This window comes from Anomaloglossus baeobatrachus, chromosome 4, assembly GCF_048569485.1.
Source record: "Anomaloglossus baeobatrachus isolate aAnoBae1 chromosome 4, aAnoBae1.hap1, whole genome shotgun sequence".
Lineage (NCBI taxonomy): Eukaryota > Metazoa > Chordata > Amphibia > Anura > Aromobatidae > Anomaloglossus > Anomaloglossus baeobatrachus.
In genome coordinates this window covers 557,438,635-557,510,723 of record NC_134356.1, presented here as the reverse complement: position 1 = coordinate 557,510,723, position 72,089 = coordinate 557,438,635, and positions in this window count along the sequence as shown.

Below are 72,089 nucleotides of genomic sequence, written 5' to 3'. Positions count from 1 at the left end.
CTGGAGGTGGCGCACCGGACCGGACCGGGGGACAGTGTGTACTCCAGTTCAATAACTTCACACAAGTCCAGTAGTAAAGCAAGTTGTCAGTGGCCGGCCGCCTCTGGAGGGTGCATTCGGGTCCCGCACCCAGGTTCATGAGCAGATAACCCTTCCTCCTGCACTTCGTGTTTCCTTCTCTTTTGGACAACTTCACTTGGAACGCAGAAGTGCACTCCCGGTTCTATTTGTGTTGGAAGCTGTGGCCCGCGAAAGATGACCATTGAGATTTTAGTGGGTTCTTGGCGGACACCCTATCCCCCGCGTTGGGCTTCCGTTTTGATCTATCTGGGCAGTAAATTGGGACAACGTCTGGAACCTTGTCCCCGGCTGGATAATTGGAGAGGGGCTTGCAACCTTCCTCTCCCGATGGTCCAGGCACCCCGACTGTGCACGGCCTCCGGACCGGATTCCCGCTGTCGGTACAGGCAGGCTACAACCCTGCCCCGGTCCACTTTAGGTCTCTCGCGACCAGATCTCCGTCGCCTGTGGCTCTGCTCAACGTCTGCAACCTAGCCAACTAGTCCAGGGGCTACGACCCCTGACTACTCTACAGTAAGCTCTCCACACTTCAACTCCACTCCACACTGCACTTGAACTCCAACCTAATCTACTGTGTTCCCGCCTCTGACTCCTCAAGACCCTGAGGTGGGCGTTCTCATCCACTAGATCCCGCCCACTATTGTGTCCTTGTTATCAAGAGGGGGTGACCAGGGTTTTGTGGCTTTGTATTACCTATGTGTGGGTTGTGATGGTAACAAGGAGGATGTGAGCTATTTGTGACTACCTGGTTTTGCCAGGGCATCTCACATACACATATATATATATATATATATATATATATATATATACTTTTATAATCATAATCATCAGTTTTGTCTGTTCCCCTATTCCGTCATGCACCGCGGCATTGTCCGTTGCGCAGCTGCAGTTCGGACGATGCTCCTGGTCCTCACTGCATGCAGGAGCACAATGTGTTAATTACTGCAGAGGACATCAGCCACCCCCACCAGATCTGTATACCCCCAGCCCCCCCACCAGATCTATATACCCCCAGCCCCCCTCCACCATATCTGTATGCCCCCAGCCCCCCCCCCACCAGATCTGTATGCCCGCAGCCCCCCACCACAACTGTATGCTCCCAGCCCCCTCTACCAGGTTTTGTATGCCCCCAGCCCCCCACTAGATGTGTATGCCCCCAGCCTCCCCCAACAGATCTGTATACTCCCAGCCCCCCTCATCAGATCTGCATGCCCCCAGCCCCCCACCAGATCTGTATGCCCCAGCCCCCCACCAGATCTGTATAACCCCAGCCCCCTCCACCATATCTGTATGCCCCCAGCCCCCCTAGATCTTTATGCCTCCAGCCCCCCACAAGATCTGTATGCCTCCAGCCCCCCCACCAGATCTGTATGCCTCCAGCCCCTCTCCACCAGATCTGTATGCCCCAGCCTCCCCCCTCCAAATCTGTATGCCCCTGGCCACCCCCAGAACTGTATGCCCCCAGCCACCCCACCAGATCTGTATGCCTCCAGCCCCCCTACCAGATTTGTATGCTCCCAGCCCCCCCTACCAGATCTGTATGCCCCCAGCCCCCCCAGATCTGTATGCCCCCAGCCTCCACACTAGATCTGTATGTCCCCAGCTCGCCCTCCCACCAGATCTGTATGCCCCCAGCCTGCCCCCCCACCAGATGTCTATGCCCCCAGCTCCTCCCACCAGATCTGTATGCCCCCAACCCTCCCCACTAGATCTCCATGCCCCCAGCCCCCCATCAGATTTGTATGCCCCCCCACCAGATCTGTATGCCCCCCCACCAGATCTGTATGCCCCCAATCCCCGCACCAGATCTGTATGCCATCCACCAGATCTTTATGCTCCTAGCCCCCCCACCAGATCTGTATGCCTCCAGCCCCCCCAGATCTGTATGCCTCCAGCCCCCCCGCCAGATCTGTATGCCTCCAGCCCCTCCACCAGATCTGTATGCCCCCTAGTGTAATGACAAAAAAAAATTTTTTATGAAACCATGTGCAATCGAGGAACTTTTATGGGTAATTTAAGAATAAGTATTGCTTTTTTTTGTTTTTTAAAAAAAGTTCCCCCTTTCATTCAAATGAAATAAGGCAAAAATTATTTTTTCCCCCCAAAAAAGGACATGCAATTTTGCATTATTGAAACGATAATAGTAATAACTAAACAACTTTTATTATTCGTTTTTTAACAAATACGGTATAAAACAGTTAATTATAAGTACAATATGTACAAAAGAAGTGTTTAAAAATTATTTTTTCCTATGAATTTTAGATTCAAAAATTCAATTTTTTCCATTTCGCATGTAGTTCCTCCATCAGTTTTACAGCACGTTCAGCATTTTGGTTAGATCTGGGAATGTCAATTAATGACTCCTCGACCAACCAGTGCGCCTTCAAACACTTAATTGCCTTCTTGCACTTTGTCTTGGTTAGTGAGGTTAACAGTTCATTGAAGGACGCTTCGTTGTAGTAATGCGACTGGAACCAGGCATTTGCCCATTTATAGCAGAGGAAGTCGCATGCTATACCGAGGACGCGGCGCCACTCTGATATCAGAAAAAATGCTATAACAGCATATACAGCTCGCGAGTTCCATCTTGCCATGTGCAGGTTTGGGAGTTTCTTCCAACTGATTCGAGGCCAACGTGATGTTGTTTTGTAATGACGATATGCCTGACATAGTTCATATAAGAACTTGAAATCATCTCGCCATCCAGGATTCTCGCCTGTGTTGACATCATCTGTTGCAACTTGGTGATAATCAATCTGAAGTGAGGTATAGTTTTCTGTTAATTTGTCAATAAAGAAATAATTGAGTTCTGGTTTCTTCGTTGACTCGGGAATAAGGAAATTCATGACGTGCTTCCAGTAGGAGGTCGAGTACATGGTATGGTGTTGACAGCCATTGTATTGTGGCTTCTGAAAGCCCTTTCTCAAGACATCATCCTGTATCAGCGTTACAATCCCGTTCAAACGACCAGTATTTACTGCTGCCGTGTCGCAGATTATCATGCGAATATTTTCCCAAGCGTTATATTCATTAATTAGCTGATGTAGTTCCTTGTGAATAGCCGTGGCAGAACCATTCTCACATTTCAGAATACCGAGTTTGATTTCGGTTGCGGTATTTTTCAGCAGAACTATTTGATACTCTTCCCCTTGGATTCTTTTACCATCGAAGTGGAGACAATAGGGATCTTTGCTTTGAAGTTTTTCAAAAATGTTGGTTTTCATTTTCTGTTCTTCTGAGATTATTCATCTCCAGACCCCCGACTGACTTGGAACCGGTACATCATGACCTTGTTCAGCAATGGTTACAAGCACTTTACTTGCTTTATGTGTAGAAATTTTGTTTTTCAGTACCAGTAAACTCGCTGTTGTAGTGCTTGCTCTTTTGTATTTCAGTGTGCGTTCAGGAGAAGATGACGCGGAAGAAGAGGTTGGCTTTGGAGTTTCGGGTAAAGTTTCAGAGACAGTATCATGTGTGGGTTGCGATTGCAAAGTGTTGGCTTGAGCTTGTGTCGCGGGCGGAGGAGGGGACGCCGCGCTCTCCCACTGCTGCTCGGGTCCGGCTGCCGCGGCTGCTGTGGCCTGCTGCTGCTCGGTGGCTCGAGCGATGGGCCGGATCCCGGGGACTCTAGCGGCGCTCCTCGCCCGTGAGTGAAAGGGGATTTTGGGTGTGGGGATTGGTTATTGTCCGTGACGCCACCCATGGTTGTGGTGATTTGTTGACATCACCGCTGCTCTGTATGGGGATCCCGGGAAGGATGGTATGGAGCAGCCAGTTGTTGTGTTGCCCCTCTGTGGGTAGGGGTTGGTGATCCCAGGGCCCAGTGATGAGGTGGGTGATGCAGGGCTTGGTGGGGTGCTGGGATGCGGGGGCAGCGCTGTGCCTTGCGGCACTGTGGTACTCACTCAGCCTGAGACGTTGACACAGTTTTCGGTAAAACACACGGCTGGAGAGACGGTTCCCACGGACGGCTGCACTTGCTTTCCCCAGTAGGTGACGGGGATGTCCCTTTTCCTGCACCTAATGTTTCTGTATTGGTAGTGATGGGTTCCCACCGGTAACCCGCTCCCCGGCTTGGATATGGGCCAGAGGAGCCCTACTTTGCCCGCAGGCGCTGGCCCTGAGAAACTGGTGCCCTGGCGGTGGCGGTGTCTCTCTGTAATGGTCGGACTGTTGCCTTCAATCGGGACTTGGTTGTTTGGAGACAGACGTCCCCTTCACTGATGGATTTGGCAAATTATGGCGACTCCAAGCCTTGCCGGGATCCGAGAGGCCCCTGCCCTGGTGCTGACTGTTCTTCGTATACTGCTCCAGACCGCCGGGCCATTACCCGTCCGCGGTCCTTCCAGCAACCTCCGAGCAGTCCCCCTGCAGACTATCACCGCCGTCTGCTGACCTTGCTGTCACTGTCCGGGCACGTAGCCGGACCAACTTCAGGCTTTACTACTGTCACTTCAGCTTCTCTCTTTAGCTTCACTACTACTTCACTTCTACTTTCAACTCTAACTTGAACTTCACTCAAGCTCTCCCTGAGCTCAACTGTTTACTCCTTCTACTTCTCTAGCTGTTCTTGCTTCCTCTCCCTTTCACTTCCCTCACTTGACTGCCTGGTTCCTCCCACCTCCAGGGCTGTGAAGTCCTCGGTGGGCGGAGCCAACCGCCTGGCCCACCCCCTGGTGTGAACATCAGCCCCTGGAGGAAGGCAACAAGGATTTTGGTAGCTTGGGTGTTCCTAACTGGGGTGTAGGGTGTGGTGACCTGTGACCCCTGGCTTACCCAGGGCGTCACACTTGAAATATTGATAGTAGGATTCATTTTCTTGGATGAATTGATTCCAAAGGAGCTTGTTTGAGCGTCGAATAACCAACCTTGCCTCCACTCTCAACTTGCCTCAGGTAGAGCTCTTTATCCTCCGAGTTTTTCCATTCTCCATTAACGTTGGTGACATCAAATAACTGAGAAAGTGTTGCAGTGAATTTATCAGAAGGTTTATTTTTGTTTTTGTCATTTAGATCAGATGATTGAGTTTCTTTCTGATGAGTGCACTGGATAAAGTGGGAAGTCTAGAGGTTCCCTCCAGAGCCATTATCATATTTTTTATTCGATCCAGTCGCCGTTTCTCGCTGTTGAACAGAAAACTGAAGTTTCCAAGAATTTGGCAGTTCGTTGGCATCCGCGTGAGATTGGAGAGCTTTTCAACATATGGAATACTTGGATTAAAAAAAAACGTTTTTTTGAAAATTTTGAAATGAAAAAGAGGGGGAACTTTTTTGAATATTTTACAAATTTGATGATACTAATGTCATTTGAATACAATTGTTCCTCGAATGTAAGGGGTTTCATTTTCATTTTGCAAAATTTTTAAAATAGTCATCACACTAATGCCCCCCGCACCCACAGGAGATCTGTATGCCCCCAGCCCCCTTCACCAGATCTGTATACCCACTGACCCCCTCACCAGAACTGTATGCGCACAGACCCCCTCACCAGATCTTTATGTCTCCAGCCCCCCCCCCACCAGATCTGTATGCCTCCAGCCCCCCCCCACCAGATCTGTATTCCTCCATCCCCCCACCAGATCTGTATGCCCCCCACCCCCCAGAACATCTGTATGCACCCAGCCCCCCTCCCCAGAACTGTATGCCCACAGACCCCCTCACCAGATCTGTATGCCACCAGCCTCACTGACCACTGCTCCTGTCAGCACCACTAAGCATAGACAGATGTTTATTCCACCGCACTCCTGATGTGATAGCATCGGGCCTATTTCTAGTAAATATATATATATAATCTGAAAAATCTTCAATGAAACATCTGCCTAATATGTGTAATCTGTTCTGTAATATCAACATATGCATCTATAGTATATAGTTGTCACGCACAGACTTGGGGAAGGTCTGACGCATGTCAAGATACACAACAAATGGGGTTTCACCACAACGAACAAGGGGTACACCAGGGACACATTAACAATGGTGGGCCCTGGTGCTAGGGAGAGTGATGACGGGACACTTCCTGCAGCTGCACCCTGCACTAATAGCCAATCCCTATACATGTTCCACACCTGTTGCTGAGCAGGATACCTGAAGCCCGGAGAGACCCTATAATAACCCTGGCTAGTAAACCAGCAGGTGAGGATCGCTAGTCCCACTGCTGCACTAATACAAAAAGAAGTGAAGGTGTAACGGATAGGGGAAAGAACAAAGGATAAAGTCAAGATTCACGGCTGCAGTCAGACACCAGAACAGCCTACACTGCTTAACTGCAACAAGGGCTCCAGCTGCTGTTTCCACCTTGTGGCCTAGGTACAGAATAGATTCAGACTAACTGGTGCTCTATACTGGGAAATGGGCCATCTATAGGAGAAGGGAGTGGTCACCAACTGGAAGCACCTAAGGCCAGGAGTCAGAAGGTGCTGCAATGTAAAACTGACATTAACCCTTTCAGCATAAAAGGAAAGGGAATTAAGTTTAATATGAGGAGTCTCAGATGGCAGAGAGACTTTTCTAGATTCTGTCACGGGTCTCTAAATGCAGAGAGACGACAATAGTAGTTGATGAAATTGTCCATTCCATACTAATTCAATTCATTACAGAAATTAGTTGGCATTTGATAATTGAGCGTTTGCAAATACTGTATGCTCAACAAAGGCCCCCGTATAGGTTTAAACACTGCAAGTTTTCTATTGGAGAAATCTTTTTTCTAACACACTATACATTCCAGACAACCAACAAAGACTATTATACTGTAAATACTATAGATACTTTTTTAACCCAATATTCTATCTATGAGAAGATGAACTGTGCAGATATAATAGATATGACATAGATGCAAGTGCCACATATGGAATTCACATCTATTGCAAGAAGCGGCTTTCCCAGCTATTTTCAGTGCTCAGAGTAGTGAATGGATAGAGCCACCTATGGGCTGCACCTTTTATTAGTCAGGATTTCTGGGCTGGAGGATGAATTAAAAAAGTTTTGTACTACAAACTTAATTTTTTTTTTACATTGTTTTTATAGGGATATTTTTTTCCACAGCACAGAAATGAGATTATCACTAATATCGGTTCCTGACATCAATTAACTTTTCAATCCAATTTACCAGTCACACACCAAGACCAATTTCATTGGAAGCCAAATGTGATGTCAGTAAGATTTTGTAGTGTGTAAAGAAGCTGAGTAACCAGGAGAAACCTAGGCAATAGTGATGAGCGAACCCTATCATACTCGGGTGCTCGGTACTCATAATGGGCAGTCGGACAATTAGACTTTGTCAACTTGTGCACCAAGTATAATGGAAGTCAATGGGGAACGTGGTCATTTTTTCGGAAAATCTTCTGGAAAAATGCTTGAGTTCCCCATTGACTTCCATTATACTCCATACACTAGTCTGATCATACAGCTGCCCATTACGAATACCGAGCTCCCAAGCATGATTGTGCATAGTTATCCCTACTAAGTAAATTTCATTCGGATGTTGTCCTTGGTCAGATTTGAATCCAAGACATCAAGGGAAAAAGTGCCTCCTCCATTTCCATCTACAGTATATTTATAAGTGTATATTGCATTTTTTTAAAGGAAATCTGTCATTAGGTTTTTGCTATGAAATTTGACAGCAGTGTGACGCCCTGGCAAAGCCAGGTTGTCACAGAAAGAGTTAATCCTCCTTAGTAATCTGATCTCACACCGGTGCAGCAGGACAAACCACATACCCCAGGGTAAGAGAAAAGCAGAGCAGAGGGGAGGGGCTGGAGCAGAGTGTGTGGGGAGGAGACAGAAGAGGAGTCTGGAGTTGTAGCTCCCAGGCTGATGGTGAAGCGCGCTCCGAGAGGGCCGGGACAGGCTGTGAGTGAGGAAGGGGGCAGAGGTAGCCGGGCAGGGTAGTGGCCCCCCGGTACCTGGGTGACCCGGATCACTGCAGGGGAGTGTATTCCCCGTTCCTGGCTGAGGAGAAAAAGGAAGAGAGTGGAGAGAGAGGCACCTGGCTGCAGGGAAAGAACAACAAGGGCTGCTGCACCGTGTGTGGGACACTAACACCCCCGTACCGAAGGCTGCGGACACCGGCACTTCCTGGTTTGCCAGTGACTCCGTGTGAAATACTTGTGAGTACGCCCGTGCCCTCGGGCACCGCACCGCAGCACTGCGCCCTGCTCCCTGCTTACCCCATCACCGGGCCCCGGGACAACCAACCCCCTATCCACGGAGGGGAGAAATAACAACCAAGCTGCTCCCTGTCACCGCTCCCGGGATCCCCATAAAGAGCAGCGGTGGTGTCAACAATCACCACAACCGTGGGTGGCGTCACGGACAATCTCCCTTAACAAAACCCCTTTTACTGTGGAGCCTGGGATCACAGACCGAGTCACGCTACCGTGATACCCACAGGAGTGACCCCGTGGCCCGGATCTGAGTACCCTTGGTCCCCGGGCGACACATTTGGCGTCACGAACAGGATCGAACCCATCCAGTTACCTGGAGGAAGTGCGCCTTATTCTGGACTGTCAGCGGTGATCCGCTGCAAAAATTTTGAAAGTCGCCATCTTTGCCGCCATTTTGGGCGCGAAAATCTCCCACCCAGCGCCTTCTTCCCCAAGCGGTGGGCGCGAAAAAGAGGCTCCGCCCCCTGAGAACACTGGCGGAAGTGAAGCTCCGGAGGACCGGAAGCAAAAGGAAAACTTTAAAAGTTGCTGGAAGGACTGCTCCCGAGTGCCAAGGGGGAGCAGGAGGAAGGAACCGCAGTTCATGTGACCGGGACTGTAAAGGCAGGGACGCCAGGACTTTGCCTAATTCCGTTCCTGGACAAGCAGTAGCCGCAACCCCGATGACATCTTACCCGGCTCCGGCAGTCCGCCCAGCCGCCACGGTGATGACGTCGGCTCCGGCAGTCCGCCCGGCCGCAACGGAGGTGGCACCCGATTGGAAGTCTGCCCCAGATGTGGCGCCAGCCGCTCCCAGGTACCCCGTCACGGCTGTGGAGCAGCCGTAGTGCACCTGCAGAGAGGAGGAGCAGGCCAGTGAGAGATGGAGCCCTCGGCAGTTAGCGAGGCCGGTTGTAGCCGGCGCCGAGGGCATCCAAGTGGGCCTGGCTTCTGAGCAGGAGGCAGAGCACGGAACCCGTGCCCCGTACTGGGAGTGGCAGCAGCGGCAGTGGTAGTGGAGCATGGATGGCTACCCACAAGTTAAAAGTTGACTGTTTTATGGACTGTCACCCCTGCTGAACGCCCTCAAGTTCAGGAGGAGGCCATCTGCTCCACAGGTGTGGGGTGGCAGAACGGTTTAAAGTTTTAGAAAACGTACCTCCCGATGTGGGAAGATGTATGATTGTAATGTGTTGATTTTTCCAGTTTTAATAAATGTTGGTGGCCAGATGGCCCGAGGACGGGTCGTGTTTTACCAAGGGGGTGTGTGACACCCTGGCAAAGCCAGGTTGTCACAGAAAGAGTTAATCCTCCTTGGTAATCTGATCTCACACCGGTGCAGCAGGACAAACCACATCCCCCAGGGTAAGAGAAAAGCAGAGCAGAGGGGAGGGGCTGGAGCAGAGTGTGTGGGGAGGAGACAGAAGAGGAGTCTGGAGTTGTAGCTCCCAGGCTGATGGTGAAGCGCGCTCCGAGAGGGCCGGGACAGGCTGTGAGTGAGGAAGGGGCCAGAGGTAGCCGGGCAGGGTAGTGGCCCCCCGGTACCTGGGTGACCCGGATCACTGCAGGGGAGTGTATTCCCCGTTCCCGGCTGAGGAGAAAGAGGAAGAGAGTGGAAAGAGAGGCACCTGGCTGCAGGGAAAGAACAACAAGGGCTGTTGCACCGTGTGTGGGACACTAACACCCCCGTACCGAAGGCTGCGGACACCGGCACTTCCTGGTTTGCCAGTGACTCCGTGTGAAATACTTGTGAGTACGCCCGTGCCCTCGGGCACCGCACCGCAGCACTGTGCCCTGCTCCCTGCTTACCCCATCACCGGGCCCCGGGACAACCAACCCCCTACCCACGGAGGGGAGAAATAACAACCAAGCTGCTCCCTGTCACCGCTCCCGGGATCCCCATAAAGAGCAGCGGTGGTGTCCACAATCACCACAACCGTGGGTGGCGTCACGGACAATCTCCCTTAACAAAACCCCTTTTACTGTGGAGCCTGGGATCACAGACCGGGTCACGCTACCGTGATACCCACAGGAGTGACCCCGTGGCCCGGATCTGAGTACCCCTGGTCCCCGGGCGACACAGCAGCATGATCTAGGCACAGGGACCCTGATTCCAGGGATGTATCAATTAGTTTCCGTGGCATAACTAGAGCTTGAGGGCCCCAGTGCAAAGTTTGGACCTGCCCCCCCTTCCACGTACACCAACACTCAGGGTATGGGATAATGTTGCTGACACTTGGCTCTATCCCTCAGCACCCAGGTTTCCCATGATATGAAATCCTTCTTCCTATCAGCACCCAGCTTTCCTATATTCTGATTAGAGTTGAGCGCGGTTCGCGGTTCGAGGTTCTCCAGTTCTAGGCTCGAGTGATTTTGGGGCCTGTTCTAGATCGAACTAGAACTCGAGCTTTTTGCAAAAGCTCGATAGTTCTAGAAACGTTCGAGAACGGTTCTAGCAGCAAAAAAACAGCTAATTCCTAGCTGGCTTTCCGCTGTAATAGTGTAAGTCACTCTGTGACTCACACTATTATGACATTTCAGTGTATAGTGTGCGTGAACAGCGCCTTCAGATCACTGCTGTTTGTATAATGGCGATCGCCATTTTTTTTTTTTTTCCTTGTCTTCCTCCCCTAAGCGCGCGCGTCTTGTGGGGCGGGCCAGCATGTCAGCCAATCCCAGACACACACACAGCTAAGTGGACTTTTAGCCAGAGAAGCAACGGCATGTGTGATAGGATGTCAATGTCACATGTCCCTGCATTATAAAAACGAGTATCTGCCCGTCCGGACACCATTATCTCTTCTGCGTCCTTGGTGTCAGACATCACTGGCGCAGCTCCGTCCTGAGTCCTATCGCTGATACAGCTGTATGCGCTCCATACACAGCGCCCGACAGCATAGGGATAGCACTTTCCATCAGTCCTTTTAAGGGCTCGTACCGGCAGGGTCAGAGCCATAGGTGACAGGTCCTGAAAACAGCGACAGCGTCTGTGTAGCAAAGGTCAGGGATTTCCTCCCTGCATTTCCCCATTAGGAGGGAATAGAAAGGCAGGCTTCCTTTCCTCTACCCAGAGCCCCACAATCCTGGCACTGTACCCTCCTCTCCTCTGCACACTCCAACTCATTATAACTAAGCCATTATACTAGCAAACACTCAGTGTACCTAGTGGCATCCTAAACGTGGCTATTGGACTTTGCTATAGTCCCACTAGTGCAAAGACATTTGCAGCACCTCTACCTGCATTGCACACTCCAACTCATTATAACTAAGCCATTATACTAGCAAACACTCAGTGTACCTAGTGGCATCCTAAACGTGGCTATTGGACTTTGCTATAGTCCCACTAGTGCAAAGACATTTGCAGCACCTCTGCCTGCATTGCACACTCCAACTCATTATAACTAAGCCATTATACTAGCAAACACTCAGTGTACCTAGTGGCATCCTAAACGTGGCTATTGGACTGTTGTCTAGTCACACTAGTGCAAAGACATTTGCAGCACCTCTACCTGCATTGCACACTCCAACTCATTATAACTAAGCCATTATACTAGCAAACACTCAGTGTACCTAGTGGCATCCTAAACGTGGCTATTGGACTGTTGTCTAGTCACAATAGTGCAAAGACATTTGCAGCACCTCTACCTGCATTGCACACTCCAACTCATTATAACTAAGCCATTATACTAGCAAACACTCAGTGTACCTAGTGGCATCCTAAACGTGGCTATTGGACTTTGCTATAGTCACACTAGTGCAAAGACATTTGCAGCACCTCTACCTGCATTGCACACTCCAACTCATTATAACTAAGCCATTATACTAGCAAACACTCAGTGTACCTAGTGGCATCCTAAACGTGGCTATTGGACTGTTGTCTAGTCACACTAGTGCAAAGACATTTGCAGCACCTCTACCTGCATTGCACACTCCAACTCATTATAACTAAGCCATTATACTAGCAAACACTCAGTGTACCTAGTGGCATCCTAAACGTGGCTATTGGACTGTTGTCTAGTCACACTAGTGCAAAGACATTTGCAGCACCTCTACCTGCATTGCACACTCCAACTCATTATAACTAAGCCATTATACTAGCAAACACTCAGTGTACCTAGTGGCATCCTAAACGTGGCTATTGGACTTTGCTATAGTCACACTAGTGCAAAGACATTTGCACCACCTCTACCTGCATTGCACACTCCAACTCATTATAACTAAGCCATTATACTAGCAAACACTCAGTGTACCTAGTGGCATCCTAAACGTGGCTATTGGACTGTTGTCTAGTCACACTAGTGCAAAGACATTTGCAGGACCTCTTCCTGCATTGCACACTCCAACTCATTATAACTAAGCCATTATACTAGCAAACACTCAGTGTACCTAGTGGCATCCTAAACGTGGCTATTGGACTTTTGTCTAGTCACACTAGTGCAAAGATATTTGCAGCACGTCTGCCTGCATTGCACACTCCAACTCATAACTAAGCCATTATACTAGCAAACACTCAGTGTACCTAGTGGCATCCTAAACGTGGCTATTGGACTTTGCTATAGTCCCACTAGTGCAAAGACATTTGCAGCACCTCTGCCTGCATTGCACACTCCAACTCATTATAACTAAGCCATTATACTAGCAATTTTTGCTGCAAGTTGAAGGGCCGTAGTTGCATTGTCAGGGATATTTATTCTTTATTATTCTGCTGTTAATAAAGCTAGACCACCACTGCAATCTACACCACCTCTCAATTTTTACTACCACATTTTCAGTGCACAATCTTGTCGCAATCAACATGAGTGGCAAAATGACAGATGCTGGTGGAAAGGGGAAGAGGCGTGGTGGAAAAGGCAAAAAAGGTTTTGTCCGTGGGGAAGGTGGCAAAGCTCCATTATCATCTGCTGAAGATAGACCATCTACCAGCAAAAGTAAGATGTCTACTACTTACCGTGGACAATCCGATGTGCTCCCTTTTTTACGGACACGAACAACAGGAACAAAGGTAGATGATGGCCAAAAAAGGAAAATGCTTGAATGGATCTCAAGTGGTCCCACAAGTGCCCTCTCAGCCACTTCAAGTACCGCATCCAAAAAACACCAGTCCTCTGAGTTGTCATCCCAATCAAACTTGCTTTCTCTCAGCTCTGAAGTCTCCATCAGCCCTGCACAGTATGGTGGAACTGAGATGGCTGAGTCTGCAGAGCTGTTCAGTCACACTATAGCCTGGGAATCAGAGGTCTGCTCCCAAGCTACAGTGAGTACAGAACAGGAAATGGTCTGCAGTGATGCCCAGAACCTTTGTGACTCTGATTCAGGCCGTGAGGACCAAGTTTCTGAGCATAATGTTGACCCTTTGTCACAAACTGTAACACCTGTGGTTATAGACAATGAGGAACATACTGATGAAGATGAGACGCAGATACCCGATTGGGATGACAACTTAAATATTCGGTCAGGACAAGAAGAGGCTCGGTCTGAGGGGGAGGGGAGTGCAAACACAACAATTGATGATGAAGTTCTAGATCCCACCTACTGTCAACCCACAGTCAGGCACTCGAGGAGGTCAACAGAGGTGGTGGAGGAGGATGCAACTGATGACGAAGTTACCTTGCGCCTTCCTGGACAGAGTCGGAGTACTGGTAGCACGTCTACAACTGCATCCTCAGCCACCACTCTGCCTCTGAGCATTATTCGGGGTGGAGCAACAGGTCGCATGGCCTCTAAGCCTTGCCTAGCCTGGTCCTTTTTTGACATAGAAAAAGATCGCCCAAATTATGTGATCTGTAAAATTTGTCATGGTTCTCTTAGTAGAGGTCAAAACCTCAGCAGTTTGACAACTTCTTCCATGAATCGTCACATGAATAAATATCATATGGCCCGGTGGGAAGCTCACCGTGCTGCAATGCGGCCTAGCGGAGCGAACCATCCACCGCCTGCCCCTTCCAGTGCATCCGCGCGCTCGTCATCTTCTAGGACTGTGGGGACAGCTGTCACACCTGTTTTTCCACCCACAACTTCCACCACTGTAACCGCAACAGGCAGTTTGCTTGGTAGGTCGTCAGTTGGTTTGGAAGGGGAAACAAGTGAGTGTGTACAGCTCTCTCAGACATCGATAGCACCAACGTTGGATGAAGGCAACAACATGTCTCCGCCAGCACTTTCCTCACAAACCTGCATTTTTCCAGGGGCAACCTACTCAACACCGTCTACACACAGCAGCCAGATCTCTGTCCCTCAGATGTGGTCAAATAAAAGGCCACTTCCTGCGACCCATGACAAAGCTAAGAGGTTGACTCTATCCCTCTGTAAGCTGTTGGCTACCGAAATGCTGCCTTTCCGCCTAGTGGACACACAGGATTTTAGAGACCTTATGTCTGTTACTGTGCCCCAGTACCAGATGCCTAGTCGCCACTACTTCTCTAAGAAAGGTGTGCCCGCGCTACACCAGCATGTCGCACACAACATCACCGCTTCCTTGAGAAACTCTGTGTGTGAACGGGTGCATTTCACCACCGATACTTGGACCAGTAAGCATGGACAGGGACGTTACATGTCGCTGACTGGGCACTGGGTAACTATGGTGATAGATGGTGAAGGGTCTGCTGCACAAGTCTTGCCGTCCCCACGACTTGTGTGTCAATCCTCTGTCTGTCCAAGTTTCGCCACTGCTTCTGCATCCTCCACCTCATCTGGGTCCTCCACCTCCGCCCCAAGCCTGCCTGGTCAGGCCACCAGCGTTCTCACAGCGCAAAAGGAATCACGCACCCCTAATTACTATGCTGGCAGCAGAGCGCAACGGCATCAGGCGGTCTTTAGCTTGACATGTCTTGGGAATAAGAGTCACACAGCTGAGGAGTTGTGGTCAGCTCTGCGGTCCGAGTTTAATAAATGGTTGTCTCCACTCAACCTGCAGCCTGGTAAGGCCGTGTGCGACAATGCTGCAAACCTGGGTGCGACCCTTCGCCTGGGCAAGGTGACACACGTACCTTGTATGGCTCACGTGTTGAACCTTGTCGTCCAGCAATTTTTAACACACTATCCCGGCCTAGATGGCCTTCTGAACAGGGCACGAAAACTGTCTGCTCACTTCCGCCGTTCAAGCGCCGCAGCTGAGCGACTTGCATCGCTCCAGAAGTCTTTCGGCCTGCCGGTTCATCGCCTGAAATGCGATGTGGCGACACGCTGGAATTCAACTCTCCACATGTTACAGCGACTGTGGCAGCACCGCCGAGCCCTGGTGCAATACGTCATGACGTATAGCCTGGGCCAACGAGATGCAGAGGTGGGTCAGATCACCCTGATGGAGTGGTCTCAGATCAAGGACCTATGCACCCTTTTGCAGAGTTTCGACATGGCGACGAATATGTTTAGCGCTGACAATGCCATTATCAGCATGACGATTCCAGTCATTTACATGCTGGAGCACACGCTAAACACTATTCGGAGTCAGGGGGTGGGACAACAGGAAGGGGATGAACTACAGGAGGATTCATATGCGCAAGACACAACAACATCACCAAGGTCCAGACGTTCATCATCACCAAGGCGGCAGGCATGGGACCATGGGGGACAGGGATCAACAAGGGCGCATGGTAGCAGGCGAGATGTTGAGGAAGGTGCAGGAGAACATGAAGAAATGGAGGACGAACTGTCCATGGACATGGAAGACTCAGCGGATGAGGGAGACCTTGGTCAAATTTCAGTTGAAAGAGGTTGGGGGGAGATGTCAGAGGAAGAAAGAACGGTTAGCACCTCTATGCCACAAACACAGCGTGGACTTGGTCCGCATGGCTGCGCAAGACACATGAGTGCCTTCTTGTTGCACTACCTCCAACATGACCCTCGTATTGTCAAAATTAGAAGTGATGATGACTACTGGCTTGCCACACTATTAAATCCGCGGTACAAGTCCAAATTTTGTGACATAATTCCAGCCATAGAAAGGGACGCACGTATGCAGGAGTATCAGCAGAAGCTGTTACTCGATCTTAGCTCGGCTTTTCCACCAAACAACCGTGCAGGTGCAGGGAGTGATTCTCCCAGTTGTAACTTGCCAAACATGGGACGGTCTCGTCATCTTCAACAGTCTACCCGTACCAGTAGGACCGTATCTGGTGCTGGTAACAGCAATTTTATGGAATCTTTTCATAATTTTTTTAGACCCTCTTTTGCAAGGCCACCAGAGACAACAAGTCTGACACATAGTCAACGGCTGGAGAGGATGATACAGGATTATCTCCAAATGAACATCGATGCCATGACTTTGCAAATGGAGCCTTGCTCCTTTTGGGCTTCAAATCTAGAAAAATGGCCAGAGCTCTCCAGTTACGCCTTGGAGATTTTGTCGTGTCCAGCTGCCAGCGTTGTCTCTGAACGTGTCTTCAGTGCTGCTGGGTGTGTGCTGACAGATAAGCGCACGCGTCTGTCCAGTGACAATGTGGACAGACTGACGTTCATCAAAATGAACAAGTCATGGATCCAGAAGGAATTTACTACCCCTGTGTCATCCTGGGGAGAGTAAATGCTTGTGGATTTGGAATGTGCTTGATGCAAATCAAAAGATCCTGTTTGCAACTAGGGCACAACTGCTGCCACTGAAGGGGTGGGTGTGTGTGGGGCCCAATTTTTTGAAAAAAGGGCTACTCCGCTTGGAGTAACCCTTGCTTACATTGTTTTTAAAAAGAGCCAAGATGAACAAGTCATGGTTCAGCAAAGACTTTATCTACCTACTCCAGAGTCATCCTGGGGACGGTTAATTATGGCGTATTTTTGAATGTGCTTGATGCAAATCTAGCTGTGAAGTGTACAACTGGGGCACAACTGCTGCCACTGAAGGAGTGGGTGTGTGTGGGGCCCAATTTTTGGAAAAAAGGGAGACTCCGCTTGGAGTAACCCTTGCTTGCTGTGTTTTTAAAAGAAGCCAAGATGAACAGAGCTGGGATCAGGAAAGACTTTGCTACCTACCCCGGTGTCATCCTGGGGACGGATAAGAATGGCGTATTTTTGAATGTGCTTGATGCAAATCTAGCTGTGAATTGTACAACTGGGGCACAACTGCTGCCACTGAAGGGGTGGGTGTGTGTGGGGCCCAATTTTTGGAAAAAAGGGAGACTCCGCTTGGAGTAACCCTTGCTTACATTGTTTTTAAAAAGAGCCAAGATGAACAAGTCATGGTTCACAAAGACTTTATCTACCTACTCCAGAGTCATCCTTGGGACGGTTAATTATGGCGTATTTTTGAATGTGCTTGATGCAAATCTAGCTGTGAAGTGTACAACTAGGGCACAAGTGCTGCCACTGATGGGGTGTGTGTGGGGCCCAATTTTTGGAAAAAAGGGAGACTCCGCTTGGAGTAACCCTTGCTTGCTGTGTTTTTAAAAGAAGCCAAGATGAACAGAGCTGGGATCAGGAAAGACTTTGCTACCTACCCCGGTGTCATCTTGGGGACGGATAAGAATGGCGTATTTTTGAATGTGCTTGATGCAAATCTAGCTGTGAATTGTACAACTGGGGCACAACTGCTGCCACTGAAGGGGTGGGTGTGTGTGGGGCCCAATTTTTGGAAAAAAAGGGAGACTACGCTTGGAGTCACCTTGCGGTGTTTTACATGATTTTAGAAGGGCGTGCCATGCCTATATCTGTGTGTCCTCCTCTTTTTCCTTGTCCAGCTGTTTTGTTTTCGCATGAGTATATGTCCTTGTCACTTTCCCATGTGTTTGTGTTGTGTTGTGAGTTGTTTGTCACCTTTTGGACACCTTTGAGGGTGTTTTCTAGGTGTTTTTATGTGTTTGTGATTGCCTGCCATTGTTTCCTATGCAGTTCGAGTTCGGTTCGTCGAACGTTCGACGAACCGAACTCGAACGGGACCTCCGTTCGGCGAACCGACCTCGAGCCGAACCGGGACCGGTTCGCTCATCTCTAGTTCTGATATGCATCTTGTCCTTGGCATCCAGCTTTCCCATGCTCTGCTATACATCTTTACCTTAGCATCCAGCTTTTCCATATCAGAGCATGGGAAAGCTGGGTGCTGAGAGAAGATGTATAGCAGAACATGGGAAAGCTGGGTGATGAGGGAAAGAGCCATTTTCCTTCAACACAAAATTTTCCCATCCCATGCTTGTATCTTTGTCCCACCTCGTATATAGTGCTCCAAATACAATAATGGCCCTCACATAGCCAGGGTCCCACATAAACCTTCATATATTGTAATGCACCCCCATAGTCCTCCATGTGTTATAATGCATTTCCTATAGTCCTCCATGTATAAAGTAGCCCTTATTGGCCTCTAATTATTAGAATGCAACTCCCATAGTCCTCCATGTATTATAATTCACTCCATAGTTCTCTGTATATTATAATGCATAATAGTACTTAATATATTATAATGCACCCCCATAGTCCTCCATGTTTTATAATGCACCCCCATATTCCATGTATAAGGTAACCCCCATAGTCTTCCATATATTATAATGCAGCCTCCATAGTCCTATATGTATTATAATGCAGCCCCATAGACCTTCATATTGTATTATGCAACCCCATAGTCCTCTATGCATAATGCACCCCTATAGTCCATGTATAAGGTGTCCTTCTGTAGTGCTAACTTGTTAGTGACCATCAGAAATCCATATTAGTAGTTTGTCATTAAGAAATCCTTTAAGATATTAGACTGTAACAGTTTAGGTTATATTCGCTTGTTTTTCTCTAATTTTCCCAGACTCTGGTATCAATGTTTCATGAGAAAGTATATGTTTATAGTATCACTCAGTACCACATAATTCTCTTATCAATGTTTAGTGAGAATGTACTTGTTTATAGTATGGGGAAACATTTGAAAGCAGGAGCCTTTGGCATATTTCATCCAGTGACATATTTATCTGGTGTAGATTGACATCTGAAGAGTTGGCCACTCAGAAGAGGGATACTATATTGGACAAACGGAACATGTTAGAGTTTGCATAAGGGCTGCTTCTCACTTGCGAGTTTCGCGCAGTAGTGCAATGCGAGAAAATCTCGCATTGGAATCGGACACATGTTAGTGAATGATTCAGCTCTCATCTGCGTTTTTTTTCTCAGTCCAAATCGGACTGAGAAAAAAATCGCAGCATGCTGCTTTTTTGCGAGTTTCTACTGCGAGTTTCTCCAATGCAAGTCTATGGGAGCGTGTAAAAAATCGGATGTCACGGGACGGCGTTCACACCATCCTAGTGACATCCGATTTTCTAAATACATTTCTCGCATGTTTCCTAAAACACTGGAAACGAGCGATGTCTCCCAATGTCTGTCAATCACTATTCTCTGTCAGTCGGTCTCTCCCTCTTGGTCTCTATTCTCTCTCTGTCGTCGGTCCGTCACTATCTCTGTCCCTCTCTCACAGTCTGTCGGTCATTTTCCCCTCCTCTCTCATACTCACCGATCCCCGATCCCCGGCGCGGCGCTGCACGGCGTTCACACTGCTGCGGCGGCTTTTACTATTTTGAAAAAGCCGGCCGCTCATTAAACAATCTCTTATTCCCTGCTTTCCCCGCCCACAGGCGCCTATGATTGGTTGCAGTGAGACACGCCCCCACGCTGAGTGACAGGTGTCTCACTGCACCCAATCACAGCAGCCGGTGGGCGGGTCTATACTGTGCAGTGAAATAAATAAATAAATAATTAAAAAAATGGCGTGCGGTCCCCCCCAATTTTAATACCAGCCAGATAAAGCCATACGGCTGAAGGCTGGTATTCTCAGGATGGGGAGCTCCACGTTATGGGGAGTCCCCCAGCCTAACAATATCAGTCAGCAGCCGCCCAGAATTGCCGCATACATTATATGCGACAGTTCTGGGAATGTACCCGGCTCTTCCCGATTTGCCCTGGTGCGTTGGCAAATCGGGGTAATAAGGAGTTAATGGCAGCCCATAGCTGCCACTAAATCCTAGAATAATCATGTCAGGCGTCTATGAGACACCCTCCATGATTAATCTGTAAGTTACAGTAAATAAACACACACACACATGAAAAAATCCTTTATTAGAAATAAAAAACACAAACACATTCCCTCATTACCAATTTAATAAGCCCCAAAAAGCCCTCCATATCCAGCGTACTCCACGGACCTCCAGCGTCGCTTCCAGCATGGAGGTGACAGGAGCTGCAGCAGACACCGCCGCTCCGGTCACCTCCAAGCAGCAACTGAGGTGAGTAGCACGATCTGCTGAGCTGTCACTGAGGTTACCCGCGGCCACCTCTGGATCCAGTGACAGCGGGTAACCTCAGTGACAGCTCAGCAGATCGCCCTACTTACCTCAGTTGCTGCTTGGAGGTGACCGGAGCGGCGGTGTCTTCTGCAGCTCCTGTCACCTTCATGCTGGAAGCGACGCTGGAGGTCTGTGGATTATGCCGGATATGGAGGGCTTTTTGGGGCTTATTAAATTGGTAATGAGGGAATGTGTTTGTGTTTTTTATTTCTAATAAAGGATTTTTTCATGTGTGTGTGTGTTTATTTACTGTCACTTACAGATTAATCATGGAGGGTGTCTCATAGACGCCTGACATGATTAATCTAGGATTTAGTGGCAGCTATGGGCTGCCATTAACTCCTTATTACCCCGATTTGCCAACGCACCAGGGCAAATCGGGAAGAGCCGGGTAGAGTCCCAGAACAGTCGCATATAATGTATGCGGCAATTCTGGGCGGCTGCTGGCTGATATTGTTAGGCTGGGGGGCTCCCCATAACGTGGAGCTCCCCATCCTGAGAATACCAGCCTTCAGCCGTATGGCTTTATCTGGCTGGTATTAAAATTGGGGGGGACCGCACGCCATTTTTTTTAATTATTTAATTATTTATTTCACTGCACAGTATAGACCCGCCCACCGGCTGCTGTGATTGGGTGCAGTGTGACACCTGTCACTCAGCGTGGGGGCGTGTCTCACTGCAACCAATCATAGGCGCCTGTGGGCGGGGAAAGCAGGGAATACGAGATTGTTTAATGAGCGGCCGGCTTTTTCAAAATAGTAAAAGCCGCCGGAGCAGTGTGAATGCCGTGCAGCGCCGCGCCGGGGATCGGTGAGTATGAGAGAGGGCTGCTAACTTCAGTCACTTGGGGGATTAGTGGTCACCGGTGAGTCCTTCACTGGTGACCGCTAATCAGGACGCGGCATAGACAGAGCCGCAGCATGACAATGAAGTCGGGTTAAGTTCACCCGAGTTCATTCTGATTGTGCGGCTCTGTCTGTGTCTGCTGTCATCTGCCATTCAGCTCTGCTACATGGCTGTCTGTGTCTGCTGTCAGCGGCCATGTAGCAGCGCTGAATGGCAGATGACATAGTAAAAAATACGCATTAAACACGCATTACACACGCATTACACACGCTAGTAAAATCATTAATTTATTCAGAAATAGCATCGCACTTGCGTTGCACTCGCACCTAACGTGAACTAAAATCAGCCGAGTTTTTTTCAGCCCAGTCGGACCGATTTTACTCGCATAGATGTGTTTCCACCCTAACAATTGGTTATGCAAGCAGTTTGTTTTCAAGTGAGCTATAGGCCCCCTTCACACGTCCGTGAAACATGTGCATGCTTGGTCCGTTTCCGTATGTACCGGAGACACTGCCAAACGTGCACCAATGTTAATCTATGTTTGAGGGCACACGTGCATTATTTCATAATGTCCGTGTCCGTGATCCGTATGTGTTTCCGTTTTGCACGGAAGCATGTCCGTTTTCTGCATGGTACACGCACACGCGGACACCATGAAAGTCAATGGTTATGTGCGCACAATACGTGACACGGATGCATCTCTGTATGCTCCGTGTATGTTTTCTGCTTTTTTCTAGCGATGTCAATCATTTTTTCTTTTCCTGTCTATGTCGGTCAATCTCCCTCAGTCCGTCCGTCGGTCTCTCTGTCTGTCTGTCGGTCTCTCTCTGTCTCGTCTGTCCCTCTCTCGCTGTCTGTTGGTCAGTCTCCCCCCTCTCTCATACTTACCGATCCCCGATCACCGGCGCGGCGCTGCACGGCTGTTCTCTAAACTCCGGCGGCTTTTCCTCTTTTGAAAAAGCCGGCCGCTCATTAAACAATCTCGTATTCCCTGCTTTCCCCACCCACCGGCACCTATGATTGGTTGCAGTTAGACACGCCCCCACGCTGATTGACAGCTGTCTTACTGCAACCAATCACAGCTGCCGAGGGGCGGGACTATACTGTGCAGTTAAAAAAATAAATAATTAAAAAAAAACGACGTGCGATCCCCCCCATTTTGATACCAGCCAGGGTAAAGTCACACGGCTGAAGGCTGTTATTGTCAGGATGGGGAGCTCCACGTTATGGTGCATTGGCAATCGGGATAATAAGGAGTTAATGGCAGCCCAAAGCTGCCACTAAATCCTAGATTAATCATGTCAGGCGTCTCCCCGAGATACCTTCCATGATTAATCTGTAAGTTACAGTTAAAAAACAGACACACCCGAAAAATCCTTTATTAGAAATGAAAAACACTAACAAATTCCCTCGTCAACAATTTATTAACCCCAACAAAGCCCTCCATGTCCGGCGTAATCCACGGACCTCCAGCGTCGCATCCAGCTCTGCTGCATGAAGGTGACAGGAGCTGCAGAAGACACCGCCGCTCCTGTCAGCTCCACGCAACAAATGAGGTGAGTAGCGCGATCAGCTGAGCTGTCACTGAGGTTACCCGTGGCCACCACTGGATCCAGCTGTGGCCGCGATTAACCTCAGTGACATATCACCTGAATCAGGGTCTCTTTCCCTACATCCTGGTGCTCTCAGATTACATAACAAAAAACTTGATGGTAGATTCCCTCTAAACATAACACCTCTTTGTGACAACCTGCAAAGGTAGAGTGTCCTATGATTCTCAGAACATTATGGTGAGACCTATAAAAATACTAAAGACTCTTCCTCTTCAGGTGAAACTGGAAAGCCCAACCAAAATTCAGTACACACAAAAATTAGAGAGAAAACATCTGTGAGCCTAGCAGAAAAAAAATGGAAATGTGTAAAAGTGCAATATATCACATAGCACAACATAAGGTGCTTTTGGACAGCTCTGTCTGTGTCTGCTGTCATCTGCCATTCAGCTCTGCTACATGGCTGTCTGTGTCTGCTGTCAGCGGCCATGTAGCAGCGCTGAATGGCAGATGACATAGTAAAAAATACGCATTACACACGCATTACACACGCATTACACACGCTAGTAAAATCATTAATTTATTCAGAAATAGCATCGCACTTGCGTTGCACTCGCACCTAACGTGAACTAAAATCAGCCGAGTTTTTTTCAGCCCAGTCGGACCGATTTTACTCGCATAGATGTGTTTCCACCCTAACAATTGGTTATGCAAGCAGTTTGTTTTCAAGTGAGCTATAGGCCCCCTTCACACGTCCGTGAAACATGTGCATGCTTGGTCCGTTTCCGTATGTACCGGAGACACTGCCAAACGTGCACCAATGTTAATCTATGTTTGAGGGCACACGTGCATTATTTCATAATGTCCGTGTCCGTGATCCGTATGTGTTTCCGTTTTGCACGGAAGCATGTCCGTTTTCTGCATGGTACACGCACACGCGGACACCATGAAAGTCAATGGTTATGTGCGCACAATACGTGACACGGATGCATCTCTGTATGCTCCGTGTATGTTTTCTGCTTTTTTCTAGCGATGTCAATCATTTTTTCTTTTCCTGTCTGTCGGTCAATCTCCCTCAGTCCGTCCGTCGGTCTCTCTGTCTGTCTGTCGGTCTCTCTCTGTCTCGTCTGTCCCTCTCTCGCTGTCTGTTGGTCAGTCTCCCCCCTCTCTCATACTTACCGATCCCCGATCACCGGCGCGGCGCTGCACGGCTGTTCTCTAAACTCCGGCGGCTTTTCCTCTTTTGAAAAAGCCGGCCGCTCATTAAACAATCTCGTATTCCCTGCTTTCCCCACCCACCGGCACCTATGATTGGTTGCAGTTAGACACGCCCCCACGCTGATTGACAGCTGTCTTACTGCAACCAATCACAGCTGCCGAGGGGCGGGACTATACTGTGCAGTTAAAAAAATAAATAATTAAAAAAAAACGACGTGCGATCCCCCCCATTTTGATACCAGCCAGGGTAAAGTCACACGGCTGAAGGCTGTTATTGTCAGGATGGGGAGCTCCACGTTATGGTGCATTGGCAATCGGGATAATAAGGAGTTAATGGCAGCCCAAAGCTGCCACTAAATCCTAGATTAATCATGTCAGGCGTCTCCCCGAGATACCTTCCATGATTAATCTGTAAGTTACAGTTAAAAAACAGACACACCCGAAAAATCCTTTATTAGAAATGAAAAACACTAACAAATTCCCTCGTCAACAATTTATTAACCCCAACAAAGCCCTCCATGTCCGGCGTAATCCACGGACCTCCAGCGTCGCATCCAGCTCTGCTGCATGAAGGTGACAGGAGCTGCAGAAGACACCGCCGCTCCTGTCAGCTCCACGCAACAAATGAGGTGAGTAGCGCGATCAGCTGAGCTGTCACTGAGGTTACCCGTGGCCACCACTGGATCCAGCTGTGGCCGCGATTAACCTCAGTGACATATCACCTGAATCAGGGTCTCTTTCCCTACATCCTGGTGCTCTCAGATTACATAACAAAAAACTTGATGGTAGATTCCCTCTAAACATAACACCTCTTTGTGACAACCTGCAAAGGTAGAGTGTCCTATGATTCTCAGAACATTATGGTGAGACCTATAAAAATACTAAAGACTCTTCCTCTTCAGGTGAAACTGGAAAGCCCAACCAAAATTCAGTACACACAAAAATTAGAGAGAAAACATCTGTGAGCCTAGCAGAAAAAAAATGGAAATGTGTAAAAGTGCAATATATCACATAGCACAACATAAGGTGCTTTTGGACAGCTCTGTCTGTGTCTGCTGTCATCTGCCATTCAGCTCTGCTACATGGCTGTCTGTGTCTGCTGTCAGCGGCCATGTAGCAGCGCTGAATGGCAGATGACATAGTAAAAAATACGCATTACACACGCATTACACACGCATTACACACGCTAGTAAAATCATTAATTTATTCAGAAATAGCATCGCACTTGCGTTGCACTCGCACCTAACGTGAACTAAAATCAGCCGAGTTTTTTTCAGCCCAGTCGGACCGATTTTACTCGCATAGATGTGTTTCCACCCTAACAATTGGTTATGCAAGCAGTTTGTTTTCAAGTGAGTTATAGGCCCCCTTCACACGTCCATGAAACATGTGCATGTTTGGTCCGTTTCCGTATGTACCGGAGACACTGCCAAACGTGCACCAATGTTAATCTATGTTTGAGGGCACACGTGCATTATTTCATAATGTCCGTGTCCGTGATCCGTATGTGTTTCCGTTTTGCACGGAAGCATGTCCGTTTTCTGCATGGTACACGCACACGCGGAGACCATGAAAGTCAATGGTTATGTGCGCACAATACGTGACACGGATGCATCTCTGTATGCTCCGTGTATGTTTTGTGCTTTTTTCTAGCGATGTCAATCATTTTTTCTTTTCCTGTCTATGTCGGTCAATCTCCCTCAGTCCGTCCGTCGGTCTCTCTGTCTGTCTGTCGGTCTCTCTCTGTCTCGTCTGTCCCTCTCTCGCTGTCTGTTGGTCAGTCTCCCCCCTCTCTCATACTTACCGATCCCCGATCACCGGCGCGGCGCTGCACGGCTGTTCTCTAAACTCCGGCGGCTTTTCCTCTTTTGAAAAAGCCGGCCGCTCATTAAACAATCTCGTATTCCCTGCTTTCCCCGCCCACCGGCACCTATGATTGGTTGCAGTTAGACACGCCCCCACACTGATTGACAGCTGTCTTACTGCAACCAATCACAGCTGCCGAGGGGCGGGACTATACTGTGCAGTTAAAAAAATAAATAAATAATTAAAAAAAAACGACGTGCGATCCCCCCCATTTTGATACCAGCCAGGGTAAAGTCACACGGCTGAAGGCTGTTATTGTCAGGATGGGGAGCTCCACGTTATGGGGAGCCCCCCAGCCTAACAATATCAGCCAGCAGCCGCCCAGAATGGCCGCATCCATTAGATGCGACTGTTCTGGGACTCTACCCGGCTCTTCCCGATTGGCCCTGGTGCATTGGCAATCGGGATAATAAGGAGTTAATGGCAGCCCAAAGCTGCCACTAAATCCTAGATTAATCATGTCAGGCGTCTCCCCGAGATACCTTCCATGATTAATCTGTAAGTTACAGTTAAAAAACAGACACACCCGAAAAATCCTTTATTAGAAATTAAAAACACTAACAAATTCCCTCGTCAACAATTTATTAACCCCAACAAAGCCCTCCATGTCCGGCGTAATCCACGGACCTCCAGCGTCGCATCCAGCTCTGCTGCATGAAGGTGACAGGAGCTGCAGAAGACACCGCCGCTCCTGTCAGCTCCACGCAACAAATGAGGTGAGTAGCGCGATCAGCTGAGCTGTCACTGAGGTTACCCGTGGCCACCACTGGATCCAGCGGTGGCCGCGATTAACCTCAGTGACATATCACCTGAATCAGGGTCTCTTTCCCTACATCCTGGTGCTCTCAGATTACATAACAAAAAACTTGATGGTAGATTCCCTCTAAACATAACACCTCTTTGTGACAACCTGCATAGGTAGAGTGTCCTATGATTCTCAGAACATTATGGTGAGACCTATAAAAATACTAAAGACTCTTCCTCTTCAGGTGAAACTGGAAAGCCCAACCAAAATTCAGTACACACAAAAATTAGAGAGAAAACACCTGTGAGCCTAGCAGAAAAAAAATGGAAATGTGTAAAAGTGCAATATATCACATAGCACAACATAAGGTGCTTTTGGACTTTGATGGCATTATTAATTTTTTTTTTAAATGTTTTGAGATTTCTGACTTTACTGATGAAATAAGAGTATGGAGACTTTTATATTTTTAAATGGTATCATTTTGGGGTATTAAAGAGAACCTGTCACTAGATTTGGCGACTATAAGCTGCGGCCACCACTACCAGTGAGCTCTTATATAAAGCATTCCAGAATACTGTATATAAGAGGCAAAAAAGCAAAAAAAACTCTAAAACTGATACATGATTGTATATATTAAAATCCCAAGGAAATATACCATAAAATAGAAAAGTGGTGTGTAGATACTACACAAGGGTAATATGTGATAAACGTGTGAGCAACAGGGAGTGACTTTATAATGAAGACATTAATGTAGTTAAAAAATGGCGAGGGCCTCGCCCTAGCCTCAAACTGCCTGACAACGGAGGTTAATTCGTCCTAAATTTTGTGGCTCCCCCATTCCTCGGCGGCTATCCCTGTTGCACCCTAATCTATCACTGATAGATCACCCTCCACCAGACAGATGAGTGATCATGTCAGTGTCCCTTTTTGGATGTGGCGTCAGCAGCTCTGTCCGATTCCTATCACGTGCACATAGGAATGCTGGCTCTATGACTTCATTAGGATATCCACTTCTCCTAAACCTACTTTTAAGATCTTGTGAGTGTTGGTTAAAATCAGAAAAGGATGAACAATTCCTCCTGAGGCGGAGAAACTGCCCTTTCGGTATGCCCTTCTTCAGGGAGTGGGGATGGAAATTCTCCCACCTCAGTAGGCTGTTCGTCACTGTAGGTTTTCTAAATATGGAAGTCGAGAGTGTCCCATCAGAGTTTTTCCGAATTAAAATGTCCAGAAAGGGCGGGGGCGGTCTTTAACCTTTTCGTCACACCTGCACATTACAGTACTTTAATCTGCCCTCAGCAGGACAGAGCAAAGTGCTCCTGCGCAGGACCGGAATGTCGGCCAGTGTGGATGACGTAGATGCATGATAGCACTAGGCTGGATAGAAGAAGGACCGCAGCAGAGAGGAGGTGCCGGACCCGGAGAGCAGTGACACCCATCAGACTGGACCGCCCCCCTAGGTGAGTATTATAAAAGTGTTTTTTACACTATATAGCGTGGCCTTGGCTCTTATGTACAGTATTCTGGATTGCTGTATATAAGAGCCCACTGGTGGTGGCCACAGGTTATAGTCGCCAAATCTGGTGACAGGTTCCCTTTAAGCATTTATGATTATGGCAACAGCAAATTTTTATATTTTATTAATGTTTTACTTCTTTTACATGATAAAAACATCTATTTAACTCCTTCCTGGCCTATGCCATACTGGTTTGTTATTTGTCAAGTCATGGCATAAGGAGCGCACATGGAGTGGAGCCCATGTTATAACCGATGGTGCCTATGATACAAAGATGACCTATTCCTGTAACAGCAGCAGATAAAGCTTGCTCAGATTGCTGCAGTTTAGCTATCGAAGCGCACCTGTCAATCACCTACGACGGTATTTAAATAGCTGGATCGCTGGCGCTAGCTCCTATTGGACATCCTGCAGCGCTATCACAAAGGTTCAATGGGCAGTCATGGCAGCTAGGGATCTACCAAAGGCCCAATGGATGCCTTCTTTGACCTGCTCAAGTCTAGGCTGTGAGTAAGCTTCATAGAAGAACATCATTTTGTCTATAGACAGCAATATATGTAGCTGTGTATCAGCATATAGAACAAGCTATCACACAATTGCAGGTTCAAGCCCTCTTAGGTGACTAAACAAAAAAAACAAAAACTTGAATCACCCCACCTTTTCCACTTTTAACAGTAAAGAAATTAAATTAATACAATTTAAAAATAAGCATATTTGGTATTGCCATCTCCATAAAAGTCAGATCTATCAAAATATATAATAAATCAACCTGTATGATAAAAGCCTAAAAGAGAAAATAAATTGAAACAGCAATACTACAATTTTTTTTATTTGCCTTTCCTACGAAGGAAATATGCAATATAAAGTTAGCAAAACATTATATGTTCCACAAAATGCCCTCATTCAGCTCCATTGACAAAAAAAACCCCGAAAGTTAAGCTTTTCAGAAAATAGGGACACAAACCAAATCATTTTTTATTTTTACAAATTTTGAAAAAAAATTTCAGCACTTAAATAAAAAATACTATCCAGGTTTTGTGTCACTGTCATCGTACTTACCTGGAGAATCATGTTGCCAGTCCATTTCTACTGCACAATCAATCACATACCGTACCTCATAATTAGTGATTAGTGATGGGCGGATACAGACTGTAAAAGTCCGGATCCGTGCACTTTCAAAAGTACCCAGGTGCTGGACCCAAAATACCGGGTAATGATCCAGATCCGGCACTGTGGAAATTAAAAAAAAGAGAGAAAATAAAAATGAAGCAAGCGCTTCATATTTACCGAGGCTCCGGCCCAGCTGTACACTGCTCTCGCTCATGCATATGCACTGGTTTCTCCACCCACCGGCCGTCGCGGAGTCTGTGATTGGTTGGAGTCAGACGTGCCCCTCAGCCTGTGTGACAGCGTCTGACTGAAATCAATCCCAGGCGCTGTCTGCGGGTTAGTATCATGGTATAAAAATAAATATATAAAATATTTGGGGTAGGGTCCCCCCATATTATGATACCCAGCATAGATAAAGCATATGGCTATACGCTGCAACTTCCAGCCATGCACTTATCTGTGCTGTGTATCAAAATAAGAGGATCCACATGAGTTTTTTTTCTTTGTTTTTTTTCTTTAAATTATTTTAATAAATAATTTAAAAATACACGGCGTGTGGTCTCCTCCAAATTTTATACCCGACATGATAAAACCCGACAGCTGGGGGCTGCTATTCTCAGGCTGAGGAGGCCTATGCTTATTGGGCCACCCTCAGCCTAAAAATAGCAGCCTGCAGCCGCCCAGGATTGTTGCATCCGTTAGAAGTGACAATCCTGGCGCTTTACCAGGCTTTTCCGGATTACCCTGGTGTGATTGCAATCAGGGTAATAAGGGGTTAATAGTAGCCCACAGCTGCCACTAAGCCCTAGATTAGTAATGGCAGGCATCTATGAGACCCCCTATTACTAATCTATAAGGGAAAGTAAATAAACACACACACTGAAAAAATCCATTATTTGAAATAAAATACACCCCCCCTTTTACCAATTTATGAACCCCAAGAACACCTCTGCAGGTCCAACGTAATCCACACAAGGCAAAGCTAGGCAAAACTGTCGTCAACTGCTTTAAAAAAGTCTCAAATTTGTACAAAAAAATTAGGCTTTCTAAAGCGTTTTATTCGCGTGTATTTGCTTTGATGAATCAAGGCAATAGTCTCTCTACCCTAGACTTGTGGCTTTCATCTCCTCTTTCTGCAAAATCCCCTTCACCAGGTTATTAATTAGGTGGACACTCTTTTCTTCTGCAACTCATTCTCCTGAAGAAGCAAGAAGTGCTGGGATCTGTAGTCCAGGAAATACCTATTGCTCTGGTTAATGCTTGGCACCAGATCAGCATCCACTGCACAGAATCACCATGTGAATATTCTGAGTTAAAGAACTTCAATGCCATTGCAGAGTCCTGATGCTAGTAATATGTCACCTGCCTGCCTGGCCATTGACTAGTTAGTTCTAGTTAACAAGTGCCGCATATTTGTAATCCAACACCAAGAGCACTACTAGAGCACCAGCACTGACTCGCAGAGGCAGAGAAGACATAATTATTATCATTCTGTAGTTTATTACATGAGCATTGATTTTAATTTTTATTCTAAGGCTTGATTACCCCTTTAAAGAGAATTTGTGACTAAGTCAATTGGGGTCAGTTTTTGTTCTTATTTTATTCCTGTTACTCTCCTGAATATGTTTTTTTTTCTTGTTTAAATCCCCAATATACTTCCAGAGATTTGGGCCTTTTTATTTAGTGCTAATTTTATGGTCTTAACCAAGGGGGCGGTGCTCACAGTTTAATAAGGCAGAGTAGCCTAAAGACCCACCCCAGAGGATCCTGTGAGCAACAGCCCCCTGGGAACACACCATATAAAAGCCCATATATCTGAAACTGTATTGCGGATAAAAAAAATGGAGTATTCGGGAGCAATGGGAATAAAGTAACTGCAAAAACTGGTCACTTTTGACCAAATTTGAGGTCCTCTTTAATAAAGCGTATGAAAGTTTTAGAGTTTGTGGATCCACAAATACGGACAAATTATAATGATTTTTAAATGTCCTCACTTTGCTATAATTACGAGTCTGCATTGTTAGCATTAATACATTAACCATTAGAATTCCAGGAGACTAATAAGCTTTAAATTTTAATATTACTTCAATGATATCATTGAGCCTCAGGTGCACAGATATTATTTAGCCCTATAAACGATTTTAAAGCAACAAGATATAATTTCTATGATCAATCCAATGCACAATTTTAATCCCAATGGTGTTTTGGGCTCAGTATTTTGCACCTGGTACCAATGATAGTGGTAGTTTAAAAAATATGTCGCAAGTCAGTGATTTTACAATGCAGCTGTGTACTGTAAATGGCTGCTTGTTAATCCCACATGTACCACTTATTGAAATAGTAATGTGTAATTTACAGAATCCTATAATATTAGCTATTGCACCCTATTCACTTTAGGCCGTCAGTGTCAGCATACTGTATATCGCAGGAGTTTGTGTGACAGGGAGGAGACCCTGAATGAATCAGTCCCTTTTGGTTGTTAATGTTAGGCTATGTGCCCACGCTGCGGATTTACCGCGGATTTTGCCGCGGATTTGCCGCGGATTTACCGCGGATTTGGCCGAAAATCTGCAGCAGCGGCACTTCCAAGCCATTTCAATGGCATTTTGGAAATGCTGTGCCCATGCTGCGGATTTTTCCGCGGCGGATTTGCCGCGGATTTTGATCCGGAAAAATCTGCAGCATGTCAATTATTGTTGCGGATTTTGTTGCGGATTTTTCCCATGCAAGTCAATGCAAGGTGTAAAATCCGCAAGAAATCCGCAGGTCTGTTCCCACAGGCTCTTTTTCCTGTGGATTTGGTGCGGATTTCGCAAACAAATCCGCAAGAATTGATGTAGGATAGTTCAGGAAGAGGAAGTTTCACCATTTTGTAGTGTAGAGTAGTGGCAGTGTAGTCGTGTTGTGTCCGGACTCTGGATTGCCAGCTAAAAGCAGCTAGTTACAGGCTGCTTGCTTTTAGCTGGCAAAACAGGATCCCAGGTCTTTTTTCACAATTCTTTTTTAAAAAAAAAAAAAAATGTGCTCCGCTGTATTTTCACTGTCCAGCCCGATGCAAGCGAGCAACTGAGGGCTGTGCTTCTCAGCGGGATAAGGGTGAAGCATTCTCTGCCCCTCCCGCTGAGAAAAACAGTCCTCAGCTGCCCCTGAAAATGGCGGCTCTGTTGTGAAGCGCCATTCTCAGGTGCTGTACCGAGGCTCATCCAGCTGCCCTGATGCATTTGGCTGGCTGGGTAATACGGGGTTAATGCCAGTTTTCTGCAAACTGGCACTAAGCCCGAGGTTCATAATGTCATGCCTGTGTAGACACGGCCATTATGAACCTCCGTTTGGTCATAAAGAAAAGAAAACACTTTTTTAAAAAATTTTATTTGAAAGAAAAACACACATACATCCCTGATTGCCATCTTTATTACTCCCTGAATCCCCCGACGATAATCCATGACAGCTCCAATGTGCACCCGGCTGACACGGGCACTGACGTCAGCCGGTGACAGCAGCCGTCAGTGTATTATTAAATGCTGCACAGCTCTTTTCCGGCAGCTGGGAACGTCTGATATCAGAGCCCTGGTCAGCTGACTTAATTCGCGAGCGCAGGCGGGTCAGCTGACTGCACACCGACAGCTGACGATGTACAGTCATGTGACCCGGGCACGGACGTCAGCCGGTCCCAGCAGCCGTCAGTGTACGAGATGCTGCAAAGCTCTCTTCCGTCTGCTGGGACCGGCTGACGTCCGTGCCCGGGTCAGATGAGTGCACATCGGCCGACTATTCAGCTGTCGGTGTGCACTCAGCTGACCCGCCCGCGCTCGCGAATTAAGTCAGCTGACCAGGGCTCTGAAGTCAGACGTTCCCAGCTGCCGGAAGAGAGCTGTGCAGCATTTAATACACTGACGGCTGCTGTGACCGGCTGACTTCTGTGCCTGGGTCAGCTGATGCTGTGAAGTCAGCTGACCTGAGCTCAGCTATGAACTGAGCTGACCCGGCCAGTGAGTTCTGCCGCTCCCAGCAGCCGGCAGAGAGCTTTCCTGTGATATTGTCCTGGATTAACCTCTGAGGCTTGGGAGTAATAAAGATGGCAATCAAGGATGTAGGTGTGTTTTTCTTTCAATTAAAATTTTTAATAAAGGTGTTGTGTTTTCTTTATTACCAAATGGAGGTTCATAATGGCTGTGTGTACACAGGCACGACATTATGAACCTCGGGCTTAGTGCCAGTTTACAGAAAACTGGCATTAACCCCGTATTACCCAGCCAGCCAAATGCATCAGGGCAGCTGGATGAGCCTCGGTACAGCACCTGAGAATGGCGCTTCACAACGGAGCCGCCATTTTCAGGGGCAGCTGAGGACTGTTTTTCTCAGCGGGAGGGGCAGAGAATGCTTCAGCCTTATCCCGCTGAGAAGCACAGCCCTCAGTTGCTCGCTTGCATCGGGCTGGACAGTGAAAATACAGCGGAGCACATTTTTTTTTTTTTTAAATAACAGTGAAAGGGAACATGGGACCACATTTTCTGGCTATAAGCTGCGGCCACCACCACTGGGTTATTATATACAGCCTGTTAGAATGTAAGAGCCCAGTGGTGTTGGCAGAGCCCAGTGGTGTTGGCCGCAGCTTTTCTGTATATGCACACTGTGAGACTGCTAACAAAATGGATAATGGAGAAGAAAGGAGGGTTGGGACAGGAAATGACATAAAGAGACTTTTTTTTGCCTTCAAAACAGTCAAAGCTTTATTCAGAAACACATTAGAGTACAATGGACAAAATCCGCATCAAAATCCGCATCAAAATCCGCAACGAAATCCGCGTAAAATCCGCGTCAAATCCGCGTCAAATCCGCAGCTATGCTAAGGTGCGGATTCTGGGGGAAAGCTGCGGATTTTGAGGCAGAAAAATCCGCAGCAACATTCTCTCGTGGACACATAGCCTTAAATTCTTATGTGAGCACGGATTAAATACATTTCTATGGGATCGATCTCCTCCATTGGATGCATCAGTTAAGTCGAAATCTTGAAGGGGCTGAAACTGAAAGCCCTACATTTTTTGATCTTCAGTTTTGCAAAAGAAACTGATGAGAAAGTCAGAAGATAATTGATAATAATGAATAATAATTTATGCCGTTTGACATCAGTTGTTGGGGCAGAAGAAAAGTGATTCAGATAACAGGGATAATGGAATCCCTGCTTTATACACAGTGATAGGTAAAAGCTGTGTACAATGTGCTGGCAGTCACTTTTTTATCTGTTAGTCCTTGTAGGCACGGATTTTGCCGCAGATTTCTCCGCAGGTTTGCCGCAGCTGCTCCCTGGAATCCGCAGCTATCCATTGCTGTGGGTTTCGAGCATTTTTATTGCGGTAAACCTGCGAGACAAGTGTGGAAATACTTGTGGAATTCCTGTCCTCTATCTCCATAGTGGAGAAGCTGGAATTCCGCAGATATTTCCGCATGAATAATTGACATGCAGTTAAGTGACCTCCGCAGCATATTCCGCAGCCGCACATAACGCAGCATTGATACAGTACTCCCCAAATCCAATAGGGTAACATGGGGAGTGTCTGTACTTGCTTAAACCTGCAAAATCCACAGGTACATTGTCCCATGGGCACATAGCCTTAAAGGGAACCTGTCACCAGATTTGGGGACTATAAGCTGTGGCCACCACCAGTGAGCCCTTATATACAGCATTCTAATATGCTGTGTATGAGCCCACGCCACTGTGTATAACATGAAAAACACTGTTAATACTTATAATACTCAGAGGGCGGTCCGTTCTGATGGGTGTCGCTGCTCTCCTCTCTGTGGCGATTGCCCTCCTCCTTTTGTCCCACCCAGTGTGGATGACGCAATCTATGTCTTCTACTCCGGCTAGCATTGTGATCCTACACAGGCGCACTTTGATCTGCCCTACTCAGGGCAGATCAAAGTATTGTATTGCGCAGGTGCGAGGAAAGGTTAAAGGCTTCCCACGCATATGCACTACGATACTTTGATCTGCCCTCAGCAAGGCAGATTAAAGTGCGCATGTGCAGGAGCGCAATGTCGGGCTGTGTAGATGAGACAGATTGCATCATCCACACTGGGTGGGATAGAAGGATGGCGATCGCTGTAGAGAAGAGGCGCTGGACCAGAGAGCAGCGACACCCATTTGACTGGACCGCCCCCAGGTGAGTATTATAAAAGTGTTTTTTTACATTCTACACGGCGGCCAGGGCTCTTATATAGAGTATTCTAGAATGCTGTATATAAGAGCTCAGTGGTGGTGGCCGCAGCTTATAGTCCCCAAATCTGGTGATAGGTTCCCTTCAACAAATAAAGTAGTGGGCATCACCAAAATACTCATCCCTGCTTCATGTAACAATTTTCAGGATTTTTTTCAGTTATCTCATGTTCATATGACTTTTGTAAAGAAAAAATGTAACATGTAATCATAGTGACCTAAAAAAAAGCTATTCATGTATTTTTCAGTTCTCTACTCACTTTTACAGCTGTACGTGTTTTTGTATTATTCCTACCATCTTGCCTTTTTGAGAAGTCTTCTATATGTGTTTCAGAATCGTATTTGTGGGGCCCCGAGGTTCGGTATCGGTGCAGCGGTGCATTACCTTCAGGGACTCCACGCGGCTGGATCTGGTCACAGGTAGGAAATCTTCTATTTTGATTGTCGTGACGCCACTCTCAGAATTGCGGTCAGTGGAGACCGCCACTGCAGGTTAGGGGTGCCTGGGGCTGATGGTGGGTGCAGTGAGTTGTAATAGCCTCCTGAGAGTGAGGCAAGCCCCAGGACCCTGTGTAAGTGTGTGGAACCACAAGGCGCAGAATAACTCAACACAAGCAGAATGTCTTTCAGGGGTTTTACTCACTGTTGATGGCAGGGTGAGTAACCCGGGCGTAGCTGGGATGAACCAGGCTGGAACCAGGTATCCTTCAGGCTGACTGATGAGGGTGGCTACCAACTCGCCTTCCTTAGCCCTTTGTGTTTTGGGGTAACCCCTGCTTGAAGCCCTGCTGGGGTCGCCCAGGGAAGTTGCTGGTGCCTCTCTCCCCTTCTTTTTGGCCCGTTTGCTTGTAGCCTGGACCAGGTCACTCCGGCTGCTTGCCTCCTGTGAGCTATGGGCCCTAACTTTGGCTACGTGGCTGCGGACTCTGTGGTGTTGTCTTGGGGGTGTAAAGTGCCCCCTCATGCAGGTTTGGCAAAGGAAAGGTGAATCTATCCCTGCACTGGGACCTGCTACCCGTTTGGGCCTGGTTCTCCCTGACAGTCTCCTTACTTTCCACTCCGTTGCTCTCTCTTTAGCTGTGTGTGGATTTCGGGCAGCACTCCCAGGTGACCGTTCTCCCCCGTTGGTAGTCACTGCGCGGACGCTGTTAGACTGCCACAGCCCCAGGGTCTGCTCCTCACGTCTGCTTTCCCTGAGCTGCACACTAAACTGGCTCACTGCTCCTCCTCTCCTGTTCTTGCCTACGCCACCTAGCAACCAGGCTCTCCACCACACCCCTCAATTGGAGATGGAGGCTTTGCCCCCTCCACCCTTCCAGTGGAGGTGAAGGCTTTGCCCCCTCCTGGGATCCCCAGGGGTCCTCTCAAAGGTACATGTGTGAGACCTGATCACTATGCGCCTGTGTAGTCACACCTCGGTCAGCCTTCTGGATTACCTGTGTTGTACTGTCCCCAGCATGGGTGCAGTACTCAGTGGTGCCTGACCAGGTCAGGGGCGCCACATTCCCCCTTAGTTATCACCAGCACGTCCTCGGGCTGCAAGACAACATTTTAAAATGCATAAAACATTAAAACATGGTAAAACTTTTAAAACCACCAGGTACCATACATCACCACCCTCCACCCACAAGTCCGTTAACCCACCCTAAACCCTCTCACGTTGGCCGCGCCTTCAGCCACTTCTGGCAGGATGTAGAGGCGGCTTTCATGGTCTGGTGGTTTCAGGGTATACCTGGCCTGGTGGAGCCGCGCCTTCAGCCTCTTCTGGCAGGATGTAGAGGCGGCCTCCACAGTTGGTGCTGACCAGATACCCTCTTTGTGGTGGAGAGCCAGGCCCCATAAACAGGCATGCTCCCTGGTTGCAGGCGAGCCAAGGCCCCATAAACAGACGTGCTCCCTGGTTGCAGGCGAGCCAAGCCCCTAAACAGGCTGGCTCTGGTGGTGGTACCTCTGGGGTAACTATTTACACTGCGAGAGTTTGTGGCTATAGCCAGTTCATAGCCTTAAGGTTTATGGGTTTCTCACATTAGTTCATGTGGGCACATGCTTAAACTTGTAAACGTTGCAAACTGGTCAAAACTGTAACTTGCTGTACTTTACTTTACTTTAAACAGATTCCTCCTCACCAGGGCTTGGGCCTGTAGGGCTGCGGCACCTGTTGCTTTCTCCATCTCTGTCTTTTCTTTCTTCTTCTGTGTCTGTTTCTTTTTCTGTATCTGTTTCTTTTTCTGTTGAGACAGCAGGTTCACTGTAGGGATGTCTGGGACATGGTGTAACATCCAATGCATACCATCCCCTTTCTCCTTGGTGCATGGTGAATTCCACTGTATCTCCCATCTGTAAGTTCCTTCCTGGATGTCCTCTGGGCAAATGGGCTCTAACGTCTCTTCTGTTAACAAAGATGCCTTCCTTCATACCAGGAGCTACTATGAAGCCATATCCTGATTTCAAGCTGAAGTCTTCCACTACTCCACGACAAAGTGGGCCTCTGACCTGGGATTTGGCTCTCCTTAAAGACCGTTTCTCTTCCAAGTCTCTGGCTGTTACTTCATCCTTCCTATTCGGAGATTGCTGTGCAGAGGAGAACTTTGTTCTGCTGCGGCGCCGTGTCTTGCGGGCTGGATTCTGCTGGGTTGCTACTTCACTGCTTGCAGGCTCCCAGGTGAGGTTTATGGACAAATCTTCCTCAGCGGAGGGTGTCGGGCTCTCTTCATCCCAGCGGGAATATGGCAACATCTCTGGCTCTGGGCATGGATCCCCTGCTGATGGCTCCGGGGTCAGCTTCTCAGCTTCCTGTCCTCCTCTCCCCCTTAGTTCTTCTGAGCACTCCTGTTGTGGCAGCGCTGGGGATGGGTGTTCATCAGCTGGCCAGGACGGTGGACTTTTTGGCGTGGATATTTCCAGAGTCTTCCTGGGGGCGTGCGGAGGGAGCAGATACCGGTCCACCATCTCCTGTGGGAACTGGGCCTCTATGTCAGTCTTCAGCTTCCAGTATTCAGGGTCCTCTCCCAGCAGGGACTTCCTAGCAGGGACTTCCTTGGACTGGGGAGCGGTGTCTGCTCTGGCCTTGCAGGCCGGGGTAAAACTTGTACGATCTTGTCTTTGTGGGCCGCGCCTGGCATGGCGGCGGCCTGGATCAGCGTCGCAGTTTCAATCAGGGTCGCAGCTGGAGTCTTAGCGGGCATCGCTACTGTGGCCGGTTCTTGGCGGGCCGGGCAGGGCATCGCTGCGGCGGCCTGGATTGGCGTCGCAGCTGCGATGGGATCTGTGCAGGCTGGGCTGGGCGTCGCTGCAGCGATCTGGGCTTGGCGGGCCGCACCTGACGTGGCTGCGGCCTGGTTCAGCACCTCACTTGCGGCGTGGACGAGCGTCGCTGCTGCGGTGGGGTCTTGGCGGGCCGGGCCTAGCATGGCGGCGGCCTGGGTCAGCGTCACACCTGCGGCGTGGAGGAGGGTCGCGGTAGCAGCCGGATCTTTGCGGGCCGGGCAGGGCATTGCTGCGGCGGCCTGGGCTTGGCGGGCCGCACCTGGCGTGGCTGCGGCCTGGCTCAGCGTCGCCGCGCCGGGCGCCTCTTCAGGGACCGCGGGCGTGGCAGCAGGGGTCGGGGCACTCGCGCTGGCAAGGGCAACACTGGACTCACCCATCGGTGGCACCATCGGGGTCTGAGTCGTCGCCGCTCGGTCTGGCACTCGTCGTGCGGTTCCCCTCTCATAGGCCTGAACCGCTGCAGCCATCTCCAGGAGCTCCGTGCGTCCCTCGCTGATCTGCCATACGACCCTGGCCTCCAGTTGGTCGCAGAACTGGGCAAGTTCCCGATACCACCAGGCAGCGGAGCTTGGTTCTGGGTCTCTGCGTTCAGACGCCATTTCTTCTGCGTCTCCTTCTTCTAGCAGCAGGCTTCTGGCTCCCTTTCTGTCCCGACGTCTCTGAACGCCTCCGCTCTCATCACTTGCGAGGTCAGGACTCTTCAGGGGATCTCTGGGTAGCCACACCTCTTCGTGGGCGGTAACTTCTCCCAGCGCGGGCTGCTGTTGTTTTTCAGCGCGCTTTTCATGGTGGCAATATGGCGGCGCTTCCAATTTTCCAAGCGGACCGCCCAGGCACATGGTCACCTGTCTGAACAGGTCTAGTCCTTATCCTGTTCGTGACGCTAGATGTGTGGGGCCCCGAGGTTCGGTATCGGTGCAGCGGTGCATTACCTTCAGGGACTCCACGCGGCTGGATCTGGTCACAGGTAGGAAATCTTCTATTTTGATTGTCGTGACGCCACTCTCAGAATTGCGGTCAGTGGAGACCGCCACTGCAGGTTAGGGGTGCCTGGGGCTGATGGTGGGTGCAGTGAGTTGTAATAGCCTCCTGAGAGTGAGGCAAGCCCCAGGACCCTGTGTAAGTGTGTGGAACCACAAGGCGCAGAATAACTCAACACAAGCAGAATGTCTTTCAGGGGTTTTACTCACTGTTGATGGCAGGGTGAGTAACCCGGGCGTAGCTGGGATGAACCAGGCTGGAACCAGGTATCCTTCAGGCTGACTGATGAGGGTGGCTACCAACTCGCCTTCCTTAGCCCTTTGTGTTTTGGGGTAACCCCTGCTTGAAGCCCTGCTGGGGTCGCCCAGGAAAGTTGCTGGTGCCTCTCTCCCCTTCTTTTTGGCCCGTTTGCTTGTAGCCTGGACCAGGTCACTCCGGCTGCTTGCCTCCTGTGAGCTATGGGCCCTAACTTTGGCTACGTGGCTGCGGACTCTGTGGTGTTGTCTTGGGGGTGTAAAGTGCCCCCTCATGCAGGTTTGGCAAAGGAAAGGTGAATCTATCCCTGCACTGGGACCTGCTACCCGTTTGGGCCTGGTTCTCCCTGACAGTCTCCTTACTTTCCACTCCGTTGCTCTCTCTTTAGCTGTGTGTGGATTTCGGGCAGCACTCCCAGGTGACCGTTCTCCCCCGTTGGTAGTCACTGCGCGGACGCTGTTAGACTGCCACAGCCCCAGGGTCTGCTCCTCACGTCTGCTTTCCCTGAGCTGCACACTAAACTGGCTCACTGCTCCTCCTCTCCTGTTCTTGCCTACGCCACCTAGCAACCAGGCTCTCCACCACACCCCTCAATTGGAGATGGAGGCTTTGCCCCCTCCACCCTTCCAGTGGAGGTGAAGGCTTTGCCCCCTCCTGGGATCCCCAGGGGTCCTCTCAAAGGTACATGTGTGAGACCTGATCACTATGCGCCTGTGTAGTCACACCTCGGTCAGCCTTCTGGATTACCTGTGTTGTACTGTCCCCAGCATGGGTGCAGTACTCAGTGGTGCCTGACCAGGTCAGGGGCGCCACATATTCACTCTCCCTTGTTCTAAAACTTTGATCCAGATGCATTCTTAAATGTTTGTGTGAGGCAGAAGCATAGCTCGCTCCATTCGCTGCTATAAAATTTCCAAATACGTAAGCACCCTTGTTCTGCTGTGGAAAACTTGTGGAAATTAAAAGGTATTTCCCTTGTTCTGTATTCAGGAGAGTCCCTGCTTCCTGGTGAACGTTGTACTCACGAAAACTGACAGTCTGGATCTGTGACGCCCTGAGTAAATCAGGGTGTCACAGGGTACTGCATCCTTACCCAGGGTGCAGGGCCTACCCCCCCATGGTTCCAGGTTCTTAAGAAGCATCAACACCTCACATTGTGAAGCCCCACAGGTGTTGTGTCGGTGCATTACCTTCAGGGACTCCACGTGGAGGAACAGTCTGGTCACAGGTAGGGAACCTTCCTTTAGGATTTTTGTGACGCCACTCTCGGTATTGCGGTCAAGGTGACCGCCACTGCAGATTAAGGGGTGCCTGGGGCTGATGGTGGGTGCAGTCAGTTGTAGTGGCCTCCCAAGAGTGAGGCAAGCCCCAGAGCCCTGTGTAGGTGTGTGGAACCACAGGTTGCAGAATGACTGAGGCACAGTCCAAACAGACTTTCAGGGTTTTTACTCACAGTAGATGGCAGGGTGAGTAACCCGGGCGTAGCTGGTGTCGCGGGTGGGGAGGAGGGTGTCAGCACACTACGCTCACCCCTTCTGCTCGGGTCCGGCGGCTGCTGCTTAGTGGTGGCTCGAGCTGTGAGCCGGATCCCGGGGGTTCTCGAGCGGCACTCCTCGCCCGTGAGTGAAAGGGGGGTTGTTGGGTGTGGGAATTGTTTATTGTCCGTGACGCCACCCACGGTTGTGGTGATTTCACCACTGCTGCTCTATAGGCCCGGGGATGATGATGGGTAGCAGCGAGATGTTGCGTTGCCCCTCCGTGGGTAGGGGTTGGTGATCCCGGGGCCCGGTGATGGTGAGGGAGATGCAGGGCCTGGTGGGCGCAGGGACGCGGGGGCAGCGCTGTGCCTTGCGGCACTGTGGTACTCACTCAGCCTGAGATGTTAACACAGTTTTATGGTAAACCACACGGCTGGAAAGACGGTTCCCACGGACGGCTGCACTTGCTCTCCCAGTAGGTAACGGTGATGTCCCTGATGTTTCTAGGTTGGTAGCGATGGGTCCCCACCGGTAACCCGCTCCCTGGCTTCAAGCTGGACCGGGGGAGCTCTACTTTGCCCGCAGACGCTGGCCCTGAGGAACTGGTGCCTTGGCGGTGGCGGTGTTCCTCTTTACTGGTTGGACTGTTGCCTTCAATCGGGACTTGGTTGTTGGGGGATCAACGTCCCCTTCACTGACGGATTCGGCAAATTATGGCGACTCCTAGCCTTGCCGGGGTCCGAGAGGCCCCTGCCCTGGTGCTGACTGTCCTTTGCACGCTGCTCCAGACCGCCGGGTCACTACCCGTCCGCGGTCCTTCCAGGAACTCCCGAACAGTCACCCCTCTGGACAGTCACCGTCGTTGCTCACCTTGCTGACCCGGTCCTACACACAGCTGGACCCTTCAGGCTTTCCACTCTCTTTCTTTCCTGTCACCACTCTTGCTTTCCTCCTTTACCACTTTACTTCTTTCTACTTTCACTCCTGTTTACTCCTCCACTTAGCTCCTCACTCCAGCTCCTCCCTGAGCTTTCTCGCTGTTTACTCAAGCTCGTCCCTGAGCTGACTGCCTGGTTTCTCCCGCCTCCAGAGCTGTGAACTCCTCGGTGGGCGGAGCCAACCGCCTGGCCCACCCCCTGGTGTGAATCATCAGCCTCTGGAGGAAGGCAACAAGGATTTTTGGTTAGCTTTGGTGTTCCTGACTGGGATGTAGGGTGTGTTGGTGCATGACCTGTGACCCCTGGCTTGCCCAGGGCGTCACACTGGGATGAACCAGGCTGGAACCAGGTATCCTTCCGGCTGGCTGATGAGGGTGACTGCCAACTCGCCTTCCTTAGCCCTTTGTGTTTTTGTGGTGACCCCGACTTGAAGTCCTATGGGGGTCACCCAAGGAAGTTGCATCACTAGCTCCATCAGGGATTTCTCTGTTCTCAATATTATTAAAAATCCCTCCATTCTTGAGTACTGCTGATTGCCTAGGTTACTGCCCACCTCTGCGGTTTATCAATGGTGGCAGGTCCCGCTATGAAAATAGAGCTTGTAAGTAGTGCTTACCACAGCCTTGCTAAAGATACGGAGGGTAAAGGTGCTGGACTGGCCAAGCATGTCTCCAGACCTAAACCCTATTGAGTGTCTATGGGGAACCCTCAAAAGTACAGTGGAGGAGCGCAAGGTCTCTAACATCCACCAGCTCTGTGATGTCGTCATGGAGGATGGGAGGGGATTCCAGTGGCTCCAGTGAAGCTCTAGTGAACTCCATGCCTAACAGAGTTAAGGCATTGCTTGAAAATAATGGTGGCCACACAAAATATTGACATTTTGGGCACAATTTGGTCATTTTCACTTAGGGGTGTAAGGGGGTACAAGGCTCTGTCACCTCTGTATGTATAATAAAGTCATTGCTGTATGTTGTGTGGTCACTAGGTGGCAACAGAGCCCAAGTGATCGCTTCCCTGGTACTCCTTGGTTAGGAAAGAGTTAGTTACAGGGAGGGCTGTAGGTTAGAGAGGTTAAGACGTCAGTTGGTGTGAGGAGAGTTCCTGAGGGAGAGAAAGAGGCTGCATCTGTGAGAGACATGGTGGAGGAAAACCCCAATAACTTAAATTTGGCGTGACCTTCTGGGTCGAACCCAGGTGGTGGCCATTCCCTGGAGGATACCTGATGAATCCCCTCAATCAGCGGAAGATGGGTGGGCTCCTGATAGAAGAGTAGGACCTGACTGACCGGAAAGACTGTTGATTCTGCTGTGGATAGTGAAACTAAAGGGGAGGATGAGGAGCTTAGGGACCCTAATGGGGGCCCAAGTACCAGGGAAGTGGCTGATCAGCAAAATGTACAAAATAAGAGTGGCTTCGGTCGCTAATGGCAACAACCAAAAAGAAAAGCCAGAATGTATGTCCAAAGGATGGTATTTATTAAGAATGATGTCCCTTGTAACTAAAAGGCGATGTGCCCGCCACTGGCAAGAAGTTACAAGTAAACAGATGTTTTTGTTCAGAAATGTCTGTGTCAGTGTGTGGTGTTTGAGGGCACTGAGACCTGCTGCAACCGGCAGCTTGGAAGCTGTCTTGAAGATGGAACAAGCCCTGGCCTCTTGCCTGCAAGTAAGTGCCCCACACCACAAGGCCCAGCAACCCTTCCCCTGTACTAGAGGGGTGGACGCGGTGCAAAGAATTGTTCAGGGCTGTGCTGCAGCAAACCAGCAGTATCCGGCTGTCAGACACAGGCTGCAGCAGGGACTGGCAGGCGAACTGTATTCTGACACTGCCTGTATAATGCATTGTCATGCTGCTGCTGCACGAAAATGCATTATGCCAACGATCAGACTAAGAAAAGTTAAAGTCTCATATAGGGAACTAAGTAAAATAGTAAAAGAAAAAAGTGAAACAAAAACTGCAAAGTGTAAAAAATAAACAAAAAAATCACTAAAAAAAAATATAACAAACAATAAATTTATTTGTATAAAAACGAAAATAAACAAAAAAAATTGCATCCGGCCCCACCTGATCTATAAAACTGTCACACTATTTTAACCACTTAATTGGGCAGTTTTAAAAAATCCGGCAAAAAAATGCTTTTTTATCATACTGGAGAAAAAAAGTGGAATAAAGCGCAATCAAAAAGTTGAACATAAATAAAAATGGTATTCCTGAAAACTACATCTTGTCCAGCAAAAAAAAAAAAAGCTGCCACACAACTCCAGCAGAAAAGTTATAGCTTTGAGAATATAGCAATGAAAAAAACTATAAAAAAATATATAAATTATAATAAAATAAAACAATATTAAAAAATATACATATTTGGCATCGCCACTTTCAGAAATGCTTGAATATATAAAGATATAGATCAATCTAATTGGTACACAGTATAGTGAAAAAAATAATCAAAATGCCAGAATTCAGTTTTTGAACTAAAATTGTATACTTAAAGGGAAGGTGTTGTCCAGAAAAAAATTTCAATAACTGAAAAAATGTAAAGTATTAATGTTTTAATGTTTTGTTTAAATACTATTATTTGTTTGTAATTGAGAAAAATATAAAAAAAATTAAAAAATTTGATATTTTCTACTCTTAAACACTAGGGGGAGCAGCTGCTGAAATCTTGCTGCAGAGCTACTATAGAACTAGCTCACATTACAGCTGCAGTAAAAGTAGGCAGAATCTGCTCTCCTGTGTGTGATGTCACCTCCCCCTCCCATTCTGGGTGTTTCCAAAAGGATAAGGGAAGATGAAATTTAGGATCACAGTGCGGAGCCATTTTGTCTGCCCGCCCCGATCCAGCAATGCTCTGCCGCATACACATTTACCCGCAATACTCTGCATGCACTCACGCCCGCACACAATGCTCTACCACATACATGCACATAATGCTCTGCCCCATGCACGCACACAATGCTCTGCCACACGCACACCTGCAATGCTCTGCCACAGGCACGCCTGCCTGCAATGCTTTGCCACATGCACGCACAGACGCCTGCCCACAATACTCTGCATTCACGCACGCCCACGTGAATGCAATGTTACGCATGCATGCACGCCAGCATGCAATGCTCTGTATGCACACACGCAATGCTCTGCATGCACGCACGCCCGCATGCAATGCTCTGCATGCATGCATGCAATTCTCTGCATGCATGCACACCTGCACGCATTGCTGTGCATGCAGGCACACTGCGGCAAGGAGAGCAGGGGGAGGGTAGCGGCGGCACGGTGGGGAGAGCGGGGGGTGTCATTGGAGACGGTAGCAGCGACAGCGGTGGATTGGGCGCCGGTACTCACAGAGGCCGAATGGGTGACAAGGGGAAAGTGCAGTACACAGCAAATGCTGTGAGCTGCACAAAGATGGCGGTGATCTGGACAGCCCAGGGGTCGCGTCCAGGTCACAGCAGGGAGCTGTCCTGTATTAAGTATAGGGTGGCAGCGTGACTATCAGAGTGAATGTACAGAGGACTGCCATAAAGGAGGTGGGTAATTGTCGTTACGCACAGCAGAGCCAAGATGACAGCGTCCAGGGCTTCAGTAAAACTGGAATTAAATAAAAACTAAATAAACAGTGAATTTAATTTTGTATTAAAAATACTTGATTTCATAATCACTATTATTAATAAAAAATAAAAATAAAAAATAAAAAACGCGACACCTTCCCTTTAAAAAAGTCAGCTCAAGATGCAAAAAATAAGCCATCACTGAGCCCCAGATCCTGAAAAATGAGAACTCTACAGGTCTCAGAAAATGGCGACATAAGTGCTAACAAAATAAATTTATTTTAATATATTTATAATATTATTATATTCTATAACAAAATTTTTAATTCTTTTTCACCACTTAGATAAAAGTAAAACTATACATGTTTGGTATCTATGAACTCATACTGACCTGAGGAATCGTAATCCCAGGTTAGCTTTACCAAATAGTGAAAATGGTAAATAAAAACCCCTAAAAACAATGCCATTGCACTTTTTTTTTGCAATTTCACCACACTTTAAATTTTTGTCCTGTTTTCCAGTGCAGAATGAATGGTGTCACTCAAAAGTAAAACTTGTCCTGCAAAAAACCAAGCCCTCATATGGCTATATTCATGAAAAAATAAAAAAGTTATGGCGCTTGGAAGAAGGGGAAGAAAAAACAAAAACAAAAAAAACGGAAAATCGCTGGAAAGGGTTAAATGTACTGTCCTCTGTGAAGTTTATGAAGTTATGTAGATGGTGACTCACATTGCAAATTAATGAATACCAATTTCCTTTAATGCTCACAATCTTCTTTTTTTTTTTGACGTTATGATGACCTCACGGTTCTGTGATGTCTTAATGTTTTCTACAATATAAATACATATCAAATTTTTAGTTGGGTACTAAAGCATCAAGACTAAACCCCATCTTGAATCGTGGCTTTTTAAAATCACTTTCCCCTTGAAGCGCCCTTTGTTTTTATTATTCTAAGAACTTAAATTGGTGCATATTTATTGCTTCCTTTATTTATTAAATATATATTGGCCTTGATAATGCTGAGAAATATTTTTTAATAATTTTATATTTACTATTTTAATATTTAAAGAAATAATCTTACAACATTGAAACAGAATGTTGTTGGTTAAAAAAAAAATTGGGAATTAATTATTTTTTTTCATATACTAATACATTGTAACTAGTTCAGTAAACATCATAATTTCTGGTGCTCACATCTGCCATCTAGTGGTCCACATAGATACTACATAGGACTTAATTTTTATTTCAAAATTTGCTAAAATTGAACACTTTTGGCCCTATTCATCAAATCTGTGTTTGTTTGTTTTTAGAGTTACCATTATTTTTTGTCTTCTAGTATGCTTTGACAATTTTTTTGTGTTTAAATTCTTTAAAATGTTGCAAGTGTTTTAAAATGAAAAGTTCTTTTTGGGCCTGATTCATCTATTTTTTTTTTCTTTTTAAAGCCATTTCTTTTTTTTCTTAAGGTGTTTTTTTACGTATTTTTTGTGCAAAATTCTTCAAACTAGTTCATGAATTTCGCACCTTATTTTTCCTTTTTGCAGCTACGTTTCCTAAATGAGCTTTTGATGTTGCAGAATTTCTATACCTTTGATTTAAAGTAGGCTGCCTTACAGTTTTTTTATTGCATTTTTGTGTGCCGTTTTTTTTAAATACGTTTTTATTGCGTTTTTGGCCCGGCGTTTTTTGGTGTCAGTTTGGTATGTTTTCCTTTAAATAAAGCTGCCTTGTTTTTTGATACTTTCAGGTATTCTGCTTTGACAAAACTTTATTGGTATTTTTTGGATTTTAAGACACACTTTTTCTCCCAAAAATTTGGTAGGAAAATGAGGGGTGCGTCTTATAATCTGAATGTAGCTTACCGGGAATGGTGGAGAGGGGTCTTAGGAGGCAGGGGAGATTCTGCAGGCCACAGGTGCTGTGCTGTGGGCTTACTACAGGCAGCGCGCTGTGCTGGTTGGGTTCTATGCTGGGCGCTGTGCTGCATGCAGTGAGGCAGGGGCCGTCATCCTGAAAATGTTGGCAGTACGGGCTTCAAATAATGACGTCAGTGCGTGTGCAGATGGCTCAAGATCTCATCTGCGTACACGCTGCCTCCGGCCCATTAATTCCCTGCAGCAGACTTAAAGAAAATGGCGCCCGGAAGTGGCGTGTGCGCAGATGAGATCTCTGCTTGTTATTGAGCTGAGAGCTCCATCTGTGCACGCGCCACCTCCGGGTGCCATTTCCTTGAAGCCTGGACGAACGACAGCTTTTGGGCGCTTTACTCCACCAACGCCCCTGCCCCCTGTGACCCCCCGCTCCACCCCCGCTGCCGCCCATCCTACGGTAAAACAGCACCGGATTATAAGACGGATGCCATATTTTTTTCTCCCCCTTTTTTTTTCTCTCTAAATTTGGGGTGCATCTTATAATCCTGTGCACCTTATAAAACGAAAAAGTACAGTATATGTGGATTACAGGCGGTTTTCATGCATTTGCACTGCTGAAACGCAATAAAAGTACATGTGCACTTTTATCTGTGGATTTTCCACATTTAATGAAATTCTATGGGGAGAATCTGAACAGAAAACTCAGCGCACCCGCAAGAGAATTTTCGGATTTGAAGCATGCACTGCAAGTCAGATTATGCTGAGTAAGAAAGAAGCACAGCGTTCTTGAGATGTCTATATATTCCTCCCATTTTGTAAGATGCTGTGTTTTTGATGCAGGGAAAATAAAAAGTCACCAAAATCTCATTGTGGAAATGTAGCCAAAAGGCCGCTTTACGATAAGTAAATTTGATTGTTAACGGTCGTTCCTGTATTTCACATGCAACGACATCGCTAACGAGATGTCGTTGGGGTCATGGAATTCGTGACGCATAACCGGCCTCGTTAGCGACGTCGTTGCATGTGAAATACAGGAACGACCGTTAACAATCAAATATACTTATCTTATCGTTGATGGTTGACACGCCATCCATTTCCCAAATATCGTTGCTGTTGCAGGACGCAGGTTGTTCGTCGTTCCTGCGGCAGCACACATCACTATGTGTGACACCGCAGGAACGAGGAACTACTTCGTACCTGCGGCCGCCGGCAATGAGGAAGGAAGGAGGTAGACGGCATGTTCCGCCCGCTCATCTCCGCCCCTCCACTTCTATTGGATGGCTGCAGTGTGACGTCGCTGTGACGCCGCACAAACCGCCCTCTTAGAAAGGAGGCGGTTCGCCAGCCACAGCGACGTCGCAGGGAAGGTAAGTCCGTGTGATGGGTGTTAGCAATGTTGTGCGCCACGGGCAGCGATTTTCCGTGACGCACAACCGACGGGGGCGGGTACGCTCGCTAGCGAGATCGCAGCGTGTAAAGTGCCCTTAAGGCAAAGAGTTGCATGTTCTGCTAAAGTGTTGCAAAATTTATTGTTTCCTGACCCCGGCTCTGTTCTCTCCTGTGTACCCGACGTGTCCTCTTGGCTACCGACCTCGGCTCGTACCTCGACCTCAACTCCACTCTTCTCCTGGTACTTGATGCGACTTCCTGGTTAACAGACCCACGGCTTGCACATTGACTTCGGCTTCTCTCTCTCCCTCTGTTACTGACACGATCTCCCGGCTACTGACACCTGGCTTGTTTGATTACCCCGCAGATCTCCTTCACTAGTGTATGTAGCGACTCCTAGTGGTTTAGCGTCTCATTACACCTGGGTGTTTGACATTACACTTTTGATAATCATTGGGGTTCACAGAGTTTGATTCTGATTACTAGTATTCCAGAAATGCTCTTCTCGAATTTTAAAAGATGTAATAAATAAATGTAAATTTGCGCAGTATATTATAATGTATAATAATTTTGACTATATTAATAGAAAAGAACAGCAAGTAAAGTGAAAAAAAAAAGATTCAGGGGTACGTCGTCACAAAGGAAGATAGAACCACAAAGCTGTGAAAGATCAGATTTCTTTCTCTCTAAACCCCAGTTGTAGTTGAGGTTGATTCTGCGCTCCTCTTGATGTTAATGGGATACGGTGTGATTATATTGTATGCTTTGCACTCAGAGAAGTGTCTGCGACTACATGGGGAATTTAACCTTAAACGCTCAGCTCACCTCAGTAACGTATGATTGATTTTACCTCAGGCTCTCTGGCAGGCTGACATCTTTGAAGCTGAAAAAGATCCAGAGCCTGGTCTTTGGAGATCGTTGTGATGTCTTTATTAGCCTGACGATGGGAAACCTGGCACCTCAGCCATGGCCTCTTCTCTGTTCTACACAAAACTAAACATAAAACAGACATGCAAAGACATAAAACAAAATTATTAATATGATATGATAGAATAATGAATTCATGTATTCCATTGTCTCTACAGTCCGGGGAACAGACATTAGTGGCTTTTGTAGTTGTGTTGTACACATTGTATTCACCGTACTCTGACACTGGTAGAAGCAGAACAACATGAATAAAAAGACTGAATGGTTATACGTGACTGCGGATTCTCTGATTAGACATATTGGTACACAAGATTGCATGTATGATTCATATGTATAGTGGTATGTGTAGTGGAGGTACTGTATTAGCATGTCCTCTCTCCCTCTCATTCCTCTTCTCCGTCTCCCTTCAGTGATCGCTCACATTCACTGACTCACCATTGTACTAAGTCTACCTCCCCTCTCTCTCACTTTTTCTTCTACCACCTCTCTTTGAATCACTATCTCACTCTACGCTCAGTCTCTGAGGATGGTCTATCTTACTATGGCTGGGCTCACATGGGCATATTTCCTGGTCTGTATACAAATGGTAATGCTTGGACTGAATTCAGGTCTCTGAACCCAACTAACAGCCTCGTATTTATCTGATGTTGTAAATTCAGGTCCATAGAAACGTATTCAGTCGAGGAGTTGTGGTTCACATATGGACTGAAATGTGCCGGTTTGAACTGGACCTGCCCCTGGCTTGTGATCTATTTCTGTTACTATCGGCTCTACTTGTCTTTTTATCATTTATGTCTTCTCATTCTAATTTCCTTAACTCTATTTATGACTTTCCTTCTCTACTCTTTTTCCTAATACCAAGTCACAACATTCCCTATTACTCACTTTCCCTTTGCTCTCACTCTCTTGTCTCTTTCATCTATCTATCACTTTACTTACCTACTATCATGTTAACCACCAGGGGTTGCAAGTGCACTAAAATGATGTCCAGCACCTAGGTGTAGTGAGGCGCTAGCACGCTAGGGGGTCACCAGTTCCCTAGCGGGAAATGTCTGCAGAGTAGTCGACTAAGCCAAGTGTCAGTAGCCAGGAGGTCAAAGCAAAGTGCCAAACACTTAATGTCTCTCTCCTCTTGAATGTGCTGTCCATTATTAATGTCTCTCTCCTCTTGAATGTGCTGTCCATTGCCTATTGGCACATTTAATCTGACTGTAACGGCAGAGACATCAAGACAAATTGGGTCACATTAAACAGATCCCTTCAGCTATTCTCCGCTCAGCCTATTTAAAGCTATGTGGGACAGTTTAGCACAGCAGACCCCCTGAGGAAGTGATATCTGTGTATGCGAAACGTGCATTGGGGAAAAATGCTTGTGTAGCATTCCTGGAGTAACAAACAGTCCAAATCAATTATGAGAAAGAGCATAATTGCCACCTGTCTGTGAAGTGATATATAGATGTAGATGTGTTTTATGCTGATATTTTTTTGACAATTGTGTGTACTACTAAGGCCTTTTTGTGTTGTGTAGTCACATATCAATGTAGCTGTCTATCATGTTTTACTTTAGTCTATATATACTGTTTTTGTTGATAACACTCTGTCTGTAGTCATCTTATGTATTTTGATTTATTTCATATTTTCAAATTTGCCATATGTTTATCATCAATAAAGAAATAATTTTAGCTATAAAAACATTCTCTTTTTTTCTTTGTTACGAAGCAGGAACAGGTCTTTGTCTTCCTGTTTTCCTTTCTCTCAAGCTTCATACAGACATTACAGAGAGGTAGGATTGGCATGTGGGGAAGTGAAGGAAAGGAAGTTTTAGGTCCTGTAGTACTGGTGTGACGCCCTGGTGTGGTGCCCCTGACCTGGTCAGGCACCATTGAGTACTGCACCCATGCTGGGGGCAGTACAATACAGGTAATCCAGAAGGCTGACCGAGGTGTGACTACACAGGCGCATAGTAATCAGGTCTCACACATCTACCTTTGGGAGGACCCCTGAGAGATTCCAGGAGGGGGCAAGGCCTCCATGTCCACTCAAGGGGTGTGGTAGAGAGCCTGGTTGCTAGGTTGCTAGGTTGCGTAGGCAGACAGAGTAGGAAGGAGGGAGCTGAGTCTGAAGTGGAGCTCAGGGAAAGCAGAAGCAAAGAGGAGACCTGAGGCTGCCACTAGTCAGACAACGTACGCGCAGTGACTACCGACAGGGGAGATCGGTCACCTGGTAGTGTCACCCGAAATCCACCCTAGGCTAGAGAGAGCAAAGGGGTGGCAGAGTAAGGGGACTGCCAGGGAGGTACCAGGCCCGCAAGGGTAACAGGTCCCAGTGCAGAGATTTATTCAATTTTCAGATTTTCAGACCCACACCATACCACCACAGAGTCCGGAGCCACGTAGCGAAGAGAGGGCCCATAGTTCACGGGAGGCAAGCAGCCGGAGTGACCTGGTCCAGGCTACAAGCAAACGGGCCAAAAGAAGGGGAGAGAGGCATCAGCAACTTCCCTGGGCAACCCCAGCAGGGCTTCAAGTAGGGGTCACCCCAAAACACACAGGGCTAGGAAGGCAAGTTGGTAGTCACCCTCATCAGCCAGCCAGAAGGATACCTGGTTCCAGCTTGGTTCATCCCAGCTACGCCCGGGTTACTCACCCTGCCATCAACTGTGAGTAAAAACCCTGAAAGACTGCCTGGACTGTGTTTGAGTCATTCTGCGCCTTGTGGTTCCACCCACTCAAAACGGGCCCTGGGGCCAGCCCTACTCTCAGGGGGCCACACCATCTAACTGCACCTACTAACAACCCTAGGCGTCCTCTAACCTGCAGTGGCGGTCCCCTGACCGCAATACCGAGAGTAAAACGAAAATCCTAAAGAAGCAACCTACCTGTGACCAGACCATCCCACGTGGAGTCCCTGAAGGTAATGCTCCGACACAACCCCTGTGGGGCTTCACACTAGCAAAACCATGTAGTCACAGATAGGCCTCCGCATAACACCTTCCCACACTTAGGAAACACACAGCCGACCTGAAACCCTAGTCAACCCCCCTTAGGGAAAGACAGACACACCAGTGGCCGGGACCAGGCGGTTGGACACGCCCACCTATGGGTTTAGACAGCCCGGGGCGGGAAAACAAGCAGATAGTTTTGGTAGTTCAAGTTGAGAGGAGTGTGGGCTGGAGCTTGGTGTAGCTCCAGCAGAGGAGGTTCAAGTTGAACGGTACCAGGGTTGGAGTCCTGGTGCCTTTGGCTAGGTGGCAGATGGTGGTCTCCGTCAGCAGAAGACGAGAAGATGGCTCGGCAAGGGGGTACTCGGACCCTGAAGCCAGAACCGTAAACCAGTGGCTTGGTTAATTAACCAATTGAGGCCAGGATTATAGATCTCATCCCACCCAAAGTCCCTCATAGAAAACAACAGCTCACCAACAGGGATAGAAGGCCAACGCCAGGGCCCATAGATCCAATGGGCCAGCATCTGCGGGCACGCCTCCTTAGGCCACATCCAGCCGGGAGCAGACTCCTGAGTTCCAGACCAAGCAGTCCACCGTACACAAAGTCAGTGCAGAGGAAAAGGACAGAGATCACCAGCCCGGGTGGGGACCTGAATGCAACCGGCCAGGGCGGCCGGCCACCAGCACCTTGGTTTACCAAAGACTCGTGTGGTTCATTTACTGTGAGTAACCAAAACGTTCCCCTGCTGTTGCTATACCCTGCACAAAGACACTGGGCCCCGGGGCAACCATCCCTACCCACGGAGGGGTTAACATCCAGCTGCCATCACATCTTCCCCGGGTGCCCCACAACGGCAGCGGTGGTGTCCCACCTCACCACACACCGTGGGTGGCGTCACAAACTTAATACAGCCTAGCCCGTACATCTACGTCCCCTCTTTTATTCGGCGTGTCCGCGAGACCCCTGGGTCCGGAGACCCTCGAGCCACCCCCTTAGAAGGTCTGGATCCGAGCAGTGACGGCTGCTGGCACGGGGGCGGCACACTGGCAGCACGCTGATTTTAAAAAGTGTGAAAGGCGATTTGCAGATCATGACAATCAGGTCAGTTGCTGGATGTATTGAAATTATGGTATGTGCAACAAAAGCCATACATCCCAACTTTGGAAGCACAGAAAGAGGAACAAGTTGTGCACAAATTTTGGCCACGCCGCTACCCGCACCCCAAGTCACACCCATTTGCCAATTCTTTCTACGCTGTAGGCAGAGATTCTGAAGGGGAGGAGGTAGTGAGGGACATTCAGCAGATGCCTGAGACTGCAGAATATAGACCTAAATCCGGGACTGTCCCACTGCATCCAGGACAGCTGGGACAAGAGATGAGTGGCTCAATTTACGGGTCTTTAGTTCAGGGTCCAGGTCCTGGTGGCTGGACGGGAGGCAGCGAATCTCTTACCTTCCGGCTTGTGATATTCCAGGGCTGGTGTGATGTCATCTGTGCATTCTGCTCATCTCTAGTTGGAACCTGTGAATTTATTTTTTTGTTCATTCATTTATAGTTGTAGCAGCCAGAACGTTCTCATTATTATATAAGGTTCACTATATGACATGTTTCTGTTTTATATCTGTAAGGCCGTGTTCACACGCTGCATAAAACCTGTGTTTTTTGTTTTCTGCAGGTGTTCGCATCAAAGTGCACAATGACAGCTGCTTCTAATTATTGCATTTTTGCTGCATTTTATAAGACTTTTTTGATGCATTTTGGTGCAGGTGTGAAGCTGCCTTTTTTAAGTATTCTTAATATTAAGCCCCCAACACCCAGTTGAGCAATTTCTGTCCTAATATGGCGACCATTTTGTGTCTCGTGGCTTTCGGTCCCTCTCGTTCACATACTGTACATCCTAATGATACAAGTAATTTCTCTGTCTGTTTCTCTCTACACCAAACTCCCAATTCTCCTGTCTTTCCATTTTGTTTACTCCAACCAAATTCTGGTCTATCAGGCTTTCCTGTCTATTGGATCCTACAAATAATCACTAGAGTTGAGCGACTACCTACTGTAACTGTTCGTACTCGCTATACTCATAATCAGTACTAATACTCGCGTATTCGTTCCGAATAGCATGTGCAATGCAAGTCAATGGGGAAAACTTGCAATGTAACTAGTAACCCTAATTCCGCACTATTTGCTACTCGCACGAATAGTACGGCATTTGTATTACTCGTTACTTTGCGAGTTTTTCCTCATTGACTTGCATTGAAACTGCTATTCGGAATGAATACGCGAGTATTAGACAGTACTCGTTATGAGTATAGTGAGTATGAATAGTTAGGTACTCACTCAACTCTAATAATCACATCTCTTCTCCAGTACCTTGGTCTTCATTAGGAATGAGATGACCCGTGAGAGTTTGGGTTCACCAGATTTGACTGGACTTTAGTTAAAATTTTGAGTTTGTTACCTATGGATGAATAAAGGCCGCGATGTTTATAAATGTGTTACATAATAGTTTAATCATTAAATAATTAAACCAATAAATAACATCTTGTGTAAATAATTATTAATATAATATCTCAGAAAAACACTGTCCACCCAGGCTTAGCTGGCCGACAACCCAACTAATAAAACCGCAAATTAAACAGAAGGGTAGGGTGGGTGGGGAGCTGCTTGAATCTGCTTCATGTCAGCAATGAACACCTGAGAACCAGACATCAGTCTATCTGTAAAGTGCCAGGGAGCGGCAATCATGGGCGAGGGTTGTAGTCTTCAACTCACCATGGCACAGTACAGACACGGGTGGCAGAGTGGTGTATGAAGTGGGTGTGGAGGAGGTACCTGTCTGTGGCTCCATGTCTGGGTCTTCAACCAGCCTCTCAGAATCCCATTCACTACAATTGGCCTCACACACCGCAATGTCAAAAACGACCGCAAAAACTTTGCTGAACAAATGGTTTGCAGACAGTTTCCATTTCTTAAAGGCAGACTTTTAATCATCATTGTTTATATACATTCTACCGAGCCTAGCTCTACAGCTATGGTCAGCAAGGGGCTATATATTCTTTCCTTTCCAGAATAAGAGATGTCTGATTTCCCCTCTACCTCTATACTGAGATTACGCCTTGCTGCTGAAGAATTCAAACTACATTGCATCCTCCTTTTCTCCTTCTTTCTTCTTTATCCCTTCTGCCTGACACCTCCATACCACTAGTCTCCACTCCACTTCATCCGACTCTGCAGGTCCTTTCACTTGTCTCTCTCTTATCCTAACTGCCAAGTACCGGGAAACGTCTGACCTATAATGCCTTCTGTGCTAGGGACCATCCTTCCTCAATTATCCCCGACTGTCCTGTCACTCCCTATCCATTCCCTCACACTAAGGCACCAGGGACCAGTGACACCTAGTGGCGGCCGGCCAAATTACCCAGGGTAAATCCATGTCAGAAAAATATAGTACATTAATACACATGCATGGAGAAAATCTTTCATTAAAAATAAACCGCTTCGCCATCCATATTCAGGGCAGCAGGGCACTGGACACCCTCTAATATACAGTACAGACCAAAAGTTTGGACACACCTCCTCATTCAAAGAGTTTTCTTTATTTTCATGACTCTAAAAATTGTAGATTCACATTGAAGGCATCAAACCTATGAATGAAAACATGTGGAATAAAATACTTAAAGTGTGAAACAACTGAAAATATGTCTTATATTCTAGGTTCTTCAAAGTAGCCACCTTTTGCTTTCATTACTACTTTGCACACTCTTGGCATTCTCTTGATGAGCTTCAAGAGGTAGTCACCGGAAATGCTTTTCCAACAGTCTTGAAGAAGTTCCCAGAGATGCTTAGCACTTATTGGCCCGGCCCTTTTGCCTTCACTCTGCGGTCCAGCTCACCCCAAACCAACCAATTGGGTTCAGGTCTGGTGACTGTGGAGACCAGGTCATCTCGCGTAGCACCCTATCACTCTCCTTTTTAGTCAAATAGCCCTTACACAGCCTGGAGGTGTGTTTGGGGGTCATTGTCCTGTTGAAAAATAAATTATGGTCCAACTAAATGCAAACCGGATGGAATAGCACGCCGCTGCAAGATGCTGTGGTAGCCATGCTGGTTCAGTATGCCTTCAATTTTGAATAAATCCCCAACAGTGTCAGCAGCAAAGCAACCCCACACCATCACACCTCCTCCTCCATGCTTCACGGTGGGAACCAGGCATGTAGAGTCCATCTGTTCACCTTTTCTACAAAGACACGGTGGTTGGATACAAAGATCTCAAATTTGGACTCATCAGACCAAAGCACAGATTTCCACTGGTCTAATGTCCATTCCTTGTGTTCTTTAGCCCAAACAAGTCTCTTCTGCTTGTTGCCTGTCCTTAGCAGTGGTTTCCTAGCAGCTATTTTACCATGAAGGCCTGCTGCACAAAGTCTACTCTTAATAGTTGTTCTAGAGATGAGAAGGTGTGTCCAAACCTATATATATACCTTTTTCTCCCTGCCAAACCTGAATCTGTCGCAAAAATCTGCCCAGTTACGTGACTGGCTAAATAAGAATCTAGAATGTAAGCACCATAAATCATAACAAAATAGGGGTGGGGGGAGTGGAGAACGTACGATACCAACAACAATTAATGTATGAATTACAGAAATAAAAAAAACTAAATAATTAAAAGCAAGAAATCGGGTGTCAGGCAATGCGAACCCATGAATCCCCCCTACGCTAAACTCTCTAAATGGGGGGATATTTATTTAACTGCAATGACAACTGTGCATTACATGGCAGCACATCACATTGTCTTCCAGGAGATGGGGACAGTACTTTCAATTCCGTGCACTAGATTTTCCACATATTCATCAAAAATAATTTAGCTTGACTATTCGTGCATGTAGAATTTTGCTTCATACTGTACTTTTACTTAATATACTGTATACAGTTATCGTAATTACATAGATTAGAAGCAACATATCAGTGGACAGTGAATTAACACCTCACAACTTCTCCATGAGATTCAATGCTCGTTTAGTGAGCTAATAGGTGTCAACGCATTTCAGATTTTGTGTGAAGCAGCAAATCCGTAGTTAAGATTCAACAAGAGACTTTGTTTTGACTTTAAATCTCACCTCTTAATATTTTTCCCTTATATGATGAAGCGGGGGACAAATTCAGCAAGCATTTAGCTGTGGCCACTTTACTAATTATATGAACACCAGTACAAACAAAATAAGAGTTATTTTTTTGTCTTTGTTCCTAAGAGATAAAAAAGGAAACACATAGAATATGAATCACGCCAAAAGTGTCCAGTAGCAAGCACGGACAGAAGCAACACCTTCTGTAATTAACACATTTCTAGATAAAGGACGATGACACTCATATGCACAGAGATGACAAAATCACACCTCCAGGAGATTTTCTTATTTTATAGTTTTCTCTTCAGACATGTATCAGAAAAATAATAAATCCAGCTCCTCTTACAAAAAATATATTGTAAAATGCTGCACCAAAGCTGAAAGGATAGTAGTATAGTAGATATACACATTTGTTTGTGTGTATACATTATATATATGCTGTATATATATATATATATATATATATAGCATATATATATATATATATATATATATATATATATATATATATATATAGCATATATATAGCATATATATATATATATATATATATATATATATAGCATATATATAGCATATATATATATATAGCATATACAGTCAGGGCCAGAAATATTTGGACAGTGACACAAGTTTTGTTATTTTAGCTGTTTACAAAAACATGTTCAGAAATACAATTATATATATAATATGGGCTGAAAGTGCACACTCCCACCTGCAATATGAGAGTTTTCACATCCAAATCGGAGAAAGGGTTTAGGAATCATAGCTCTGTAATGCATAGCCTCCTCTTTTTCAAGGGACCAAAAGTAATTGGACAAGGGACTCTAAGGGCTGCAATTAACTCTGAAGGCGTCTCCCTCGTTAACCTGTAATCAATGAAGTAGTTAAAAGGTCTGGGGTTGATTACAGGTGTGTGGTTTTGCATTTGGAAGCTGTTGCTGTGACCAGACAACATGCGGTCTAAGGAACTCTCAATTGAGGTGAAGCAGAACATCCTGAGGCAGAAAAAAAAGAAAAAATCCATCAGAGAGATAGCAGACATGCTTGGAGTAGCAAAATCAACAGTCGGGTACATTCTGAGAAAAAAGGAATTGACTGGTGAGCTTGGGAACTCAAAAAGGCCTGGGCGTCCACGGATGACAACAGTGGTGGATGATCGCCACATACTTTCTTTGGTGAAAGAAGAACCCGTTCACAACATCAACTGAAGTTCAGAACACTCTCAGTGAAGTAGGCGTATCTGTCTCTAAGTCAACAGTAAAGAGAAGACTCCATGAAAGTAAATACAAAGGGTTCACATCTAGATGCAAACCATTCATCAATTCCAAAAATAGACAGGCCAGAGTTAAATTTGCTGAAAAACACCTCATGAAGCCAGCTCAGTTCTGGAAAAGTATTCTATGGACAGATGAGACAAAGATCAACCTGTACCAGAATGATGGGAAGAAAAAAGTTTGGAGAAGAAGGAGAACGACACATGATCCAAGGCACACCACATCCTCTGTAAAACATGGTGGAGGCAACGTGATGGCATGGGCATGCATGGCTTTCAATGGCACTGGGTCACTTGTGTTTATTGATGACATAACAGCAGACAAGAGTAGCCGGATGAATTCTGAAGTGTACCGGGATATACTTTCAGCCCAGATTCAGCCAAATTCCGCAAAGTTGATCGGACGGCGCTTCATAGTACAGATGGACAATGACCCCAAGCATACAGCAAAAGCTACCCAGGAGTTCATGAGTGCAAAAAAGTGGAACATTCTGCAATGGCCAAGTCAATCACCAGATCTTAACCCAATTGAGCATGCATTTCACTTGCTCAAATCCAGACTTAAGACGGAAAGACCCACAAACAAGCAAGACCTGAAGGCTGCAGCTGTAAAGGCCTGGCAAAGCATTAAGAAGGAGGAAACCCAGCGTTTGGTGATGTCCATGGGTTCCAGACTTAAGGCAGTGATTGCCTCCAAAGGATTCGCAACAAAATATTGAAAATAAAAATATTTTGTTTGGGTTTGGTTTATTTGTCCAATTACTTTTGACCTCCTAAAATGTGGAGTGTTTGTAAAGAAATGTGTACAATTCCTACAATTTCTATCAGATATTTTTGTTCAAACCTTCAAATTAAACGTTACAATCTGCACTTGAATTCTGTTGTAGAGGTTTCATTTCAAATCCAATGTGGTGGCATGCAGAGCCCAACTCGCGAAAATTGTGTCACTGTCCAAGTATTTCTGGACCTAACTGTATATTATATATATATATATATATATATATATATATATATATTATATATATATATATATATATATATATATATATATATATATATATATACACATAATGCTGTGCAAAATGTTTAGGCAGCTGTGGAAAAAGTGTTGCAAAGTAAAAATGCTTGCACATATTGATGTGTTAATAGTTTATTTCTATCAAGTAACCAAGTGAATGAAGTAAGGTAAAGCTAAATCTAAATCAAATCTATATTTGGTGTGACCATTAAAGATGAGCGACCTTAAACTGTAAAGTTTGGGGTTAGCACCGAACACGGACTTTTAAAAAAGCGTGAGTTTAAGATAAACAAGGACTTAGGAAAGTGATCGTCGAAGAGGTGAAAGAACCGTACAGGGACAACAGAAAGTGCAGGGCACAGCTTCAGTGGTCCTGAAGAAGGGGGCAGATGCTCCTGAAACGCGTAGACCTGTATGATAATAAAGTGACATTGATCTGAACATCTGCACAAGTGATCTAGTGGCGCGGCATTTAAACACCTTTCTCCTTCGCTTTCTGTTATCTGCCGTTTTGGTGGCTGCAGCCTTGGGTCGCTATTATATGCGTCTATAGTAGTTGTGACTCTCACAACTGCAATTGGTGAGTATTTTACTCCCCCCCCATACCCCGCACATATTGGGGTAAGACACTATTTGCGCTTGTTTTTCCACAGCTCGTTCTTCCTAACAACGCAATCGAACATTGTGATGCTTGAGTATACTCGGGGCTTGGCCCAGTTCAAGCTGCTTGTAGTCTGTGAATGGCTCTCAATGGGAGTAAAAACAACATTTTTGGATATAGGGCGTCCCCAAAAGAAAACCAAAACAAAAAAACCCTATACTCCCTCTCCCAGAAATACTCTGTATATGGTTTACTGTATGTGGGCCGAGAGCAGAACTGCTCAATTATTGACTTCCAATGGGGTTCGGGCTTCGAGATCAAGTTCCGGTCAATCCAGGTCCCAAACTGAAATTTATTTAAAGTCTTGCTGCACCTGGTGAACACGAACTTCTATGGGTCTGCTCATTTCTTGTGATGATCCATTCCCTTTAAAACAGAAAAAATTAAAACAGCATCAATTCTTCTAGATACACTTGCACACAGTTTTTGAAGGACCTCAGCATAGGTGTAACGCCCATATTGGCATCCCGGCACTGTCCTGCCTCCCTCCCCCAGTGTGGACATGGGTTCTCTCACCTGCCTGGCTCTTCTACAGTGTACGCCCCATCCTCGGATCATGCTGCTGTGTCCCGGAGCCTGCACACACCTCACAGGCTTCCTGGGAATGCCCGTAGGGTGTGCACATGCCACACTCCATTTCTTAATGGGCCAGCATGCCCTGACCTGGAAGTGCCTCTCAGGCCAGCTGAGAGAAATTTATGGCACCTTCCCCTTAAGGATGGAGCATGGGCAACAAGTTAGTTACGTTGTTATTTCTCAGGTCCTTATTGCTGCTGTCGGTGCTGCTGTTATTGTGCTACATTCTGCTGCTGATTAATGTCTTTGTTTCAGTGCACTCCTAATCTGATTCTGCTACTACCATCTACGCTGGCCAACTACCACAATACCCCTTGCTGCAAGTATCCTAATACTCGTACCGGACAAATCCACAAATCCACCTGCTGCTGCTGTCACTACAACCAGAGACAGTATTGTATCCATGGCACCAGCTGCCAAGGTACCACAGATCCCCTGGAGCTACCCTCTGCCGGCTGCTTACCAGTGTATGTACTAGCTGCCACTACCGGTGGCAGTAGGGAAGAGTTGGTGTCCCATCCAGTTCGCTGCCTCCAGGCAAGTATACTGCGCTCGCCCCACCAGCATAACAATAAAATTAGCTTCAAATATCTTGGAGAACTAAGCACAAATCTTTTGTGGATGTAGGCTTGCAAAAATCCTGTTTGTTCATGTAATGTTGCAAAGACTATGTCCGGGCACTATCATCACTTCCCTTGTCCTTCTTTACGCTGATTATATTGCATGATTGATAAGTATTTGTCTGTATTTCTCATCATTGATGACAATATTAATCATTACCACATCTCCAATTTTTTTTTTTACTGAAATCCAGCTCAAACTAAGAAGGAAAATCCAACATGCATGACTGTTGCCTGCAGACACTAATTACTGTTCTATAGGAGATGGGCAAATAGTCAAATATGCGGGTTGGTTTCTTAATGTCAAATAATTTCTATTATTCATGTATTTGTACTTAACCTAATGCAAGTCAATGGGAAACTTGAATAATTTTCTGGAGAATCTTGAAAGTAGTTTTGGGAGGGCTGCAAAAATGCTGCAATGGATGGAAAAGTGCAGAAACTGAATAAGAAGAGCATGAGAAGATGCCTGGATGTATTTCTAACTCACAGTTGGTTTCTGGGAATAATATGTTCAGAAAATTACGGGGGTTAAAGCAGGAGAATTATACTTACTGAGTTTCTCGTGACTATCACACTGCTTCCTGATCCAATCAGTGAGTGTTGTCTTGGCTGTGTATCAAAATACAATAGCCCCATGTGTTTTTTAAAAATATTTAAAAAAAACCCAATAAAAAACGTTGTGTGGTCCCCCCATTTTTGATACCCAGCCAAGATAATGAATACAGCTGGGAGCTGGTATTCTCAGTCTGGGGAGGCCCATGGTTATTGGACACTTTCCAGCCTTAAAATAGCAGCTGCCCCAGAATTGGCACATCCATTAGATACTGCATCCGAAGGTTGTAGTGCGCGGTCATATTGGAAAACATGACCGATCATTGCAGCATCAGGGACACACTGATGGAGCCAAAGCTGTGACTGGAGTCTTCACTGAGTTCACCTGAGGTCACAGCTGTCGGTTACCATGGTAGCCCAGCTGTGACCTCAGGTGAACTGACCTGAGGTGAACTCCTTGAACTCTGACCTCACCTCAGATGATATCAGTAAACTCAATGCCAGATTACCATATTAGGTTATGTGCACACGTTGCTAAGACTAGGTCCCATGTGCATCCTGGTTTTTCAGCAGTAATTAGCAGATTACTGTCAATATCTACTGTACTACATGCTACTTCAAAAAATCTGTGTCACAACTCCTGCACCCAGGAATCTAAGTAATCCATCCTTGGAATTAGGGTCTTTTTTCCTACATTATGCTCTTGTTAGAGGAGGTTCTATAAATTTTGTGATAGATTTCCCTGAAAAACAGATATGTCTGACAGATGGTAATCATCACCCATAAGCTTCTTTGTTAAAAATAAATAAAAATATACTTTTATTTTACAGTACAACTTTAACAATTTCCTCTGACCGATACCATCCACTTCCCATACATAGGGTTTCATTTTAAAATTAAAAGTTTAACATATATATATATAAACATATATATATATATATATATATATATATATATATATATATATATATATATATATATATATATATATATGTATATACTTTTAGTGAACTGGTATGATATGGTTTTTTTGGTAACATGACAAAGTGTATGTCTTAATGCAATTGACGAATTGTTAAGGCTGGACACAACTGTATGTCTTTGATATATCATTCAGTAGCCATCATTTGAATGATAAAGGAAACACCCCTGAGGCACAGATCTTTTAGATTTTCAGATTCAAGATTTGTATTATGTCCATAGACTTGCATATTTTACAAAGTATGGGTTTGGGGGTCAACACTTTTCCCAGAAGATATTGACCAATTATAACAATGTGCAGTGATGTCTCATGAAAATAAGGTGGAAGAAGAATCCACCTGTAAGGAGAAAATAATTTTTGAGAAAAGGATAAAATTAAAAGACGGAGATGGGTATAGGGGGTTTTCAAAGGGCTTGACTGACAACAGTTAAGAAGTTGATGAGGATGTTCACTGGATTACAAAGTAATTATAAAGTAATTTATTAAAGTGTGGTATATAGGGGATAATTAGAAGGCGATCTATTGAGAACTTGTATGCATATTTCCAGAGTGCCTCCATTCTGTAAGCTACGGCAATTTTTAAAATACATTCTTCAAAAGACCGGGGGATCTATCGGTATAGCGTGCAGTTTGACACATGAGAAAAAGATGAGAATGATAAGTACATTTTCTGCTCTAATACTATCAACAGTATTTTAGGATGTATGAACTAATGAGTAGTGTTGAGCAGGCCCATGGAAGCTTGGGACTGCCAAGTTCGGCTGAACTTTAAGTAAAAGCTTGGTTCAGGACCTGGTCTTGACCCAAACTTGACTCTGGATGCCGAACTTCATATAAGTCAATAGAGACACTTCAATAAAATGGAGATCATGGTACGCGCTTGCATGGACTACGGCACCATTTTAATGAAGGTAGAATTACTATGGCAATGTGCTCGTGCTGCCAACAACATCAATGGTGGCGAGGCGCAATATTCAAATAAAGAAAAGGGGGTAAGCTAAGAGGACACCGAGGAGTAATAAATGCAAAGGACTCGACCCACAAAGATCCGCCCATGTTGCACATATCAATCAAAGTGCAGTGCATTTCTGCAACTTTGATTAACGATATTTCATCCACCAAGCATCACATCTTTCAATAACAGGTATGCCTGGATTCAGCATCTTAGTGCCTGTATGGTACTTCTTTTTGTTCATATAGCAAAATCCTGGTAGTTGGTCCTCTAAGTACGGTAATAATTGTGCTCACCCTTTTTTTTAGGCTTCATTTTTGAAGATGGAAGCAGTTTTGAAAGACTAGCATGAGACTGAGGATACTCTTGTCTATACCAATTTTATAATTTACCCCAAAATGGCACATTTCGTATATTTTAGCCAAATGTAGGTTTCACTATTAATGCAAAGTTCAAGATAGACAATGAGCAACTACAGCCAACCACTGAGTTTAGCGTCTCGTAATTTCTACCTTGGCTGAGCCGCTAAACTCAGTGATTGACTGCGTCCCTGTCATCTTGACATCACTGGACAACAAATACCGAGCAAAGACAAGAGTGTCAGAGTTCAGTATTAGGTTTTTCTAGCAGAATTAAGATGAATTATGATTTAATAAAATTCCTTGTACATTTTCTGGTACGGCAATTTTCTCTTTTATTTACAGTATATTTAAGAGTGCAATCAAATACATTTTCCATACAAAAAAAAGTATGTTCTTATTATTTTGTGGGGTTAACAACAGATTTGATATATTTTAGGCACAAGTTGTTTAAATTGTTATTCAATAATGTTTAAAAAAATATATTTTTTAACAATTATGTAATTTATGTTAAAATAAATTTAATTTATGTTTAAATATGAAACCTGATGCCTCTGCTTTTCAACTAAATGCTATAAATATGAGCAATTCATGGAATTTGTTCAAATAAATTAATAACACCAAACAAAAAAAAAAAACAAGAAAAAAAACAAATTCTTAAAGGGACAGTAAGCTATAATGATGCTACAATTCTCATCTTCTTTAGCAATGAATAAACAGATTTTTTTTTATTTATTAGCTCTTTTATGAGATATGAGCGCAGTTGATTAAACACGTTGAGCAGAGCCTCACAGTGCTGCACAGCCGCTAGCTGCAAAATAATAGCCTTTATAGAACAAAGGCAGGCACATCACTGAGAGCTTAACCATGTTTCAATGTGCTCTCTGGCATGTGATGTCTTCATCAGGCAGTGAAGGGGATGTCAGTGGCAGGATCTGGTCCCTGAGTGCCTGTCACATACCGTTCTTATGGTTGCTCCAGGCAACACTATGAAAAGTGAGGGAAGACTTAGCCTTGCAACCCGTTCCGAGCACAGCCTCTGACATGTGGCCCCAGAGCTGCATCAAGCTAAGAGCTTGCAGATGGAAAACAACTCCAAACAACAAGCGGCTGCTAAAAGAAACATTCAAAATGAAAGTGATGCAAAAGAGAAACATTCATTTCTATGGTATATAGCTTTAAACAAAACTACTACACATTACAAATTACTGTATTTACACGAATAAGAAAGGAATTCTTAACAGATATGGTGGTCCATTGGCCTTACCACCACGCTCACCCCTATTTAATTGTTGTCAACACTTAAGAAAAAATTCTGTAAGATTTTGCTTCAGGCAGATATATCTGTTCTTATAGCATTATGTCCATAACACAGAAAAAAGGCAAAAAGAGGTGATAAAAAGAGACATTAAAATCAACCTTTAAAATTATTTTGTAGAAAGGAAGCTTGGAGTGGAACAATACCGTAAGATGTTGGGAGGCCTTAAACATTTACATCCTCATGTTAGTATAAGAACACAATGAAACTACTTGGCATGAGGTATTTTCTGCATAGACTTTGGATCTTTCAAATCTGCTCCCCATTCCAATCAATACGAGGCGGATGTGCAATACTCGGCCGCGACCACTATCAGAAGACAGAGTAGCTCCAGAACTGAGCATATCCGGCCGCCTGCTACTGCCGCCGGGACCCAGGACAGCTGAGCGGCGGGGACCCTGGCTAGTCAGATATCGATAACCTATACTAAGGCGGGCTTTGCACACTACGACATCGCAGGTGCGATGTCGGTGGGGTCAAATTGAAAATGACGTACTTCCGGCATCGCATGCGACATCATAGTGTGTAAAGGCTCGATGATACGATTAACGAGCGCAAAAGCGTCGTAATCGTATCATCATTGCAGCGTCGGCGTAATCCATGATTACGCTGACGCGACGGTCCGATGTTGTTCCTCGTTCCTGCGGCAGCACACATCGCTGTGTGTGAAGCCGCAGGAGTGAGGAACATCTCCTACCGGCGTCACTGCGGCTTCCGTAGGATATGCGGAAGGAAGGAGGTGGGCGGGATGTTTACATCCCGCTCATCTCTGCCCCTCTGCTCCTATTGGCTGCCTGCCGTGTGATGTCACAGTGACGCCATATGACCCGCCCCCTTAATAAGGAGGGGGGTCGCCGGCCAGAGCGACGGTCGCAGGACAGGTGAGTCCATGTGAAGCTGCCGTAGTGATAATGTTCGCTACGGCAGTTATCACAAGGATATCGCAGCTGCGACGGGGGCGGGGACTATCGCGCTCGGCATCGCAGCATCGGCCTGCGATGTCGCAGCGTGCAAAGTGCCCCTAAGGATAGGGCATTAATGCCAAAGTAGTGGGACAACCCCTTTAAAAAATGTAGCTCAATTAAACTCCAAACTAAGCATCAAGTCACATTGACATCATACAAAGAAGAAAGTGCTGTGTTCTGGAGGCTAAAGATGAGTGAACCTTTGGACGTTTGGTTCGCCGAGTACATTCGAAACTTAAAAAAGTTTGTTTTTTGACCCTGACTTGACTCAAACCTTAATGGAAGTTGGTAATTGGCCAATTCGTGGTTCCACCCACTTGCTGCCAGCCATAAGCAGAACATTTCCGGGGGAGAGTGGATGGAGTTTTTAAATTTTTTGGGGGGGGTTTGTGTGTGCACACTTCATCTGATTATGCTGATTTAACCCCCAATGTGAGCCATTCAAATACTGCAAGTGGCTCTCACAGGGCTGAGAATCACTCATACCCAAGCACAGTACTGCTCGTTTAAGTGTTTTGTACTCACTAGAACTTCGAACGCAAACTTAGTTTTTTTGAAGGAACAAATAGTCTAGCTGGGAATCCACAGGATGCAATAAAAAATAACTTTTATTCCTGAATTAAAAAAAACAGGCTTGTACACAGGCAATTCAGTACTGACTAGGTATGTGGCAAATTGTGATGACCTGAGGAAGGAGACAGAGTGCCGAAACGCCTAGTCTTTACAATTTGCCACTTAACTAGTCAATACTGACTTGCCTGTGTACAAGCCTGTTTTTTAATTCAGGAATAAAAGTTATTTTACATTATATCCCGTGGATTCCCAGCTGGACTATTTTTTCATTTTTTGGTCGATTCTGTGTGGTATGCTGTCGTGAGTCCCTGCTTGGATCCTGGATGTCTATTTGGGAGGTACAGTATATTCTGGCAACCTACAGAATGGTGAGCAGATCCTTGGTTTGTTTTGTAATAGTGTTTTTGAAAGTCGGTTTCCGAACCTGAACTCCAAACCTCAGGTTCTCTCATCTCTACGCGATGTCGGTAAGCGGCCGGCCAATCAAAGCGGAGGGGCGGAGATGAGTGGGACGAACATCTCGCCCACCTACTTCCTTCCTCATTGCGGGCGGGACGCAGGTAAGGTGAGGTTGCTCGCTCCTGTGGTGTCACACACGGCGATGTGTGCTGCCGCAGGAACGAGGAACAACATCTATAAACAACCATTAACAATTTTTGGTTTTAGGATGACCTCTCCATGGTGAACGATTTTCACCACTTTGGAGGACGTTTAAGGTCGCTGGTAAGTGTTACACGCTGCAATACCGTTAATGACGCCGGATGTGCTTCACCCCGACGATAAAACATTAACGATATCGTAGCGTGTTAAGCACCCTTTAGTCTAGACAGGGTTGTGACTTAAGCACAGGTATAAGCTATGGACAGCTGCACAATCATTTTTTTTCATTGGAGTTTGACCACTCAATTTCATGAAATTATGCTTACATCCTACACTACAAATGGACATTACTTTCACAAGTAAAAGTATTTTCTTTTTAAATTCAACTCCCATCTGAGGTTTTGAGAGCACAGACAAATCCTTTTGTTCGCTGCGAGTCAGAGATCCCAGCAGAAAGGGTTAAATGTGAGATCCGGAGAGCTACAACAACACTTGCATGGAAACATTTTTAGGCATTATAATTTCCCGGTGGATATCAAGTGGAGATGAAGGTCAGCTAGAACAATACCTGAAAATTAAAGGCACTCCATTAGGGAATTATCGTTTCACCAGATAATACGAGATTGGCAATTTAATAAGCAACATGAAATATGCATGTGTGAAATTTGTCATTTCAGTAGGAACAACTGCCTAGATGTTTTCGTCGCATCCAATTTACTGTTTGTTTCAATACAGCATACATTAAAATTATGAGTTACTTTATTAATTAAACTGACTTTCAAGGCAACATTTGCAGCATAAAAAATGCCGGAACAAAAATGTGATCTTAATGTTAGTGATTATAATATTACAAGAATTGCCAAAATTCTAATATTAATGATTAATATATACTTACTATTTAAACTTCTTTTTTTCAGTTACAGTATGTTAAAAAGGTTGTCCAGGACTTCTAAATTGATGACCTATTCTTAGGATGGGTCATCAATGTCTGATTAGTAGGGTTGCGAAACCCGGCACCCCTGCCGACCAGTTGTTCCCTGGAGCCACCACCAGCCAGAAGTACTCAGTTGTGGAGCTGCATAGATTAACTCCATAAACTGTATAGTGGCCTATGGCTTGGCACCTCATTTTCACCACCTATTCGAATCTATAAAGTGCGAAGTGCAGTACTTGACAATGGCCACGATTCAGTCGAGTGAGCTGTACTGGGCAGCTCTGCAGCTGAGTAGTTCCTGCAGGAGGTGGCACCAGGAACAGCTGATCAGTGAGATGCCGGGTGTTGCAACCCTGCCAATCAGACATTGATAACCTATCATAAAAATAGGTCATCAGTGTTAAAGTCCTGGACAGCCCCTATAAGCATATCTAAAATTAAGGTTAGTGAAGGAATTTACAATATTTTTCGGATTATAAGACGCACTTTTCCTACCAAAAATTTGGGAGAAAAATAAGGGGTGCACCTTAAAATCCGAATGTAGCTTACCAGGGGGGGGTTGTGAAGAGAGGTCAAAGGAGGCAGGGATAATGCTATGTGGGTGCTGCCAGCGCTGGTCTGTATGGCGCTGTGTGCATCGGGCGGTGCCACTCTGCTCGGCTCTGCTCTGTACGTGGCTGCTCTGTTCTGCTCGGCGCGTGGCTGCTCTGTTCTGCTCGGCGTGTGGCTGCTCTGTTCTGCTCGGTGTGCGGCTGCTCTGTTCTGCTCGGTGCACAGCTGCTCTGTTCTGCTCAGTGCGCGGCTGCTCTGTTCTGATTGGCGCCCGTCTGCTCTGTGCGGTGGGCGGTAATTCTGAAGATGTCGGCGGTTGGCGGTTAGAGCTTCAAATAATGTCACCTAGAGTCAACGCGTGCGCAGATGGAGCTCTCAGCTCAAGTTCTCACCTCCGCACATGCCGACTCCGACCACCATTATTTGAAGCCCTCACAGTAGACCGCTGACATCTTCAGAATGGCCAGAGACTCACCGCCCCCTGCACAGAGCACACTTACAGAGCGGCGTCACCAGTCCCGCACAGAGCAGAGACCGCAGTGAGTATCTAAGCCTCCCTCTATACCACTGGCAGCATCACCGTAGTCCAGTACCGCCTCTGCCTCCTGTGACTCCCGCTCCGCTGTTGCCCCCTCTCCCTAGTAAGACACCACCAGATTATAAAACGGACCCCATGTTTTTTTTCACCTTTTTATCTCCAAACTTGGGGTGTGTCTTATAATCCGGTGTAGGAAAGATTTTTTTCAGTCTGCTATAGCGCTTCAGGAACCATTTGCTGATATTTAAATGTTGTATTTGTATTTTTTATTGTTGAGCTCTTATTAATACAACGCGTTTCAGCAATCAAATATGCTTTCATCAGGTATCTTTCCTATATGCATACTCCCAACCTGGGATTTCGGTAATAGCTTCATAGGACCTGACAATCCACTAAAGAATCCAGCTGGAGAACGGAGGATCACAAAGGAAAACCTGAATCCCAAGGTGCCGGTGGACTTCAGGAGCCTAAAGCGATACCTAAGTCTGGATCCAACAAGTACGGATACAGCAATCAGAACGGAGGATCACCCCGGACTGTCGCACTTTCACTGGGTTTGTGCGGGGGCGCACAACCTGCAAAGGTGAGCAGAATTTAATTATACCTATTTGAGGTTTATCCACGGATGCTTCTCATATTGCGCCTGTATCTATTTTTATTCATTTATAATCCGGTGTGTCTCCTAAAATGAAAAATACGGTATTTTCCTAGTTAAAAAAATAAATGAGAATGAAAGGAATTTAGATGCATTCACTGATTTGGCACAAAATTGCACCAACCTATTGATAGCAGATTCACTGGCACGACAACTAGTACTGCGACCCTATACATGGCGGCTCATGTCCTCTTTATAAAATAGGAGTATTAACTCATAAACGGAACCATATACAGTATATTATAATGGAATCACAAAACACTGAGCTCAACATCTTCATGCAAATTAAAATGTTTGAGTGTGTGGAACCCTGCCTTGTCATTGTCAACATATTTGTGTCAGGGTCTAAAGATTGCACTTAGAAGCAGTCTATACAAGTAGTGGTGGCTCCTGGAAAAGGATTGATCTGGTGGAGAATCTAGGTTAAAAGTGGTTTGGCTGTCTTCTCTGCCCTTCAGTCCTGACTCCTGAACAAGTTTTGCCTGTAATCCAGCCCACCCAGTTGGTTGACCTTAGATCTACTGTAGCTCTTCTAGCCGGCTGGCCAAGGCATTTTGCAATGATGACGTGACTTCACCACATTTTCCACTTAGTAAAATGTGTTTTCTAATGGGTAAGGAATGCTGTGGTCACTTGACTATGTCCCTGAGGACTTCTTTCTCATAGTCAACAGATCTGACTGGGAGGGCAAAGAGCAATTATGG